The sequence below is a fragment of the Amphiura filiformis genome, chromosome 2 (assembly GCF_039555335.1).
Source record: "Amphiura filiformis chromosome 2, Afil_fr2py, whole genome shotgun sequence".
Taxonomy (NCBI): domain Eukaryota; kingdom Metazoa; phylum Echinodermata; class Ophiuroidea; order Amphilepidida; family Amphiuridae; genus Amphiura; species Amphiura filiformis.
Window position 1 is genome coordinate 95315191 of NC_092629.1, and position 72089 is coordinate 95387279.

The 72089-nt window shown below is 37.4% G+C and overlaps 1 protein-coding gene and 2 long non-coding RNA genes across 3 annotated transcripts; 1 reads left to right on the top strand and 2 right to left on the bottom strand.

Annotated features, from left to right (window-relative positions):
* Positions 1-22345: 22345 nt before the first annotated feature.
* LOC140145172 (uncharacterized) lies at positions 22346-22915 on the bottom strand. Its single transcript, XM_072166949.1, has one exon. The coding sequence runs from the start codon at positions 22913-22915 to the stop codon at positions 22346-22348; it is 570 nt and encodes a 189-aa protein (XP_072023050.1).
* Positions 22916-36910: 13995 nt separating this feature from the next.
* Positions 36911-42518, top strand: LOC140137733 (uncharacterized). Its single transcript, XR_011856891.1, has 3 exons — positions 36911-37063; positions 40939-41213; positions 42346-42518. It is a non-coding gene; the product is annotated as an uncharacterized lncRNA (long non-coding RNA).
* A 9986-nt stretch (positions 42519-52504) lies between these two features.
* On the bottom strand, positions 52505-60212 carry LOC140146864 (uncharacterized). The gene is made up of 3 exons (XR_011858330.1): positions 59738-60212; positions 56284-56328; positions 52505-54333 (listed from the first exon to the last, which is right to left on the bottom strand). It is a non-coding gene; the product is annotated as an uncharacterized lncRNA (long non-coding RNA).
* Positions 60213-72089: the final 11877 nt, after the last annotated feature.

A 72089-nucleotide genomic window follows, 5' to 3' on the forward strand; every position in this document is an offset into this window, starting at 1 on the left:
CCACCTCACACACCTCTGCACCCACCCCACCCCATAGGCCTACATGCACATGATATTACATAATAATATATAGCATAGCAATACATTTAGGTATACGCCTACATGTCAAATTAAAAACAAACCCGAACACAAGTCTGAAGGGTGTAATGAAAATGGCAACCCGCGATGGGGGGCGGGGGGGTAGGTCATACAAAATTCACCTGGAGATAGGAGGGACAGAGGATTATAATCCCGTATAATAACACGCTAATTTTTCTAGGTTTGGACCGTGGATTTTCCCATGGACCTCAAGCGTGCGTCTCTTTTAAGAGAAAATACGGACTAACCTAGGTAAACAAACAAACAGACAGACAAAATGGTTTTCATAATCATGGAATCCATATAAATTGAAATTGCAGGCTATCACGGGAGCAAATTTTTAAAATTCACCTCATTTACCAGAAAACCCAATTGGGGATTTGGGCTACTAAATCACTCACGAGATAAAAGTACTGAGTTTGACAATTTCGGAGCATGGAGGGAAAAAGGGTAAAATAAAAACGGAAATTCTGACAAAACTATAATATATAGACCCACACGATGTGCGTTACAGAGGTGGGAAATATCTTTCTTTAGCAAACTATATTAGTTTGAGACGCTAAAAACCAATTCCGTAAAAAGCTCGCGGGCGAACTCAAGGCCTATAAAAATCAAAAATATCACACTAAAAGACACAATTTGATGCTTAATTTTAACACCAGGATTTTGAAAAAAAATATATATCCAAGCACCAAGTTTTTAACTGACATTACTGAAGAAAAAAACAATTGCTTTATATTTGACCGAGAAAATTAATTTCTTAGCAAAAAGGTGTATCTCTGAATTGTGCTGATTTTAACATGTATCGATCGACTTTTAGCGCGACTAAGCATTTCTAAAGAATCGGTTGTCCAGGTGGCTGACTGGATAGTCCCAAAAAAAAGTCAATCAAATGTCAACACAGGGGTTAAATTTCGAACATGCCCAAATTTGGCTTAAAGCCATCAAAAAATATTCCTTTCACCTCAAGAATTCATAAACAATATAGTTTGGCACACCGTTCTTGACTCATAGGCAAAAAGGGGCTTTATATAATTATTTTTTTGGCCACAGTCAAATCGCCACAGATTGTTGCGGGTTCATGAAATTTGGTGGAAACGACCACCGTAGCGAGACAAAAACTGGAATCGGAAACAAACCTTGCTCCGATTTCAACGAAATGGTCTCAAATTGTTTGTTATGCAAAAGCAATTCAAATAAGGATTGGTTCTTACCATCTAAAAAGGGCGTCAAAGGGGTGGGGGACACCCGGGGAGGGGGCAGGAGAGACACTATAAAATCCATCCCACACACACATTTTCTCAATTTTAACCATTATTTAATCATTCAGTTGATTTCGAGCAAGCACAACATTATAGTGTATGTACCAAATGGCTGCAATTGGAGCTTCATTTGGAACAAAAAAAATCTAATTTCTGGGGGGGCACAGCCCCAAGATACACCGACCTCGCCCAAGCCTATTGGTACTCTCATTTTGAGGGTTGTTCTATTGTTACCAGTTATAGTGTATAAATGTTGTGAACCAAATGGCTTCATTTTGAAAAAATCTCATTGGACACAACGGATAACCCCCTGCATCGTACAAGTTTATTAGAGGTATTTACTACCATAACCAACAACAATGCAAATTCTCAGGAGTCACATCACCCTCAGACACCCCTTCTATCGCGGAAGCAATACGTCCCCCGCTCACATGCCAAAGTCTGCTTTTACACAACACAGATAAGGTGGGGCAGCACAGGAATATTTTTTTCTTTAAAGGTATAATAGTTTAAAGAAATGATGCATCAGATAGCTTCAATTGGACCTTTGTTTTCCAAAATGTCCAACTTCTCAGGGAGGAATATCCCATGAGACACCGCCCTGCGTATGGATAAACCAGTGTCCATTTTAATAGTTTTGGACGCCGGTACACTTCACGTTTAAAGTAATAATTACAGTAAGCGTGAAAAATAGTCCAGGAGTTGCTTCAATTGGGCCTTCAGCACACATTTTCAAATTTATCCCAGCTAAAATAGAACAAAATATTTCTTTTGGGGAACATACCCTTCAGACCCCCGCTTTTTCTCTTTAACTTTGAACACTCGATACTTAATTTGGCTTCAATTGGACCTTCATTTCACTTGAGACTTTTTCAAAAATAAAATTGTACCCAATATGTACTGCAAAAATGGTCCACCAATGGTTTCAATTAGCATTTTGCAAACGTTTTTCACTGCCGAGCGTGGCACACCTCCCCGAGACAACCCCAGGCAACCCCTGCATCATGCAAGCTCAATGCCATGGCTGCGACCCCCACCCTCGACTGCCCAAGATCCGTATCTAAATCTGTATGCTCCCCAACTTTCGGAATAGATTGACGCTCCTGCCATCTAGGATGTTTAGCAGCCTTGGAAACATCACAAAATAGGTCATGGTTAATTATAGGCCATGTATAGGCTGCTATGGTGGTTGATCTTAATTGTCAGATTTTGTTACTAACAAAGCATTTCAGACAGTGCAAACTTATTTATTTGACATGACAAACAATTTGAGACCATTTTCGTTGAAATCTTAGCACTTCTAGATTTTGACCCCAAGTGGCCAAAAACCTGACCATGCCCCTGGCTTTGACCTTTTTGATTATATCTCAAGAATGGTATATCGCAGATAGGTCACACTATACTTATCCTGGATCATTGAGATAAGAGAAATTCTTTGGTATGATTTGCAACAAATTTGAGCAAGTTTGAAATGTGGCCCTGTGTTGACCTCTACGCGCTTAGGGCCACTTTTTAATTTTGGGAACATCTTGAATGTGTTTTAGGACCATCTAAGGAACCTAATAAAATTGGTTTGGGTTTGTCATTGGGGAAGCAAAGGCCGTGTTACTATCTCCCAGTCTAAAAGACAATTTTCCCAATTTAAAACACCGCGTAGTGTAATGTGTGCTATACATCATCTCTTGACCAACAAACTGTTGTAGTGAGTTTGGTTTTTTTTGGAACATTTGGTTTCTGCCTGTTTGTTTCTATTAACAATTCTCTCCCCAGCCTCACTCCAAATTTTAGAAATGATATAAAGTTAGTTAACACATTTTTACTAACATTATAACATGATTGTGAACTATTTACAAATTTCTCCCAGCCCTCTTATTCAACCTCTTTCTTTCTTTCCCTGTCTGCATTTCTCCTCTCCCCTCTCACTTTCCCATCTCCTCTCCATCTCTCCTCAACATTTCCTCTATTCCTCCTTCCTGCCCTTTCTTCACTTACTTGTTTCTTTCCAGGTTTATAGTCATCAATTATTTATATTATCATTCTAGTATGGACAATAATAGGTGTCACACAAATAATTCAGATAATCTAAACAGACGACTGCTTGAACGGCTGAAAAGAACTCGCCATTTCTGTCAAAATGGTCTCATTTCATTATAATAATTTCAGAAAAACACGCAGACATTTATTGGCACTATATAGCAGAGAAATTAACAAGGGGATCACTTTTTATGTTAAGCCGTTGTATTTAAGCCGACGGTGTCAATTTTCAAGGGTAAAGTCAACGTTTTTTGTGTAAGCAATTATACTCGTATTTTGAAGGAAATTTCACACTACGTTCCAACCCCCACCCGCCACCAGGGTGTGATATAGATGTGTACATTACCGTCAACCTGTCTTGAAATGTGTGCTTGTATGTGTGTATGGGGGGGGTTGGAATTTGACCAGAATTATCAAAAAGTGGCTGAAAAGAACAACAAAATAGTGGGGGACACACCCCCTGCCCCCAACCCCAGGATTGGCGCCCATGCCTGTGTATGTGTGTATCAACATCCATATACAGCATTGTCATTGTATTAAACCATACTGTACACCCCGCAACAAAGGCTAAATGGCAGATGTGAATATATATTTTTTTTATAATAAGTTTAAGACAGATATCTACAATCCCAGTCAAAAGTTGTTGGGACACTTTTGCTTTCTTTGGTGTGAAGTCTAAACCCTTTCTTACTACTACAGCCTTCCCCACCAATCAATGCTGAGTGTCTCTGGGGGACATAACCTAATCAACAGGTTACAACATAAATTGAAAGGTGGAATGAAGGGCGGAACATTTGAATTGTCAAATAGTCAATTGTCAAATTGAAATTAAATGATGCAAAACTTAACTTCTTATTATCACTTCCAACTACAATCAACCAAAACTTCGCCCCCAACTCTTTTCAAATTGATTCTGCCAACATTTAAGCTTCTACTAATACTCGCAATCTAGGAATTATATTTGACAACATTCTCTCAATGGACGGCTACATCAAAAATGTGTGCAAATCAATATTTTCGGATTAGAAACATTAATTAAATGGGCAAAGTGTTTGATGATAATACTGCTGTTACACATGTCAATGCCTTAGTCACATCACATCTTGACAATGCAAATGCTTTACTATATAGATGGAATCACTGAACGACAGCTCAAAACAATTTCACCATTTATAACCTGTCTTACAACGTCTGCATTATTAGTATCTCCTTAAACACCTGCTTCTCACCAGGAAAGGGCTCCATGACATGGGACATGGCACCTTCTTATATCAGTGAACTTATCAATTTATATATTCCAGCATGTCGCCTTAGATCATCGGATAAACGTCATTTTTCTGTTCCTCGGACTTCATCTTCATTTGGCGACAGGGCCTTCTATACTTGTTTAATTGTTCAATGTTTGCACCTCAGAATAGGTTGTCTAGGTAGATGGTACATTATAAATGCATTATTACTTTTATATATTTATTATTACTAGAGTACCTGTAGCTGTGACGGCACTGTAGCTGTACATGAGAGCACCATCAGCATGATAGCGATGCTGTCTGATCCCCCAATGACCCCATATGACCTCTGACCCTAGATGACCTTGGCTTGATGACCTCAGTTTTATTTAATACATCCGTTTGAAATTTAGAAATCATTTTCAGCTATGAATGCTGAGAAGACATTGCGATGCTCGCAGGGAGTTGTGAAACCTTCCTGTTCCCATCATATTGAGAATTCGTTATACGATGTTGAAGACCTCGTATCAAGTTTGGGCCCGATCGGACAAAGTTGAAATTTTGACCTTTGACCTTGACCTCCGATGACCTTTCAAACTACCCCATAAACGTGGAATGCCCGATACCTATCTATTTCCGAAATATCGGAACGATGCGTCGAAGCGCGGCGAAACGCATAGCCGGACAGACGGACAGACAGAGCTCATTATTTTATTATTGTCTGTTCAATTAGCTTAGATTCTTGAATTTTTAAGATATTTGAAAAAATAAAAAATGGTGGTCAAAGTCATCAAAGAAAAGTGTTAGCACAGCCTTAGACCTAACGTGATTTATACTTTTCAAATTCTAAAGTTCAATTTAAAACCCCATTTCTTTTCAATTTTGGTCTTTTCCCGCGATATTTTTATAAAAAGCCGTAGAACGTCGGGTACCATAAACTTTCCTTGTGTATTTATTTATTTATTTAATTATTTATTTATTTATTTATTTATTTATTTATTTATTTATTTATTTATTTTGATTTATTGTGCGAATGGGTCTGAGAATGGGTCTGAGAAGGTGTAGGCCTATAGGCCTATTATAAAACTACACATTTATTTTCAATTTGTTATTTCGTTTTGTTTGTTGAATGCAAACTGAAAAAACTGTGAAACAAAAGAACTTTTATACAAGAAAATATTATTTAAAACAATCAGGTTACAGAAAACATTTCTTGTAAAGTTACTGTATCTGAAAATGTCAAGCGAATGCTGATATTCTTGGGAAGGAATGGTGGTATTAAACAAAACTCAATTTACATTGTAAACCAGTTGAAATGAGAACGAAATCCATAATTTTAATGTCCTTGTTTAGGAAAAAATAATGCTCAGAATAATGTTATGCATAAAACGTACTCGCGCCATATAATTTCGTGTGGACCATCATCACCTATAGAATCCAATAAACCGGAACGGTATAACAATTGAAATGGCAGGACAGATTGGTGGACAGATTGTTTTGCTAAATTGGATAGGGTCTATGCCGTAAGTTGAGAATGGATCGTCCCACTCTATTTGTAAAAAGTTCGCGAACCCTTTCGGTGGACCCAAGTAACTGCCCAAAATGAGGCAAAATTGAAAAGAAATGGGGTTTTAAATTGAACTTGGGAATTTGAAAAGTACAAATCACGTTAGGTCTAAGGCTGTGCTAACACTTTTCTTTGATGACTTTGGCCACAAGTTTTTATTTTTTCAAATATCTTAAAAATTCAAGAATCTAAGCTAATTGAACAGACAGTAGTATAGATTATTATTATTATTATTATTATTATTATTATTATTATTATTATTATTATTATTATTATTATTACCGATGTTAAAGTGTTCTAACATCTAATTTGTACGGAATTAAGGATGTCGCTCAGTAGCATATACTTCCTTTTGACATTGTGGGGTGGGGATGGGGGATATCTTGAAGTATAGAGAATCCAGCACCTTTTGGCAACATAATAACAGAATAAGTTTATCGTACAAATGTGGAATGTGGTGCAAAAGTGGAATAAATTCCCACGAAACGCGAAATAATTTGAACTTTGTGGGCAAAAATGGCCAAATATGAGGTTAATTTGGTCAAAACCCCACATACAGGCATCAACATTGCGGGCGGGATGATTGTATGGACCATCCCTCCTGGCAAAATATTGGGGGATTTATTCCCCCATCCCCGGGATCTACGCCTATGATGTCATAGATTTTCAAGAGTTTATAAGAATCTGATAATACCTCCACCGACAGTGTAGCTAGTGTGTAGCCAAAACATGAAAAAGACAAACAGACAAAAAAGCAAGTAAATCTGTGAATCTGGAAAAGCTTGACGAAAGAGATGGGTTTGAAGCTGGCGTTTAAATTGAGAAAGTGTGGGGATGTTACGAAGGTTGTTTGGAAGCGAGTTCCAAAAGGTTGGAGCAGCAAAATGAAAAATGAGCGTTCACCGGCTGATTTGAGGTTAACCCGAAGAGTTTTGAGTAATTTTTCAGAGGATAATCGAAGGGAGCTTATCCCCATGTGGTTGCGACCACTACCCGTGGTTTTACAACGTAGCAATGCAAATGGTCAGTACAAGAAGTTGATACAGCCGCTTACCAAATTATCTTAGGATGAATTTGATGAATCTCGCCCAGGACTGAATGTTACTCCTGTTGCTATCAATTTTGAGAATTTTGCATGAAAAGTAGCCTCCCTAAATGGAGTGATCACTATTTAGGCCAGATGAATGACGAATTCTGAATGATGCACAGCACGATTTGTTGACATGGATAGACGTACACAAAGAAGGCATTGCACATTACATTACAAATGAAATGAAATGAAATAGCTATCATTTAATAAAATGCCATTGCTGTTTTTGCTTGAAAAAAACATGTGAAAAAAGCAATTTTGTCACTCTATTAAGCTAAAAAAATGCACAGAATGGTGTATACTTTTGTTTAAAACAAATATTTTGAAAAAATGAGAAAACCTTCCCTAGGCTTTGATGTACTCTAAACGATAGTGCAAAAAGTTTACCTTTTGCTTGCATAATTTTCAAGTTATCTTGTCACAAAAATCGTGCAATATTGTCAAAAGTGAATTCTGAGAAATTGACGTTTTAGTAAAAAAATGTCAAAATCATGCACAAAACGTCCTTATATTTTAAAACGGTAAGACTTTCACGCTTGTAAAAACTGTATCTGGTGCATGGTCTAAATATGCATCTTTTTGCACCAATAAATCTGTAATGTCTGCTTTCAGTTCGCCAAAATTCAAAATAATTAAAAAATCTAAGTGGCATTTTGACTGCAAATTTTTGTTTTGTTTACACCACATTTGCTGGCGTGAACAACAAACCGAATGCGCCTAGACTGCGTTGGACATACGCACAGAGTTGCGCCGCGTCACGCTAAGCGAATCGCACGCGTAATCAAAATATTTCGCATTCACGCATTTCTGACTCATTATTTCCTGCCAATTTACTAAGCTGTCTTGAGCCATGTGACTTTTTAGAGTTGAAAAGAGTGAAACAAATCAAGCAAACATACGAGTAAATATTAGCAAGTTGTATTTTATCAGTTTCAAGTGAAAGAATACATCTTAGTGTTGATAAATATCAAGAAATCTCAAATTCGGGCATGAACGAATGTGTCTTCCATTACTCTGGCCTTAAGATTTGAAATTGCTAGTTTTGTTATTGTTTCGTTTCATATGACAGGAAAAATTCACCATTTTGTCTCAAATATTTACCGGAAAAGTACCCTGATTGCATCTAAACCCCACACAATGAGCGCTACGATATCTGCGCCAGCTCAACTCACATTGAGCTATAAGGATACCGATTTGGGAATAGGACCGTTTAACTGGGAAGATTGGCTATATCACTAAGAATTAAGGATAAAGCCCTGATGTAATATGGACACAACAAGGGATGCAGGTGTCCTTTTTTAAACAATCACTCTGTGCAGAGACATTTTGTAGTCTTTTTATTTTTCTAACGAAACATGTACACTAGTGTACAATAGGAGCATAATAATAATGCGATTTTCCTCAATGTGTTCAGGCTGCCAAGGTCTTGCCTGGGGATGCAAAACATTTGTAGGTGTTAATTACAGAACTTGGGTCTGTCACGACCATTACAGACCCAAGTCCGTCACGTGTAGACCCTGCCTAAGAAAACTGTGGGTACCAACTGAAGAACTACATTTGTACCACACCTGCTGGAGAAGTGTAAGAGCAATGCCATAAAGAAGGTTCAAATGCTCCAACCCAATGGGAAGATAATTACAACATACTAAGCCTACTATGATTCACACGTATGCATTGATGGGAAAGAGATTCCTTAGCCAAAAGACATTCAAGGCTCTTAGCGATAAAGAGAATTAGAGATCAAGAGTGGTGGCCAACCTGAAAACCCTCTCGGAGAAAACAGATTGAGACCACTCAAACCGTGTCAACAGCAATGGAAAACTGTGGTTGTGTGAACACCATATTAGTAGAATATTGTGGGAATCCATCGCGCTGCTTCCCTATACACACAGTATGCCAAGAATCACCGGACTTTGGCAACACATTGCAGCAAGAGGTGGACGGGGAGGTGGATAGGTCTGTCAAAATATGCAAACCAATCTATCCTGTATAGGAAAAGAAACAAAGGACTGCAACTTACGCCCTCGCCACAGTTGAGAAATGCAAGATAATGAAATACACAGTCGAACCTGAGACACTTCTTGTGTATTGCACATTGTGTCAAGACAAATAGAAAAGTAGCAGTGGAATAGTGTGTTAAAAATTCATGCAAAGGAACACAATCTGATTATTTATGAGCTCTGCAGAGGTCAACATAACCAGCATGGTCTTGCATGGTTTCACAAAATAAGTAATAAACGCATAGATCAGATGAGCAAGAAAGAACGAATGTCCCTATTCAGTATAGCCCGACAGGATAGATGGCTAGGCTGAGAGACAGCCATGTACATGAAAATTGGCATCAGGTTGGATAAGCTCTTCTACGCTTGGTTCCCTGAAATGCTGAAATTCTACCTGAACAGAATACAAGACACACTACGCACAGCTAGACTAGACCAAGTCACTTTGTAAATGAATCTTTAAAAATACAAAATTCATGTTGGCTAATATTTTAAAATCATTTTCCCAATCACACATTAAAATCAAGGTATGCAATTTCTGTGAATTTTAATGGCACTATATTATTGGCCTTACATGTAATTCCCTGATAAAAGCAAGATACTCCACAAGAGCAAGAAGCCACAGTTTCAATATCTGTGATCAAATTGTACTATGAACCCTATATCTCTGAGCTGGGCAAGTACATGGATAGAGGAGCTATGTGCATATTGACCATGTATATACTCATGAAGGGATTCAAATCACAATGTCACTATAGAGGTTTTTTTTTAAATAGGATAATATATAAAAGTTGAAATATCCTAAGTTAATCGGACATGATATATTGTGCATAAGCTTGGCGCATTGTTTTAATAACAAATGTTATTCTGAATGCCTCGCGGCGGCGTCTTGTTCCATACCCCCCCCCCCTTAAAAAAGGGAAATTTAATTGCCAATTGCAAACTTGTATTTTGTTTGCTTAAATAAATAAACTTTGACTTCTCTTGTCAATCATGCAAATAAAACACATATGAGAGATATCAATTAGTTTTATAAAAGATTACGACTTATTTTTCATTGAGTTTGTCTTTTTACCTGAGATATAAATCTTTGTGTTCGTGGCGCAATCAGTTAGCGCATTGTAACTTTTTTTTTTATGTCACGCGTATATCGCATGCCGACGCTTGAACCCGATTTGAACCCCACCCAGGCCTTCCTCAGGATTTTTTTTCTTTTTCTACATTTTCCCAGCTTGTGTTTTGAATCAAATTGAACTTATATTGAATCATATTGACTGAATTGCAGAATATTGCCAACTTATTCCTATTCCTATACTTTTCAAAATTTTGAATAGAAAATTAAGGAGTATTTTGTTTTCAGTAACAATCAGTATTCTTTTAATTTTCTGATTTTTAACCTTTTTGAATATTATTATAACAGTTACTAAAACATCGATCTCAAGTACAGAAACTTCTTGACCTGATTATATTTATAAAATGCTCAGAACGTATCGCATGTATGTGTGTGATGGGGGGGGGGTGTTGCTGGGACATTTGTTTTGCTAAATTTCCATTTTTTTCTTGTTCATTTCCTGCTGTATAAGGCATAATGCCTATACGCGCGAGATTCAAACATTCTAATAATATGCTATTATTCACCAAAGGCAGAAATCAGTGATGATCAGGGACTCTATTGTAACATAATAATGCTTGGTTTCCTCCAAGATCGCTTTGCAATAATGACATCTCACATAAATACCTACAAATAAAGTTTCTTCCCCCGGACAATCATAGAATGGAACTCCATACCTCCTTCTGTGTACGGTATATTGCCAATTCAGCTGACTGCTTCAAGAGTTGTGTTAACACTATGTAATTATAGGGTTTTTTTTCTCTTCTTCTCAGTTTTATATAGCCATGTTGATTTACAGTTGATTTTTGTTGAGTATGTATGTAGATGTTATTTAGGGTTCCAATTATTGACAAAATATAAATGCAAGGATTACAGCACTCTTCTTTCAGAAGTTCAGATTGCGCTGTTTATGCAAAATAGTTTATGATTTTAAGCAATATCTGTTTAATGCACACATTTTCCTTCAAACAATTTTGGTTTGATAGGTTTAAACAGAGATGTATAGGATCCGTTAACTTTTCAAGCCTTCAAGCAAGTGGTTAGTTACTGAAAAAATCGAAGATATTTAAAGGGACATTTACAGATATTGTGGCATGGTCAATGGACATTTTTAGAACGTTAATATTCTGATCTCTTACAACAACATTAATTTTGACAAATCAGCATGATTTGTGAAAGTTAGGCCTACAGGATCTGATATTTTTTCACCACTACTCAAAACTCTGTAAAAGGTTTGGGCTACCTTTTGTGAATAGTTTTATTGCAAGCCCATTATGATACTAGATAAAGTAACAGTCTAAATTATATAGCTGCAAAAGCCTGCAATTCTATTAAAGGAATAGTATTTACTTACAATTGGGATCCAAGCAGGATCTTGAAAGCTCTGGGCCTAAGGGGGTACTACACCCCTGCCCAATTTTGTGCCTATTTTTGCATTTTTCTCAAAAATTATAGAGCATTTGGTGACAAATAAGATATGTATATTATATGGGCAAGGACTACAACTGCTACACTGGAAATTTTATTTCAGCACAGACAACAGTTGTGGAAAAAAAAAAAAAAATGAGGGAAACCAATATTTGATCAATAAATCAATAACTACTTGCCTTGAGTTGCTGAATTTTCAGTGCATGCAGTAGTTGTAGTCCTTGAGACAAACGCAAAAATAAGCAAAAAATTGGCTAGGGGTTTAGTACCCACTTAACAAACATGATAATTTGACTTGTACTATAGGCTCGATCATCATAAAGTTGTGTTTTTGGTAAACATTTGAAACCTATTATATATCTGAATGTCTTTTAAGACCGTAAATAATGAAACATCGTTAACCAACATCAACCAATGGCAATGGTGGACACGTGTTGATCGTGTTACGTATAGCCTCCTGAAGCTTCATTCAAATAGGTAGGTTTTGGGTCATTCAGTTTAAACCAAACTTGGAATTGTTTGATCAGTTATGCATGGACTTCATGGAGACTTTATAGATGGATATTTATGCGTTGATTTGCTACATTTATCATCAGTAGGCTATACTGTATTGACTGTGTGAATTAGGCTTGAACCGACAATGCATTACTTAATAATAGATCCACGTCCCTGGACCCACATGTGTACTAGCAGTGAATCGTAAGGCATGAGAGAGGGAAAGGTTTACATTGAACATTAACTTGATTTTTTTACTCGGATACATTGCGGGTTGAACTGATACAAGAAAAAAAAAACTTAATGCATCTCAAAGTTTACCAAGATCTGATTACATCAAATCTATCCTGAATTCTGTTTCAGCATATATTAAAACAGAAAAAAGAAAGAAAGCCCCAAATCTATTGACCCATTTGATTATGTTAAACAAAACAAATTAATAATATTCAGGCATTTTCAATGCAAAATTATGAAGCTTGTTCTTCATCCATGGTATTGTTCTTTTTAAAGACAGTTCTTGTTACTATATAATTAAACTTTCACATGGCTGAAACCATTGTAACAATCATCTTATCAGTACGACAGCAACTTCGTGACCTCTTTTGTTCGACAGAAAATTTATACGGGTTGGTGAACACGGGTTACGTAACACAATGTTGAAATTTTAGCCGGCAAACGCTTTTTATCAAAATAGCTCCAGAAATGGAAGACACGGGTCGTATATTGCCCCATTCATGTACCCTGACCACAGATAAGACATCAAACATTTGTGTAAAGCAACAAATAACGTGTAACAGTTGAATTAAATGGAAAAAAAGAAGCTTGAACATGTCCAAAGTAGCTAGGAAAATGAGAAAAATTGCATGTCACGAACACAAAAATGTTCATATCATCAAGCAAGAAAAAGCGCCGGAATCAAAAATGGGTGTCATGTTATAGAATAACTTAAGTTAGCTTGCCTGAAAATTTCGTGAATTTTGGTTGGGGTATATTCTTAGTCGTATATTGAACATGTTGAAATGTTTATCTTTGTGCGTGACTACTGTCACGCCATATATTGTACGGCCGATGTTTTTCCTGCAAAGAAACTTTCATTGTCAATTGTCCATTGTTGGTTATTTAACTTGAAAATAATACTCCCAACGTTCAAACAATTTTAAAAGTCAGCATAAAGGTTTGTGTTACATTATTTGGACGGTGTTAATTCATTCCAGAAATAGAATGCACGAGTGAGCCACTGATTGGGAATAACATTGCTATTATTGTCACCGAATTAATCATATCTCTGGTATGGCTTAGTGGTAAATACGTGTTCGATCTTGGTTCGAACCCCGCAAGCAACTCTCTTTGATTTTTGATTTGATTTTAACTCATATTTTTAAATCCTAGTTTTTATATTTTTATTAAAGCCATAATATACGATTTCGGGCAAATTTGAAGTTTTGTTATTCCAAAAATTATAACAATATTTATAATATTAGTAAATAACTGTCAGGAAGGTTTTCACGTTACATTTGAAGCAGAAGTAGCGAGATAAAAATGCTTATTATCTTGACCGCTTTACTGTGGTGTTCTATGGGGGATTAGTCTTAATAAGACATCAAAGTTAGTTGCTCTATCTAGACAACGAACTTGGCTGATTCCAATTAGGTGTAATCCGAGGTGTAAGTTGGACATTGTGTAAAAATTACAAATATGCCAAAATATTAGGTTTGAAATTCGTGCATCTCATGATTTGATATGTATGCATAAAAGCTCATAAAATATGTTGCCGATAGGGGAGGGATCTAGTCCAATGAAAAAATCGTGAAAAATCTGTGTTGACGTTCCTTTATTTGATAGGCTTATATATATTCTTGAACTTTTAAAAATTAACTAAGTTTGACATGCTTTATTTGATTATTTCATATTGAAAGCTACTGAACTTAAATGCATTTTTTTTAAAGATATGAACTCGAATGTAGGATTAGGCTTAAACATAAACAAGAAATAAATCATGAAAAAAGTGGGCCTTCAAGCTGACATTCATTAGGCCTATATTATTAAAGACAAAAGGGAGAGGAAAAAAGAAAAGAAAAATGAACTGAAAAATTCCACATCATCGATAAGATAACATGGGAATCGAACTCTCAACCTTCCGCACTGCACACCTTCGATCTGTCCACTAGGCCATCGCAACTTGTTCGGGCGAAAGGTATTCTTTTGCTATCTTATTTCTCGTTCAACATGTTCAAGGATCTCACTCAACAACAATCTTTTCAAAACTGCTTGTACTTCAGTTAAATGAGATGATACTACCTTCTTTGACGACTACAATATTGTGTTACACAATAGAGTATTTTGCATTTATAAAATATATAACAATAGACGTTTTTAATTGCTATATTAATCAATATAACATGCATAATAGATAGCGCCGGCTGAGATCCATTTCGTGAAGTATCGTGACACTTGCAACGTGCGCTAAAGACACGAGACCTCAAAGAACGCAACTTTTCAACCTACGACTAGGTTGTTCCACCGCTCATTTTCGCTGAAAATTTAATACAAGCTCTGGTTAGTTAATGTTTATCATAACAGAAAAAAAGCATTAAACCGGCGTTTCCTGAAAGCCGTAGATATAACCATTTTAGTGATCGTGACATGCATTTTCTCTCATTTTTTAGGCTACTTCGCGCACCAAAAGCATTAATTTTTTCCACAATAATTCAACATTTACACGTTATTCTTTGCCTTATACTCATGTTTCATATCTGATCTATGGGCTCAATATGGAAATGAAGGTAGAAACGACTCGTATATTCCATTTTTTATGATTATTTCTGAAAAACCGTATTTGCCACCTGATTTTCAACATTGCGTTACGTAACAGCAGAGGTCACGCCGGTAAAAATTACCGGAAGTGAGCTAAGTTGCTGTCGTACTGTTATTTAAAAGGGCATTTCGTGATCTACAGCCTCATCCCCCACTTTTCTTTTAAAAAAGTTGAGAGTTTTATACCACTGGAAACCTCTGTATAGGGAACTCCCAAAGGTAACTGGTAAAATCAGGAAAAGAAGACTACAATTTGCTGGTCACTGTTTAAGAAGTACAGGGCAAGTTGTGTCAGATCCAGTGGTGGCGCTACGGGGGCAAGGAGGGGGGGGGGGTTTGCCCACCCCCAAATATTTTTCTTGCCACTCCCCCACTTTTGAGGTAAAAACCCCAACATTACATTAATTTTCACTGTTTGCGGCAATTTTGCGCAAAATTTGTCAATTTTGCACCCCCTGGAATTAACTTTGCCCCCCCCCCCCAATGCACCCCGAAAATTCTTGGTGCCACCACTGGTCAGATCTCGTGTTGTGGAAACCCAGTCACAGCAAAAGAAATGTGGGACGGCCAAGCAAGACAACCAAACAAAATACGGAGTTGCATTCATGACATATATATCTGGAGAGCCATCGTATAGGAGTCCGACAGAAGTCGACCGAGTGAATGAGTGAGAGTGAGGAAACCTCTGGCTACATTGTTTTTATATGCACACACTTTTTTGCAGATTACTAAGAATTTGTTTAACAAATAAAAATCATCAGATTTGTGTTTACATTCTGTTAACAGAACAAAATTACAACACAGTGGTCTTTGGAGCAGTGTAAAACACATAATCATGCATAACTCATAAACACAAAATTGAAACCAACTGACATTTTGGGAATAAACTTTTTTTGTGGATATCTGCTGAATATTACATAAAAAGAGGATGCTAGAATTACAAAAATATTCCATTAAATAATAGTTGTTCAATGACGCATTTGATAAAACACCACCATATTAATTTGAGATTTGAGGAGTATAGTACTCGAATAAATTGATAAATTGATAATAAAGTAAATTAAATGAAAATAAACACAATAAATAAATAGCTTAAGAATAAGTTCTATGTATGGACACTAAAAACAAACAGTTCAAAAATACATAAATACTCTATGTAAGTATTATCATTTTAATATATTACATCTGTTAATAAGTTGTACATTGACACATCCATACCTGTTATGTCCTGTAATTCCCCAGCAATAGTCTGCGTTGGAAATTATAATAGTCCCATCTGAATCTGAACCATTAAAATCATAACGATTGACTGTATCCGCAACGGAATCTGTCCAGAACAGATGGTTTTGTTCAATGTGTATTCCCGTTGGATCTGAAGATTAAACCAGAACAACAGTAAATTAGTGACATGACAGTCTCATCATGCATGAGGATAAAATGTGCGTAGGTGGATGTAGCTGGTATAAACATGACCACATTATCAACGAGCTCAGTTCGGGGGTACTCATAATTCAAGGACGTCTCTGATATCAAATACTCTTGACACGTCATGTCACATAACAGTATCATATATATTTCAGAGACGTCTCATAAATCATATACTCCCTAGTTTCAAAATCTAGCCGCAAACAATATTATTAATTTTGGTGAACGTGCCAGCACAGTGGGAACAATTTTGTGAGTAGACCTTGTCAGGGTTGTAGCTAGCCCAAGTTGAGTGCCTGCTAATTTTACTATCCAATTCATGAATTAGAGCGCAGGCTCGGGTACTCTTGGGATTTTTTTACTTCAAAACACCTTTGATTTTGGCCATTGCAATCTAAGTGTGTCCTGGGACCATTTGTCAGAATTTGCACAGATAGATATAATTTTTGCACAGGTAGATACTTGCTAAACATAGGAAACCTTATTCTAATATACTCAGCTTCGTTCCGATGTGCTGCATCGAGTGCCCAGCTGTCAACAAAGCTCAACGTATGTGATTCCACAGACCCGTCTTTGAAATCAGAGACGTCCATGAATTACGAGTGCTCCTGAACAGAGCTATTATATAGTATGGGTATTGCACTTTAAGCTTGCGTTAAGCTCACTGTCATTAAGATATGTGTTGCCATCAGCCGGAATTTTCTGCACGATTAGGTGACTTTAAAAGTGGAATTAACAATAAAAATTCCTTTAAAAAAGGAATGGGGCGCCCAATGTGAGCTTGGACGTGATGAATTCCATGGTGTTTAGATTTGGTATTATAATGATTTTTTTCTAAGGAAGAGTAGACAGGGCCGTTCCTACCATTAGGCCAGGTAAGGTGGTCGCCTAGGGCGGCAAACGCAGAGGGGCGCTAAAAAAGGGCGCAAAAAGAAAAAAACGGGAATTGAGAAAGTTAAAGAAAAGGGCAGGCGCCGCCATTAGGGGTCGCCGAATCGACCAATTCAGCATCGATTCTGCGCCCCTCCAAGTGATGAAAGTCAAAATTTTCGCGCGCTTCGCTCGCATTTCGCACAAAATCATAGGGGGCGCCGAATTGACCAATTCAGCATCGATTCTGCGCCCCTCCAAGTGATGAAAGTCAATTTCATTATAACCAAAATTATTTAGTGGTAAGCCCTATTTGTTCGCATTTTCGCTCGCTCCGCGCGCAATTGTTTCAAGATTTTTTTTTATAGGGGGGCGTCATTATGCACCCTTAGTCCTGGGCGCCACAAACTCTAGCTCCGACACTGAAAAAAAAATAAACCGATGAGTTTTCAAGGGGTGTAACCCCCTTAACACTTTTTTGGTATGCTTTGGTGGGGCGGCAGGGAGAGGCTTTGCCAAGGGCGGCAAAATCCCTAGGAACGGCCCTGAGAGTAGAAGATGATCAAATGCAAGAGAAATGTGTTTGATTGTGGAAGGTGTATGACACGACCGTTTTCGATGAATGTCATGATCAATCCAATTGATCATTAGATCTTAATTTTTAATTATCATTTGCATGGGCTTTCAGCGTCCAGCGTGTCTAAGCTTACGCGAGTCTAACAAGCGAGACGCGACTGGAATAATATAAATTGTTTTGAGGGAAAGAAAAGGGACATTCTTTGATTCGGGTTTAGAGAAAGCAGTCATATATTCTTGATAGTAGTGGTGTAGGTGACTGTAAAAGTGGAACCAACATGAGACAACTAAAACAACAACAACACACTAATGGAGTGTTGAGAAATACTTTGATGGGGGTGTGGGGAAATGTGGAATTAAGTTCAACAACATAAAATCGTGGAATAAACAACCGATACAAGATTCACAATATTCTGACAATTATTGACCATAACACTACTTTCAAAATTACATATCTTGGCATATTACACAATACAAACAATAACTACACCCTGCCCTGGGACCCTATATTTTCTGTGAGACTAGTCTCAGGCTATACTGGGATATCTTGTCTTGTTTATCTATTTTTGGTTAAACGCTTACCTGAAGTGGGATGTGTACAACAATTTAAATTCTGCTTCCATGAAACTGTCTTTTAAGGATAAATTGGAAATTACTGTATTTTAAACAAATTCTGGTTTACTAAATTCAATTTTACCAATTAAAAACTGTATCTTGATCCTATGATCCTAGATTAATCTATTATATAATGAACCCCTGGTCCGATAGAATAATATAGGGGTCAAAAGTTTAAATCTTCAGGCCATAATGTTAAAAGTTCTATAAAAATATTTCTCTTTTTTCTTCAAGAGACCCCCCCCCCCTTTGTGTACAGTCTATATTCCTCGCTGATTTATTTTAACATTGCTGCTGCTACAAATAACTATTTAAAACAATTTTGTGTTATTTTAAAGCAGTAACAAACCCAATACTGATTTCAACCGTGTATCTTCCTCCTAATGAACCAATTGACCCGACTTTAGTACATTGTAGTCAGCTCCTTGCATATTCAGTAAAACATCCGAATAAAATCATAATGATTAGGTTTATATATTTCATTTCATCTGGAATTTTCTAATTTCACAAATGTGCTCATCTCATATCATGACGGCATATCGACACCATGACTTTGGGACTGAAGGGTTTCTGTTGACCAAGAACATTATTCTATTATTAATGTTTCAACTTTATGTAAGGATTAGAAATAATATATATTGCATTTTTCCATCACCCAGATATAGGAGCAAGCCGCATTAAGTCGCATTATAATCATGTAATTCAATTTATTCGATTGATATGAAATGTTTATTGCGCAAATACCTGTAGACATATCGCAAGCTACCAAGAAACATGGAACTTGAACAATGACAGGAAAAACCTACAGTCATTTTTGTACTGATAATGCTAATAATAATAATACAAGTCACAATCACATAAATATGGGTTGATCACCTTTGAAACAACGTTGAAATAAGTTAATGTGCGGGTTTTCAAACGCCAATCAATGTTGCCAATTTTGAAATTTCAACTCGATTTCAATCAACCTATAGGTTGAAATCTGGTTAGGTTGAATTTTAACGTTGTTAACAGTCAACGTTTTTGACAGTCAGGAACGCATATTGTACATGATGGCAATGCTGACCAGCAACCCACATGGTAGTCCCCATGCGTGTATAAACATTTTCACAGTGAGAGCCCACCCAACAAACTGAGCTTTCCTCTGCTTTGCATGGTCTTGCAATAGTCTCAAACGCGTACATGGAATCTAATTTGCGTCCGTGCATAAAGCGAAGCCTTCGCGACCATGCACGCAATTATCCCGCATCATTAGCTAAGTTCTAAAAGAAGAGATGCAGACTAAAGAGCTAGAATCATGACAAACTTCAAGTAAACAAAGTTTAAGCACCAGAAAACACAGTTTTGAATAAGGAATCAAAAGACACCCCCCCCCCATGCAAAACCTAAGAATACTCAAAAATATCTCCTAATTCTACTAGCTAAAGCATTTGCACATCAAATAATCCTAAATGTGTCCTTGGAGCACTCCCATTTTGTAGTTGACGTCTATATGGAGGGCTGTTAAGGCTCATTTTTTCAGAATCACTGTCACCCAAACACCCCATATGTTATTCCAAACACACGCTCTGCTGATAACCAATTCAAAGACCCTTTATTTTTCCATTCAATTTGTCACTCTAAGACCCTTATTTTACAATCTGAACAGCAACGTTCCTTTATCATGTTTATCACTGATTTTGTTACCACTGGAAACCACTTGAAGTCATTTAGAACTAGAAATTCAATGTTCAAGGCTTCTTTTGGTTCTCTTTATACCCGCATGCAGCGCATGCAGGGTATCTTCTTATCCTTGGGTTTCATCTTCTTCTCCTCCTTCTCCTCCATCAAACACATCATTCTGACAAGGCTAGCGCTAAAACTACAAAGGCCCCAGGGCCCATATGTGGTACACTTATGGGCCCTACCCCGCAGATGTGCCTTTTGCCCATCTCGGCCCCAGAGGTCAATGGTCACGGGCCCCAGGGGCCCAAATGTAAAAACACAAACCATGCCGTTTCTCATCAGATGAAGCAGCCTCAGGGCCGTGAGTTGGTACACTGATAGCCCCAGGGGTACTCTATAAAAACAAGTATACTTGAGCCCCATATGTTATATATTATGGGCCCCAGGGCCCCAAATGTTAAAAATAAGGGGCAACAGATTGACAAGGCTAGCTCTAAAGCTATAATGGCACTAGGGCTCATATGTGGCACATGTATAAGCCCTAAATTGTAGATGTGCCTTTTGCCCATTTTGGCCCTAGATGTTCAAGGCTAGGGGCCCCAGAGGCCCAAATGTTAAAACAAAGGGCCGGCCGTTTCTCAGCAAATAAAGTAGCTACAGGGTTCAGATTTGGTACACTAATAGGTCTTAAGCATTATATTGTTATATGTATATATGAGCCCCGTGTGTCACACAACATGGGCCCCAGGGCCCCAAACGCTAAAAAATAGGGCTGGCCGTTACTCGGTAAATAAAGCAGCTACAATGCCCAGCTTGAGTCTACTGATAGAACTAGAGAATTATACTTAAACATATATACATGAGCCTCATAAGTCAAAAATTATGGGCCCCAGGGCCCCACATGTTAAAACAAAGGGCCGGCCATTTCTCGTCAATTAAAGCAGCTTTAGGGCTCAGAGTTTGTACACAGATTGCACCTGAGAATTACATTGTTATATGTACATATGAGCCCCACATATTACATAATATGGGCCCCAGGGCCCCAAACGCTAAAACATAGGGCCGGCCATTACTCAGTAAATAAAGCAGCTACAGCGCCCAGCTTGAGTCTACTGATAACACTAGAGAATTATACTTTAACATATGTACATGGGCCTCAGAAGTCAAATATTATGGGCCCCAGGGCCCCAAATGTTAAAACAAATGGCCGGCCGTTTCTCATCAAATAAAGCAGCTTCCGGGCTCAGAATTTGTACACAGATAGCACCTGAGAATTATATTGTTACTAACATACACCCACCCACCCCAAACACGTAAGACAGATCCGTATTATAATATTATATGATGGTAATTGGAAATACCAGCGTGAAGCGTTAAGGCTGTTCCAGTTAAATTACATACCCATTGGCTGTTCCATTTAATTTACATACTCCCTCTGAAATGGCCCCAGAATAGGCTGTTCCGTTTAATTTACATACTCCCTCTGAAATAGCTGTTCCATTTAAATTACATACTCCTTCCGGAACAGTTTTCCCCTAGAGAGACGACTCCCCTGCGAGGGGACTTTTTACAATTTCTTTATTGTACGTGCTACGACAGTGCAACCTACATTCAATTAAAGCTTGTGACTTGGGCTTTCACTTTTTACACATTTTCTGAACAATTGGGCGAGTTTTTACAATTTGTTTATTTTAAGTCCTCAGCAAATAAGGACTGTAAGTTTGGGTACACCGATAACATGCGGGTATAGCCGTATTTGTGTACAAATATATAGCCTTCTAGTTCATATTCTCACCCAATTCCTTAATTTGTATCCAAACGGTCCATTTCTCACCCAATGACCCCATACCTTGTATATCTGTCATCTCACCGAATGCCAAATATCATGCTCTCATCAAATGACCCCATTATGTTTTCAATTTTGCTCTCACCGAATGCAACTCCCTTACTGTGGAAGTGTCAGCCCTGCACCTTTATCCATTTCATAATAATAATAATACCAGCACTTATATAGCGCTATTACAAATTCAAGGAATATGAACATAGCACTTTACACAAAAAGAAAAGAGGAAAACAACAACAAAAAATCTTATGAGGTGAACAAATGAGTCTTAAGATGGCTCTTGAAACTGCTGACAGTGGGACATGACCGTATGGATGATGGCAAGTTGTTCCAAAGTTTGGGACCAGCAATGCTGAAAGCCCCACCACCAACCACCCGGTGATTCCGAGGGATGGCAAGACGTGTGGTGTCTGCAGCAGATCGTAGACCTGGTCTACCTGATTCATATATGGTAATGCAGTCTGTGAGGTATGAAGGAGCCTGATCATTAAGTGACTTGAAAATGTACAAAAGTGTCTTGAAGGCGATTCTATCTTTAACTGGGAGCCAATGAAGACTAGCGAGAAGAGGAGTTGTAGAATGGCGGCGAGCAACTTGGAAGATTATGCGAGCAGCCCTGTTCTGCAATCTCTGAAGGCGGGTGATGTTGCTAGAGTTGCATCCAATTAAGAGTGAGTTGGCATAGTCTAATCTGGACAGAACAAGGGCTCGCATGGCATGGCTGGTTGTGTCCCTGTTGATGAATCTTCTTATACGAGATATGTTCCAAAGAGAGAAATTTATAGAGCGACATAATGATGTGATATGAGATGACATGTTCATGGTAGAGTCAAAAATAACACCCAGGTTTTTACTGTGTTAGAGGAACGAATGATGTCAGATCCAATGTGGATTTCAGTGTCCTGTAATCTGTTCATATTATGTTGAGAGGCGGCAATAAAGAATTCAGTTTTGGATTGATTTAATTTCAACTTATTGCTGTTCATCCAGCGATGTATTTCGTCAACACGAGCAGTTAGCTTAAATAAAGCGCAAGCACTATCACCAGGTATTGTGGGATTAAAACAAACATACAATTGGATGTCATCGGCATAAATATGAAACTGGATGCCAAATTTACGAATGATGTTAGCAACAGGTTGGGAGTACATTGTGAATATCTTAGGGCCGATTATAGAGCCCTGAGGCACTCCAAATTTGAGATAGTGCCTTTCAGACATATTACCACCAACACATACTTGAAAATTACGATCAGTCATATAAGATTGAAACCACTCGAGTGCTGTGCCTTTGATACCAAAGTCACATTCAAGTCTGTTAAACAAAATTGTGTGGTCAATGGTATCAAAGGCAGCAGAAAGATCGAGCATGACTAAGAAAACAGCTTGGTTCTCGTCAATGGCAGTCATGATGTCGTTTTTGACAACAAGCAAAGCAGTCTCAGTGCTATGCCTGCATTTGTAAGCTGACTGCAAACTTTCGTCCAGACCGTTACTCTCAATGTGCTCATTGATCTGAGATATGGCTGCTTTCTCAATCACTTTACCAATATAGTTGACATTTGAGACAGGCCTATAATTGGTAAGGTCGTTCCAATCTAAAGAAGATTTCTTTAGTATAGGTGTCACAATAGCTTGTTTCAACTCACTTGGGAAAACACCACATTGAAGTGATGTATTTACAATTTCAGCAATATAAGGTAAAACAATACTGATAGTGCTCTTTAGCAACCAAGTAGGAACACAATCAAGATTACAGGTCTTGTCTGCAGAACTGGCCACAATCTCATGAACCTCGCTGTCATCGAGCAATTTGAAACTTGACATGTGGGTCTCGAGATTGACACCTATATTCTGAGCGATATCATGACGTATAGACAAATCCTTATGATCAGATACAACAACATTATTATCAATACCAGATCGGATCTTGACCACTTTTTCGTTGAAAGAAAGAGCAAACTTGTTACTCAAGACGTCTGGAGTGTCAAATGAAGGAAGAGCTTTTACATTCTGGTGCATAACACTTCATATTGAAGTGCTCCCGGAAGTTTGACACATAAAGGTTGATTTTAATCTATTTTTGAGGGAAATCATACTAAAGCTGTTTGTACACTCATATTAAACAAAATTGTTCAAAAACGGTGATGAGAACTTTATGTAACGAAACCAGAAAACATTGATGTCCTCCCATATTTTCCAAGTCTGAAAATATTCCTATAACTGGTGCATGTATACAATGTAATCATGGATATGGGGCTATTTTGATGAAATCATGAGTGTAAGGGCATTTGGGCATGGCTCCCCTATGTTAAAGCAGGAGGCCGCAAAAGGAAGGGCAACAGCAGCGGAAGTGCGGTAAAAAGAACTTTAAAGAAAAAGGGCAGGCAATTTTCAATGTTTAAAATTCTGAAACAAATGGAATGGAATAATATATATGAAAATTTAAAAAAGTTTTTAGGTTGCTAGTGCCTATTATCTTTTTTTTTTTTTTTTTTTTCTCTTCACTTTTTCAAACCATCGAAAAAAGGCAAATCTTTTGAAAGAGGTGGCAAAATTCGCCTTTTCTCCTGCCCCCAGGGTAGGAGCGGTCTGGGTACGCAACTGGCTCATCTAAGTTAATTTACAGAAGAATTGTTATTATGGCAGCATTGCTTTTTCCCAATCCCTATTATACAATAATGAAGTTGAGGGAAACAAGGGAATGCTTGATCATAAAAAGGGAAGAATTAGGGTCAGTAATTCTTCCTTGTATGTAATAGTGAATATAATGGTCATACTATAATTTATGCACACACAGCTGTTTTCTGCATTCTATATTTATACAAAGACCTTCTTTTTTCAGTTTGGCACACCTAAAAGTCCATTCATACTACACTGCATCGTACTTCAATATATCGCTATAGAGTTAAATGTATTTACACTTGGAAATGCGACGAGTTGTGTTGAGTGCGACAAAAGGTAATCGATATATCGGCACAGCACCGCAAAGTAGTTGCGGCATAGTATGAATGGACCTTAATCATTTGGGATTCTAAGGGAAGACAGAACAACCAATGCATTAGCTAACTTAACAGTTCTGTGAATAGAAACTTGTCCCAGATTGCCTTCCCTTTAAATGTCGATCCAAATCCTCAAATAGATATGCAATAGTTCAGTGATAATGTCCATACTTTGCCATGAGACTATCATACTATCTGTAGAACAATTTCATTCTATACAAATAATTAAGAACCTAGAAGTGATTCTTAGATAGTCCAAGTCTGTCTTCCCTATGAAACTTTCAGAGTTCTTCCCTACGGGTAACATTGGTGTTAGTCCTATGGGGATAAATGGCCCTATGTTCTATTCTATTCTATACAAGCGTTTATAAGCGCTCTACAAAGAACACAGCGCTTTACAATGAAAAAACAAATCAAAAACAAAATGAAAAAGTGAGCAACAAAAATTCAACATGGGAATAAAAATGTTTTCAAGATACGCTTGAAGCAAGACACAGATTCCGCTTCACGGATCTCCATAGGCACGTTATTCCAAATGCGAGGATCACAGGAAAGGAAGAATCACCCACCTTTTTGTGAGATCTCAGAGTGTAGAGACGGGTGCAGTCGGCATCACGGTTGTTTGATGGGATCATTTATTAGTTTTTCAAACAAAACATCATGTATAGCCAAATTTTAGGCTTAAACAGCTACAAGTGATATCGTGCTAAAGTATACAGATGCTTTTGAATCGTTCTCTACTTTAATTTCCCTCTTTTACAAAATTATTCACTTTTATAGTATTTTTAAAGCTTTTTCGGATATAAAATGTATCTATTAATGACAAAATTGGTGGCGCTATTTAATTACTGGAAATTACCCTTTCAAGCTTTTAATACAAATAATTCCTTTTATTGTTTGATAAAATATGTTTATAAAATTTCCTTGTTGCTTGTTTCACCTATTCCAACTGTTTTAATGGCGGTATTAATCACCTAACCCTTGCAAATAAAGAAATATGATTTAGGATAAATAGCGCCATCTATAGTTTGCATTTAGTTAATAATGAAGCCAATTCTATATACATCAAACAGCCGTGGCATGAGGACGGAGTCGGCGTATAGCACCAAGGGGATCATTAATTCGTTGTAAACAAATAAGTTCTTCCAAATAAGGAGCTGCACCATGGAGACATTTGTAAATATACAACAGGATCTTATACTGAATTCGCTCATTAACAGGGAGCCAATGCAATTCCTGCAACAAGCCGGCAGAGGGCTGGTCTCGGCCACAATTAAAAACTAACCATGGGGCCTTGTTTTGGAGACGCTGTAAACGCTTAAGATCTACTGCACGTAACCTATCAGTCATCAGCCGCGGATCCAGAGAGACAAAAATACGGGTGACGCAAAATAGGGATGAGATTTGTAGAGGGCGACCAACCATATGGCCGCGAAGCGGTCATCGCGAAGTGACAAACTTTTGCAAAATGAAGACCTAATTGAGGCCATTTGGTAGACCATTAATTAACACTATTGTGTAAATTTTAATTTGTAAGAGCGGAAAATTTGTGAAATGACCATGATGGTTCATTTCTCATTCGTGGACAAGTTTTTCAATATTATTGTATAAATTCAATTGCTTGTGTGACGCAGGGGGTGTCTGAGGGGGATGTGCCCCCCTAAATTCATCAGCATAAGTTCATAATGTATTCATAATTATTCATTTTCAAGTATGTATATTTTTCCTCATGTACTCAGTATGAATTATATTTATGTTGTATTTTAATTGGTAAATGTACGGCTCTTACAGGGCCCCAGGAAGATTAGTGTTTTCATTGTTGGGATTACCCTGCTTAAAGAAAGTATAAATAATAGAAGTGAGAAACCTTTGCTAAATGAAGACCTAATTGAGGCCATTTGGAGGACCATTTTAACACTATTGTTGTGTAAAATTTTACTTTGAAAGAGCGGAAAATTTGTGAAATGACCATAACGGTTCATTTCCCATTTGTGGACAAGTTTTTCAATATTATTGTATAAATTCAATTTCTTGTGCGACGCAGGGGGGTGTCTGAGGGGGGATGTGCCCCCCTCAGAAGCAACACACTTGTGCAAAATGAAGACCTAATTGAAGCCATTTGGAGGACCATTTTGACACTATTATTGTCTAAAATTTGAGTTTGAAAGAGCGAAAAATTTGTGAAATGACCATGAGGGCTCATTTCCCATTCGTGGACAAGTTTTCACTATTATTGTATAAATTCAATTGCTTTAAAAATAAAGTTCTGGGTATCCAAAGCATGAAGGAAAGGGTAACTTCTTTATACATTTGGTGGACAATTTTGATGCACTATTGTGTAAAATTTTAGTTAGATAAAGTTCGGAAATGTGTGAAAATGAAGGCCCAATCGAAGCCATCCCATTCGTGGACCATTATTCACTATTACTGTAGGCCTAATTATTAAGTTATTACTTCAAACAATATAGGCCTAAAGTGTACCGGTGTCTGAAACAAAATGGAAAACGGCCAGTTGTTTACGCATACGTAGGGGTGGGTGTCTGAAGGGGGAAATGAAGGTCCACTTGAAGCCATTTGGTGCATCATTTTTATACCGTAATATATCATTGCTTTAATTAAACAACAACAAAAAAAAGGCCCGAACTCAATATGCAAAATTTTAAATGTTACACTGGTCCACTGACCATGCTGATACTTTGTAAGACTTGAGACATACTAAGCATGCATGGATTGATGTCAGCATTGACTCCGTGTTAATACTGACTTTGGTGACATGTGACGGGCCCTGCATAGGCCTATCAGAGCTTTATATCAGCGGGCTCGCAGTAGGCCTACTATGATTTTCACATGCTTTTGGGCCGAGGAGCTGCCTTCAAGCAATGCCTAAAATAATCACATGCGAAGGCATATCCTACGCCTTCAACCAACCCGACTGTGCAGTTTTTAGGCACGGGCCCGGGGGGGGGGCACCCAACTTTAGAAGTGACGGGTATGTAAGGGGCCTATCGGTAATAAAGCGTTATTTTAAAAAAGGGGGTCATTGGGTACAAACAAAATAAAAAAGGGGGTCATTGAGTATAAGATTTAAAAAAAAGGGTCATCGGGTAGAAAATTTTGAAAAAATGGAGCAAAATTTAGAAAGTTTCGGCATAATTTTGAAAAAATGGAGCAACATTTGAAAGTTTCGGCATTATTTTGTTGCATTTTGATGCTATTCTAGAAAATCTAGAAAAAAGGGGGCCATTGGGTAGCCGCAACCAAAAAAAGGGGGTCATTGGGTAGCCGCAACTAAAAAAAAGGGGAGTCATCGGGTATGACTTTTAAATCACATTTGACATTGTAGACTATTTTCCGTCAATTTCTGAGAACCTCCTCAAGAAGATACTAGAATGGGCAAAAACGTTCACGAAAATAACAGAACTGGAATATGACACCATTATGCATTCTAGAAAGACCCTGCTCTTTGACAACGACGGCAGAGCGTGGATGAAACGGGAAACCAACAGCGCATTTGACGTGGCCATGGGCGCCTTCGATGGAGCGGAAGTATGTGAGCTCGTAGGTTTATTTATACTCCACGAACTAGAATCCAACCTGGGCATAGAAAGTGTCGGTTTGTACCGAGATGACGGACTTGCGGTATTAAGAAGGTGCTCCGGAAGCTAAGCGGACAGAATAAGAAAGCAAATCACCAAGCAATTCCAACAATTCGGTCTCAAAATAACAGTAGAAACTAACCTAAAATCGGTAAACTTTCTCGATGCCCACTTAGACCTCAGGGATGGGAGTCATAAACCATATCGCAAACCTAACAACCCACCAGTCTACATCAACACTAAATCCAACCACCCTACTGTAATAACCAAGAACATACCGGCAGCCATTGGAAAAAGAGTTTCCAACTTGTCTTCTAATGAGGTGATATTCAATGCAGCAGCTGACAAATACAACAACGCTCTGAAATCTTGCGGATATACAGAAGCAATCAAGTTCAGCAAAAGCGAAACAACACAAAGAAGCAATAATAACAAGATTTTTCCTGTCCATTTTAAGCCGAAATCATGAAGTAAAATAAACAAGAGCACCGATGGTGCATTAGCCTCCCCTGAATTGTTTTATTTATTCTGAACAATGATTGCAAATCCCATGTTGCATGTGACTGACACTCCAAAAAATAAAGAATTTCACATCAAAATTATTCCTCCAGTATGATCTGGGGCAAAAAGATGATTTTATGATTTCACCTCATGGTTATTTCTACCAAGTTCCAGTCAAATCAAAACAATTTAGCTTCTGGATGACATTTGACCTTGGAAGAACTGTTTGTATTTAAACATTGTTCCTCCCATACCTTCCAGCAAGTATTTTCATAAGCAGAGCCATTCCTGTAATTTCACATTTTTGTACATGACCCCTTGATGACCTTTGACCGAATTGTCCTTGACACTCCCACTTCCCCTTCCCATAAGAAATATTTTAACTATCCTAGTTAATGATCAATTACTAATTTCATTTGACCCTAAGATGTCCCTTAACCTCAACATCCTTCAGCTCACCGCATGGCTGGCCGCAACCGCCACAATGTGGAGCTGCTACACGTAGCTTACTTTTCGCTTCACGGAGCTAAATTGACCAATCATATTAGATCTTTTCATTACACGGAGCCAGTGGATGCATCCCCGTTCCAGAGAGAGAAAACTCTTGCCAAATTATTAATGTTTACCATATTCTCTTGGTAGAGCTGATATGTCACAAAGGGGAAATAGCCTTGTAAAACTAGTGTGTGCATGTGCAGTTCCCCTTTCTCAAGCTGGTTGCTATGCGCGCGCTTGTGCAAAGGGGACGAAGGGGACAATGTTCCCGGATGTCCGACCGAGTGAATGGGGATTTAAATGAACCGAATGTAAATAAACAACGACCAGTTGTACAGGATCAATACCATTACTTGATGAGTGTATGGTCAATGTTACCTTGCATGCCTGTGTCATGTGTTAGGCGTATTTGTTTGTTTTAAATGATCTTCCCGTAGGAACTCAACAACAACCCATAATAAGTTAAATCTCGCACTACCCCCAGCCTCGGTCTACTGTGTCAGGCCAAATCACTGACACCCACGGTACTGATCCCGGGTACTGACACTGTCATAATATCACAGTGATCATATTGCTGAATGTTGCTGACTTTAAAATAATACGGATGGCCTACTACTAGTATATAAAGTAAATCCGAACTGGTTTGCAGAAGCTCATGATCGAATTCCCTCATATAAGTATAGCAGACAGTTTATAGCACAGGCCATGCCGCACCAGTTGTACAAATTAGCTCCCGGCAATACAACAGATCGCAGAATTGTGTGCATGGTTTACCACCACTCTGAGGCTGCTAGGCTATACTTATGTACAATACTGGATGATTTTCTTATGACTGCATGTCCATCTTTAGACTTAATCAGTAGACTTCACTGTCAATCACTGAAATGGCGATCATTGAAGGAGTGGCTACAGTTGTGACCTTGTTTCGTGGCTAGCACTGGCAAGGAACATTGGCTGGAGGTTCGATGCTATAAATTTGCAAGGATAAATCATGGATATCAAAGGATCATGATTATTGCACAGCATCCCCCAGGTCCAAACATAACTAATGTTTATTTTTATATTTATTTATTTATTTATTTATTTATTTATTTATTTATTTATTTATTTATTTATTTATTTATTTATTTATTTATTTATTTATTTATTCATTCGACGAAAAACGAAAACCCTGTTCTATTTTGAACAAATTGGGAAACAAATTTTTCCTGTACAAATGAATGCCGACCCCAAATTTCGGAAATTTCAGGACAACTTTTTTTGTATTTTCTCAAATTGAAATTTATTTACAGATTTTTGTGATTTTTTGGGTTATTTAATTTTTTTTTTTAATACCAACCGACCGACCGACCCTACTTGAAAGGTCCGTTCGCCCGTAGAACAGGGTTTCTCTCTTTCTCGCCTTACTTATAATTTTATAAATATTATTTGCCCCCCCTTCCCCAAAACCACCCCTCCCCCCTTTTACACTCATAAATTAATTGTTTTTTGCTCACTTTCCCCTTCCGTGTAAAGTAAAACTTTATAAGCCGGTTGAATCAAACTGAACAAAATTGACGTATACAATTACAATATAATACCATGACAATAATGTGTATGACGGATCTAACTTACTAGCTGAATAAACCTCAAAGCATGGATCACATACGTGATTGTACGTCAGATTGTCATATAACGTATGAGCGTGATGTATAGTATACGAGTCTTCCTCAACAGCTTCCAGCCGGGATGATTAGATCATGTACAGTCATCTACGTGTTTATACGTCAAAGGTTGACAAAGGGTGTACAGATTACCGATTTAGCATGGGGGACACAAAAAGGTGCTTAAAAACACATTTTGAATTTGTTATTTTGTCCATTTGCGAGCGAATGAGTAAGTTAGATAGAGTTGAGGAGGTCCGGCGGGGACATCTAGCCTATTAGTTTGAGAGGGTCATTATGCCGGAAAGGGCTAAAGTTATAGTTTTCTCAATTTACGTTATAATTAGAGTTAAAATTAGGGTCAGAGTTATGTTCATTGGCGGCACTACGGGGGGGGGGATACTTATCTTGACTCCCAAATAAATAAATCCATGACCCCTTCCTTCCGAAGAAAATGACAGCCCCTAAGTTCCCTACGTGCAAACATTATCAAATAACATCATCGGCAGCTACCCAGTTCTGACCTTAATGCCAGTAAGAATCACATTTCGTCATCAATATGGCCAATTGCCACGCCCATTTAGCACGGAAATAATGAAATATAACTTTTGCGTGTGGAATTTGTGCACATCCGGGTACCTTACATCGTTGAACACGGTATGGCGACTTGTAGATGTCACGTGCGCATTTATATATGCGCATTTATATATATACCCGAAGTCCACTGTTAATAATAAGCAGGTTCGTACTTTTCATTAACTACTTTTTGAATCATAACTTTTGTGACAGAGGATATCTTGCAACTACGTGAAGCTCGTCATGCCAATTCTAGAAATGAATAAATTCGCTTCACGTAATGAATAAGTCGTACTTGATTGGTCAATTTTACCTCCGCATAATGAAAAACTCTAACATGATTGGTCAATTTGGCTCCGCGGAGCAAAAAGTAAGCTACGCGTAGCAGCTCCACGTTGTGGCGGTTGCGGCCTACCATAACCGCAAGTCCCTCACCTTAGGATCTGGATCTTTTATACTCAAATTAATCAGACCTCACTTTGACCGTTAGACTGATCACTGATTGGTGGGTAGCAAGTAGATTTGAGGCTGGTTTGTTTGTTGCAGTAAAATGTTGAATGAGTCATGTCTTAAAGGGTAAAGTAGATGCATCCAAAACGTCACGTGGGAGGTCAGTCCAGGTGGGAAAGCTCAAGTTGTTGATGCAGTGATCGTTGATACCAAGTTTGAGTTCAGTAGTAGTGATACTTTTGGAAGGGTGTCAATTTTATGAAACTTTAACCAAAATAGCACATACACCCCTACCTACACATGCAGACAGAAAGTCTCTATGGTGGATTTCATGTTGTAATTACAACATTAATTCATAAAAATTGTTTCTCGATTGTCCTATAAACATTTGGCTGATCCTAAATAGGTATAGTTGGGACATGTGTAAACATGATAAAAATTCCAACAAATTGGGTTTTGAAAAACAATTTCATTTCAAAAGATTTTTTTCCCTGCAAAATGCAACTTTTTTTATTATTATTACTAACCATGTTAACATATGGAGATAATAAAACATGCTACCTTGGACAATACAGATTCAAAATAAAGTCATCATAGGCGTAGATCCTGGGGGATGGGGGGGTTATCCCCCAATATTTTGCCAGGGGATGGTCCATACAATCATCCCCCAATGTTGATGCCTGATAATGGGTTTCTGACCAAATTAACCTCATATTTGCCCATTTTTAGCCCCAAAAGTGCAACTTTTCGCGCGCTTCGCGCCCACTTAATCTACTTTTACACCATATTTCATCAGTTTAGCTTCGCGCGCATTTATATTATAAACTAATTCTGTCGCCAAAGGGTGCTGGATTGACTATATTTCAAGAATTTTTTTCCAACTTCATCCCCCCCAATGTCAAAAAGAAATCTACGCCACTGATAGTCATGATAACTTAAAAATTAAACGTTCCCTGGTTCAATTTAACGAGAGCTGTTGAATAAATAAGACCAAGGGGAAAACAACAACTGATGTAGGCAAGGAAATTGAAACTGGATTTTTCAACCAAATAATTGAAATATATCCAACGCAATGAAGAGTAAAAAGCAAACCCAAAAAACAATTGATGCTTGCGATGAACAAGAATTGGTGCTTAATATTAATAAATGTGCTTCTATTGCTCACTGGTGGCATCATATTGGTATAATGATGAGTTGAGGATGAAGAGTTGACCAATAGAGGTTGTGCATGTGACGTATACCGTAAATATGGCGGACTACTCAAATCATTCAACAAAAGCATGATTGCAATCTACCGTGACAGTTCGTCTCACACACATAGCAAATGCACTACGATCAAATAGGTTGATGACAATATTTGATTGAATGGACTGCACTGCGCCATATTTACGGTGAAGGACACCGGTTCAACTCCTTTGTTTGGAGCCAGTCGATAAAAGCATGCAGGGCCTCAATAAGGTGATCTAATCAATACCTTAAATACATCAATATACTATGGCACTGGTATTCTATGCAATTATTATCCTTTATAGTATTTTTGATCATAACAGCCCACTCTTTCCTGCTTTGATCTGGATCTGGATAATAATTAAAGTCGGCAGCTTCAACTAGTAAAAGTCATTGTATTGCCAAAATAGTTTAGGTCTTGGTACTATCTGAGACTAGTAACTGTGGGTTTAGTAGTTTCGTCATTTGTTACGTTGTGAACATATAATAGTGCCTTAATTTAGGGGGTGAAAGTGTGCAGTGGTGAAAGTATGGTATGCACGGGTGAAAGTGTCTGGGTTGAATGTGTACGGGAATGAAAATGCGAGAGGTGAAGTGTCCAGCATTTAAATTAAATATACCCATACCACATATCTTTGCACGTCATCCCTCTCCCCTTAAATATCTCTCATACAATGTCATCAACTTTTTTATATTCATTAAACAAATCCAAAAAAGTTCAAAAACTACTACAATCACATGAGCATCAGACTTTTTTATCTGAATTTAATCTTGACAAGAGTTATTGCATTCCTGACATTGACATGAACACACAGAGAGGTACAGTTAGCAACCTGGACAACCGATTCTTTAGAAATGCTTAGGTCTGGGTGCTTAATCTCGCCGATAAAGTCTGCGGCGTGCCCGCAACCCAAGACGCAGACCCAAGCCGATGCGCCTATGCTGAGAAATAAAATACTGTTGCGATATGCACTAACAAAATGTGTGTCTGCTCGATGAAAAGCCATGTTCAGTCACCCGTTCATCGGCTTGATCGGCCCAACTCCTACATTTCTCGCAACCGGCTTATAACACTTGACAACAATTACAAATTAGTGTCCTTGAGTGCGTTGATTCTTTGCCGGATTATATCGACTGATCCGCAAATTGCTCACGGTGAGTAAACTCAAGTAGGTACTACAATAAACATTAATATAAAGGTTTTGAGTAATGAATGGCAAACCGCAGAGCAAGAAGATGGCAAGATGTTGCGGACTCGATGCCCATAACTGCTCGCGAATTCGCAACCAGGTATATGGCTACACTATATTAATTCATCGGCGTGCTGCGGCTTGAAACTGCAAGACGCAGTAGAGCCATCGAAATGCTGCGAGACGACGCAGAGGTAATCGGCGAGATTAAGCACCGGGTCCTTAGTCGCGCTGAAAGTCGATCGATACATGTTAAAATCAGCACAATTCAGAGATAGGCCTACACCTTTTTGCTATGAAATTAATTTTCTCGGTCAAATATAAAGCAATATTTTTTCTTCAGTAATGTCAGTTAAAAACTTGGTGCTTGGATATACATTTTTTTTACAAATCCTGGTGTTAAAATTAAGCATCAAATTGTGTCTTTTAGTGTGATATTTTTGATTTTTATAGGCCTTCAGTTCGCCCGCGAGCTTTTTACGGAATTCATTTTTAGCGTCTCAAACTAATATAGTTTGCTAAAGAAAGATATTTCCCACCTCTGTAAAGCACATCGTGTGGGTCTATATATTATAGTTTTGTTAGAATTTCCGTTGTTATTTTACCCTTTTTCCCTTCATGGTCCGAAAATGTATAACTCTAATGTTTATCTCGAGAGCAACCAGCAGAAATAGTCGATATTTCCTTTGTTGTTTATCCAGGTCAATTTTCCATTGAAAGCAAATTGCCCGACCAGCGATTTGGTAGCCCAAATACCCAATTGAGTGTTCTGGTTAAACATGATCAGTAGGAGCGCTATAGGCCTGGGAATTTCTTTGCTATATTGAAGTTCTAGCAACACTGTAGCCATGCCGGTATTCCTATTAAACCCAAGGATATCGATCCACAATGCTAGTATTAGCCTTAGATTTCACTCGTTGAAAAAAAAAAAAATGGTCAGCCGGCAGTAAAAATGGTGAAATGAAAACGCAAATTCTGACAAAACTATGATATATCGCTCACGGTGATGTGCGTTAGAAAGTTGGGAAAAATCCTTCATTAGCGAACTATCTTACTTTGAAAAGCTAAAAGGTTGATCGCGGGCAGAGTTTAAGCCTATCAAAATCGAAAATCTTACACTAAATGACTAAATTTCACGCCTAAGTTTAACACTAGAATTTGAAAAAAAATACAGTATCAAGCACTACAATTTTTCCTGACATTTACTGAAAAAATGAAAATGATTGCTTTTCATTTGGCCGAAAAATTAATTTTACATCGAAAAGGTGTAACTAAAAATTTAGCTCATTTCAACACCAAATTCGATCGTTTGTATTGCCTCATTAAATGACTGAGTGAGCCTTGCCAAACAAAAAGAATCGGTTGTCCAGGATGCTAACTGGGTAGATAATAATAATAAATTATCAACAATTAAGTTTGAAAATAACAATTCTCTGTCATGGTAAATATTCTCAACGAAGATACAAAGATATGATATATCGATTTTACTCGCTTTAATGGTTAAAAGGGCATTTCGTGATCCACAGCATCATCCCCTCACTTTTCTCAAAAAAGTAACATTTGGCTACATACGGTAATGTTTATGTACAAAAATTCTTGCAGATTCATTTGTTTAGGAAAATATTGTGAAATTTGAATTACGTTCTGGTACACCAGCACGAAATTACAACACGTATGGAGCAGTGTAATACACATAATCGTGCATAACTCGCAAATGCAAAATCGGAATCAATTGAAATTTTGGGAATAAGCATTTTTGGTGGATATCTACTGACAAATGTCATAAAAAGAGGATGCTAGGATCACCAAATACTCCTTTAAGGGCGTACAACACCCCTATTTAGTGTGATACCTTCATGAGAATAAACTCCCGTTTTTTAGTATTAATGGACATTACACGCGTGAATACATGCCGTGCTTTCATGACAAAGTAATATTTTGCGGAAAAACGTGTATCTACACCTTCTTTCCACTCGTAACTAAGGTAAACAAAACGGTGACTTTGTTTACATCATCGGCTATCACGAGCCAAAATCGTTGATGTACGGTGACGTCATTTTGATTGACAGCATATATTAGCATAGATGAATGATAAATTTTGACCCTGCTGACCTAGGTCACCTAAACCCATTGCGTCAATATTATTCGTGCATAGACCCTGCCCTGGAAGATACCCCGGAAGATACGTGCCAGCAAAGCTTCGTTTTCTCAACAAACAAACTATACTCGGACTCAAAGATGAGTGCTGATTTGGATAGGCTTATCACCACTATGGTGGATATTGGGTAAGTATCAGCCACCAAGGTAAAAAGTGCATTTCTTTTAATGTAAGAAATTCGCGACGGTGCTATGGTCAAGCCTTAAGGTTTCCGAATTCAACAACCTAGTACGGTACGGCATTTTCCCATTCCTTATTATCCCATTCCTTCCTTCCTTCCTTCCATATACGTGCTTACCTCAACTGACTAAGTATTAACGCACGGGCTTTACGTACACAGTTGCCTATACCCGATCCTGGAACCATTGATTTTGCATGAGAAAAAAAAAGGGGGTGGGGGGAATTTGTATAGGGAATTTGATCACTCTGATGAAAAATCATTGCACATTTCAATGACATATGATTCAACATTGCATTGGTCATGTTGGTTGTAAAAGGGGGCCTTGAAAGATTAGGTAACTCTTACTTTAGGGTTTTTGATTTTTACATGTAATAGCTGCCTTCTGGGCGGGTTAGGGTTGGGTTATAACCATGGCTCGAAAAAAGTGGGGAATTTGGGAAGCTCATTCCCAGGAAATGTTGGTGTTTGGAGGGAAATTCTGGTATTTGGAGGGAAATTGTGTCTTTATTGTATATAAAAACATGCTATAAATTGTGGGAAAATTAGCTTGCTTCCCGGGAAATTAACATTTTTTCGAGCCCTGGCTATAACCAGGGTTGTCACCAGAGCCAAAAAAGTATTGGTCGAAATATTTCACTTTTTAGTAAACGCTAGGGATTGGGGAATAGGCTTTGAGGGTACCACCCCCCTAAAAACAATTTTTTTTTCTTGCTCTTTTATGATGAATTATCATCATCCACTTCCGAAATGTAAATAAAATGTATTTTTTATTTTTTGTGAGTGCCGTCCGCATACAAATGTAGTGACAACCCTGTTTTTAACACTACTTCCACAAGGCAGCTGTAACATGTAAGATTAAAAAACCCTAAAGTAAAGAAACCGAGAACTCTAGCTTCGAAGTTGCACACGATACTCGATAGTTACACATTCGATGCTAGAGTGTGTTGCTTTCGGACAGCGGTGCATACGCAGTTGTTTGCAAGGAAAGGAAAGGTATTTTGATGAGTGACCTGTATCTTTTGAGCAAGATTTACCTCTTTTGGACAGTCTTAAAATTTTGTGTAGGGCCTACCGGTAATTTTATTTTTAGCAACATTTTTGATGCAATCGCCTGTCGTGATCGGCTGTGTTTAATTCTGAACTTCCAATACACAGTGTCATGCTTCAGTGAATCCGACTAGATCATGTGTAGATGTTTAAGATTGAATGCTGGTCTCTAGCCTAGACAGGGTTCAATTAGTTTACAAATTTTGTGTAGCAGTTTTGACTAATTCATCATAATCAGGTTACTTCCATATACTAAAGCACTATAAAAAGTGCTATACAAATGCAAAATTGGGTAGCAGTTACTTCAAAATGTGGAGCAAACTGCTATGCAATACAGCCGAATTCGAACCCTGAGCCTAGATCGGTGAGCAAATTCTTGGCTAGACTTCTCGAGCAATCTCATGGTTGGCAACTTTTGTGTTGAGTTGGGGGACTGGGAACGGGGGATGGTCCCTTTCTCTTTTCGAATATTATGAACGTGCACATACACCATTGGCACTGAGTATGGAAGAATAGACTTTTTGCAGAACATCCTCCTATTACACTCGTAATTGGAAGACATCTTTCATTATGTGACTTATATGGTAAAATGTGTCCTGCAATGCGAGGGAGCGTGGCGAGCGGTTAATGGACTGTGAATCCAAGGGTCCCGGTTCGAATCTGAGTGGGTCCACTTCAGCTCGACTGTCTCTTTGTGTCCTTGAGCAAGGCACTTTACTCTACTTGCTTAGTGCTTGGGAGGGCACTTTAAGCCCGTCGGTCCTGCGTGTACATGTATTTTCTCACAGTAATGTAGTGTGCATGTTAAAGAACGTCACAGGCAATTCGAAAAGAGCAGGGGATCATCCCGTACTGTTGACTGTACTTCAAAAATACACTCATCTACTCCAGAGCAAAAAATAAGTACAACTTGACTGTCCGCAGTTCGATAATACTCATGAGGGAGGCACTAATATGGAAGAAGATGTAAAAACCCTGTTTGATGCAATGATGCTATTAATAAATGCAACTGGCCATTTGGCCAGGCCAGTTATTCAGCATCGAAGTGGTTACGTAATTCTCTTGGTTACCGGATCACGCTATTTTGATATGCCTTCAAGTGCCATATACTTTGTGTGGTGATTGTTTCGATCGTGGTTCATAACTCAAGCGCGTGATCCCGTTGACATAGTAACATTACGTAACTTCGATACTGAATTATGTGGCCTCTTGCTGGCCAGTTTTAGCCCTAACGCCGAAGTATATATTCCTATAATTGCATGAACTTTGATTTACACAAAAATCCACTTGTACAATTGGCAGACCTTTTCTGCAGCAGATCTGATGTTTTGATTTTCACTTTAATTTTTTTAAACAAAAAAAATTGTTTACATGCAAAATGGTAAACAAACCAAACTGGTTTTAATTTTGGAATGGCAACAAAATGTAGCAGTAGCCCTACTAGTATAGCGCATTTTCACTGTGGTGATCCAAAACCATGCTATCATAAAACCTGGCTTTATCCAGAGAAATGCTAAATAACTCATTGACTGCTATTCCCCAGAAAAAAGGCCCTACAAATCTTGCCAAATCAATACAGACTTTCCAGTATTTGTAATCTAACACCAGCAATGCAGATCAGCCAATGGTAGCAATGCATCAAATTTGTTTGACAGGTAAGCTGCCCCAGCTACATGTAGCAACATGCCGTGATCATTATGTAATACAATTAGCAAACCCAAACTTCAGATACCCCTAGTGGGTTTTAAATTTGTCATTGGTAAAATTTTAACTTGACACACTGGTGGTACATGTATGTTATCAATATACCGTACACAAAAGTTGATGTCAAATTTAGAAGTTGTACTTCATGTTTAGGAAAGCTTGAAAACCAACTCCAAGGTGATATCTATTTTATATGTTTTAAATGAAGGCTAAATATTTTAGATATAATTAAATGCAGCAAATAAATAGTAAGCCTATTTTCAGAGTTCTAAGTATTTTTTTACGCAGGGCCACGTAATGATATTGCGGGTGAATGACCGTAGACAGGCTATGAGAGGAGGACGTAATAAATACGGGAAAAAGATACAAGTCAATGAAGGCCAAAAAATGTACTGGTATGTGGGTTATAAAAAGAAAATGAAAACAGGAATAAAATAGGCTAAATAAGGAAAGAAAGAAACTAATCAGGAAATGTAAGAAGAAAAAAAAATAACTAAAATAAGAAACTAATCATGAAATAAATTAAAAAGGCTAACTGAGAACAGAAAATAAATGAATAATCCAACCTACAAGCGGGAAATCACAAGCTAAGCAGCAAAAATTAAAAAGAAAAAAAGAAAAATTGGCCCATGAAAAAGGAAATGTAGGCCTAAGGAGGATCATATTTAGATTTAGGAAATTAACCTTTTCAATGATTCTACCTGTGCAGTAATTCCTCCTGTTGTAGTGAACGCCCCATTTACTCATCTATGATCTAGCGCACAGTGTCATCGCCTTCGATATCTTCATGGCAGAAATCGCCATGATGGTAGATCAAATCCACTTTTTCTTCAATAGCCACACATTTTGTTCAAAGACACCAAGTAGATTTTGGACTTGTTGAGGGTTAGAATGGATGAGGTCTGTACTCTAGCACTGATAAGGGTGATTCGTGGAGTGAATTGAGGTGTAAGCCAACTAGGCACTCACAGTCATTCTAAATATGCAAATATCCTATTCCCTGAATGATTGTGTGCATTTGTGCTATGCATGATATGTAACCATAATTTTTGTCATCTCATTGTATGTAGGTTGCAGTTACAATATCACCCAAAGCTATATACACTTTCATGCATGCTGCACCAGACCACAGAACCGCATGATGTATGCATCAGGAACAGGGGATGGTGATTTGCAGGACAGGAGTGCAACCAGTCTGCAGGCTGATACTTTTTAACTTAAAGCACTCAAACAGGAATGCTGATAGAACTCATCACCCGATGTGGAATCACATCCGAAAGACTGGCAATTCAGAAAGCAACTTATCAGATCTGAGGAACAAAGTCTCAGGCTTGTCTGATTTCAAGTAAGCAACCAATTCTCATGTATACTGCGTCCAAAAAGTATCCTTACACATGGAAATAAATCACAATTTTAAAACTAAACCATATTTGCTTAATTAAAATTTTTTTAAATAGATGCACTATCTAATCCTGCACATTATAACACCCTGGCATTGTATGCAATGTGACCTCAGTAAGTCAAGTTACAAGCATTTGATTACACAAGGGTCCAGTTTTCAAACTGACAAACGGGCTTATTCAAAAAATCCATGGACTACATGTACACTTCTGGTTTGAGTGTGGTGGGTGGCTCGTTTATACACGCCTTTTTTAAATTTAAAACAAAAGGAACAAAAGAAAATTGAAACAAAAAAACTGAAAAATGAAATAAAAGATGTGAAAAGTACAGAGCAGAAAAAACTGAAACAAAAACTGCTTTTTTTAAAAATGAAGCTTGACTAAGGAAACTGAAAAAACAAATGTATCCAAATATGGTTTAGTTTTAAATTTTTTTGACAAGTGTAAGGATTCTTTTTTACGCGCAGTATATTTGCTAATTGTAGCATGGGTCAGGATGTCCTGTATACAGTGGCCAAAAATGTTAAACACACTTTTTAGACCGTGCCCACAAAATTTGGTTGCTTGAATTATGAGAAGGAAGTGGCTTCTGCTGGAGCATTGTCTCAAACTTGGGTTAGCAGTTTGAGTCTGGGTCTGAGTGTATGCTACAATAAAGAGTACATGTAGGTAGCACTTAACGTTGGCATACAATGTCTACAGGTCCCCAAGCTAAGGGTTGTGTGAGCAATCTAACAAAATAGAACAAAGAAGAAAAGTGGGGTGGGGGTGAATCGTCTCTCCAAATGTCATCAGCATCAGCATCTTAACTCTGCAAAGGATTTGGATATAAGTAACTTGTCAGTAGGACTAAAGGAACCTTTCAAAATTGTATGCCATATATGCTGGACTGGGACCTAAATTCAGATCTTAAATTATATGAACTCACACTCTTGACTCATTTCTTTGATCCTGCTGGAAGACTGTTATACCTGACCTTGCATCTTGAATAACTACTCCAAACACTTTTACTGCATGTACATTGTTTGACATGCAAGTCTGATACTAATGACCAGCAATATTTTTTTTCCTTTTCAGGAAGTCAAGAGACCTCAACTGGGAATAGGTGGTGAAGCGGGTAGATATACAAGTGGATTTGCACAAACAGTAGGACTTCAAGCAACCAAACATGTGGATTCCAAATTTGAAGCCATTTGACAAATATATGTCACGTTGAAGACAGAACCCTGAGTGCTTAAAAAACAATAAACCAAATCATATGCAGGACACAATTGTCATTGGATATCACTTACACACATAGATTTGTAATGTATTCTAAATCGAGGACCTCTCAGTATCAGGCGATATCGCTGTCGTGATACAGTGGCTTGAAGTGAGCCCTCTGTTTTTCCAGGTACCATCAAAACTTGCCTGTATGCTAACTGGAGTGTTTGATGGCTCACTGGCAGGGGAAACCTGAGAAGATAAGGGAGCTTGATTTTTCTCTTCTTTGCCTTGACTCTGTCGGCTAAGGAAGAAGGTTTACCACCTTTAGGGAACGCTCAGCATTGACTGGGGGCTGCTCACGACCTGGTGTTGTCACCATGGTCACCACTGTGTCGACATCTGAAGTATGATGTTGAGCGGCAACAGAGGGCTCCTGAGAAGACACATCAATTGCTGATGGGGAACCTTGAGAAGATGGTTTATCCTTTGGAATTGCTTTCACCTTCATAGCGGCCCGCTTCTTGTCATCCTGTGACAAAACTTCCAGCTGTCAACAAGTAGATAATAGCAGGGTTGTCACTACACTGGTCGGTGCCGGTCGGTAGTAACCAGCACTCAGGCTTACCAACCGCACTCAAAGGAATATGTGGACTTGCCAACCGGCACTAAAATAGAGAAATTGTACTTTTTACCCTTAAAAACAGCTGAATAATGATCCATGAGAGTATTTTGGACAAATATCATGGAAATTTAGCCGCACTAAATTCAGTCTAGTGACAACACTGGATAATAGTACAAAAATAACAGAATAACATGTTAAATTTCAGCCATGTGCCAATTTGGCAGACATTTGAAAATGTGACCACAAGGCTGTTGCATATTGTTGTGGAGTTGGATGAACTTAAGCCTTTGTTAACAAATATAAGCATCATGTCCATTAAAACACACAGTGAACCTGTTACTGCTCATTATTGTTCAATGTGTGGAGAGTAAAAATTTGGCAAATTCATAGTAAAATGTACAGACTGTGAATGAACAAATGGGTTAGGAGATTGTACCAAATTTTTAACATGTTTATGGAAGAAAGTACCAACTCCAGCAAACAAAATGACCTGTAGTGTTACCATGGAACAGGATTGCTAATTTTATAAAGTGGTATTAAATGTGTGTTCAGGTACCAAATCTTCCTTCAGGATTTCCAATGCAACTTGGTCATAAATGTAATGTTGGTTCTCGAAACCCTGAAAAGTAAGTCAATGGATTTGGGTCTTTCTTCCACCAATATATTCATTTGCTAAAGGCAACCTAAGAACCACTTGACACATTTTAATATTATTCATTTTCCAAGAAACCTAAAGAAGGGTCTATTTTTGGCTAAAATTCTCTAATTATCGGTCAGTTTGTCAAAACTGACTACAAACTTCCAGGTACGTAATGTTAAACCAAAATATGTTTATATTGTGGCAAAATATGGGTGTGCCATTTACTAAAACGTTAAACTTATTGGGCTAGGGGTCACGGCCTTTTTGTCATAAAGAGTCTGTGTGAATATTGTGTGCATCCCTAATCCCTATTGAAAACCATCAGTAGTAATGCATATTGTTAATAGATCGTTGTAACTGTGCCCAAGTCATGCCTTTCTCCATTTTAGTGACTGTGTAATGATGTTCCAGGTTATCACATCCTGCTGCGTAGCTGTCACTATGGTATTATTATGCTGTGCACTAATCAATACTTAATGAAAAACCCAGCAGTTTACTCAATGCAAGGTATGCGCATCAACCAAAGATTACCAGTATCTCAGTATGACTCAGCCCTTTTCCATGGAAACATTGAGCAAATGTATATATGTAAGTGAAGAAACCAAAAGTTTTATGAAGTCATTTAAACACAATTATAGTGCATTTATAGTTTCAGACCAAGACATCCATATTTACAAAATCCAAGTGGACTTTTTAACCCCTCTATCCCTAAAGCAAGTACAGCTGTAGTTGCGTTTAAAGCACAGCACTGATCTTGTTGGCTTCAATAAACCATTGGAAACCAATGACTCTTGGACCTCTACTTCTGAGGAAGAGTACTTACTTGTTTGCAAATAATGTCATTATGCTTTTTCCATCTGCTGGCTCGGACAGGTGGTGGTAGATTGAGGTAGCCACTTAAGGTTGCAGCCTCTTCCCTGCCCTTACCTATTGCACGCATGCCCAGGACAAGTGCACTTTGAAATTTAGGGGAAGGTGACATAAACAATTGAAGAAAAAAAGTCTGCAAATTAGGTCATTATATAATCAAACACAACATAGTTGAGAAAAACGCAATTTTATGGATATTGGAATTTTTGTATATTTGCCTGTAACTACCGAACTGTTCAGCTATAGAACATATGTATAAGACTGCATGCTGTTTCTCATATCCGTATCATTTTTGACCCGAGTTACGTGGATGTTTTTGCAAAAACACATGAGCATTTCAATTCTTTATCGGGATGGAGAAAAAAATTCTGCTTTCAGGTTTGGCAGTGTCATTTTAACAATGCAACAAAACCTGTGATGCTCTACCAAGGCCCTATTTCATAGATCACATTGAGAGTTGAGAACGGTCTTAAGTCTTGTGTGACTACAGCAGCACTGATCAGTAAGGTATGGAGTGGCAAGAGGTATGGCAAAACACCATGGTTTTGTTACAGACGTTCATGAAGATCTTAATATCTTTTCAGGGAATGTGACCGAGTTATGATCATCTTAAATAGGGGAACGTAAGATGGCAAAATGTTTGTTTTAGATTGGAGTGTATCTTAACTTTAATTTTAACATAACTAGTACCAATACTTTGTTCATAAATTTATTCTCAGCATTTCCTTTGTGTGGAAGTATTGGTTTCAATTGTTTGTAAGTTTCTCAACAATAGGTTGGGCCTTCCTCTTCTATGACATTCATAATAACATGTGTGTTCTATCTACCTGCTATAAAGTTTTAAAGGAGTATTTCGTGATCCTAGCATCCTCTATTTATGTCATTTTTCATTAGATATCCACGTAAAAAACCTATTCCCAAAATTTCAGTTGATTCCGATTTTGCGTTCGCGAGTTATGCATGATTATGTGTATATTACATTGCTCCATAAACAATGCGTTGTCGTTTGGTGCACCAGAACGAAATTCAAATTTCACGATATCTTTGCTGAACTAATTAATCTGCAAGAAATATTTTGTACATAAACATTATGTAGCCAGAGGTTTCCAGTGATATAAAAATCTCAACTTTTTTTTGAGAAAAGTGGGGGGATGAGGCTGTGGATCACGAAATGCCCTTTTAATGTGAAATGTGTTCTTGTTTTCTGTCTTTTTCTTCTTTTTATGAAATAGGGCCTAAGTCTATTATTAACTTTTATGAAATAGGGCCTAAGTCTATTATATTGCATAAATCGTCATGTGAATGCAAGAAAGTCATAACTGTCATATTTAGCACAAGTGAGTTTTTATATTGCAATAGAAAGTGCTATAAAAACACATTTGAAACTTTACCCCATGTCTGAAATCAAATTATTAACAATTTTATGACCAAAAAAAACACCTAAAAACTAAGAAATACAACAGAATATTTAGCATAAAAGGGCTTCTCCTCAATTACAAAAATGCAGACCATTTTTTGGTATTCACATGACAACATGCATCTTCCGGTGTATTTCTGTGGCTAATGATCTGAATACCCCAAATTTTGTCCTATGAGAGGCATCTATGGATTATGTATGTTGCTAATACTAAATTTGTGACATGAGATAATTCATGCCCTAAAACCACTTACCCAGACATTATTTTCAGTCTAGGGTGGAAATTAAAGGTGAAGCATTTTTAAGCTTTAAAGGCCCCCTGCCGCAAAAGTCATGCTAAATATTTAATATCTGAATGGTTTGTTAATATCTTATCAGTTCTTTCATAAATTACCGATTGATTTCTTTAGCTGCAGATTTTGTGGACTGACTGGACTCTGCACCATTAACATCACGTGAAGTGGGGAAGGTGGTGTAGGCCCCACAGCCCTTGCACTCAATACCGAAGTGGCTGGCCCAGCCTTCAATTGGTGCGCCTTCCCATAGCTGGAATCCCTGCAGTATTTACACTGCAGGGCATCATTCAGAGCAAACTCCATATTCTCTACATTGAATATGCGGTAGCCTATTGTCTCCTCCTCTTCTTGATCTATAATCAGATTTGTAAGCTACAAGTTCAAAAAAATGTATAAATAAAAACATTTATAGTGGTTTTGTTCCTGTTCTTTAGTTGCTCTTGTAGACCATGTACCAGTATATAATGCATTGTAATGAAGGTAAATGCATCATTTGTCAGCAGTATGAAATTTCTGTTGCACAATTGTGACAAGAATCTATACAAATATTTTTGAAACATTGAAGGTTGGAAAAGTAGTTTTGTATTCTGTTTGTATTGGATGTACAGATTTTGATCATTAAACTGCTATGAAAATGACAATTATTGCACCGTGAGGTTATTTTCATGTACAAGGGCTGGTCAATCAGTTCCCCAACTATGGTATATCTCCGCTCATGCATGACTTGGATGACTGTTACTTACGCTAAATACAAACTGTACTTTCGTCTTTCAAAACAAATATGTATTAATTAGGGATGTTGAATATTTGATTACGTAATGACATTAGCATAAACACAATAGCGTGTGGACACTGCCGGATTTATGGTGAAAAATAGTCAAAAAAATCTCGCGCCAAATTGAAGTATTTATACATAATTCCAAATATCTTGAGAAAAAAACCTGGGGGGGGGGTCATTCCCATTGTGGCCTGTACACCATCCGCGATAATAAAATAAACTGAGCTCAAAAAGAAACTTATAATTTTTCACAAGGTCATATCTTGAAATCCTGTCCATCAAATTGAACCAAAATTACACACAGATTTACTTCAATACTCTACTCTTAACACATGCCAGTAACCAAGCAGTTATCCAACTGACACAACAGCAAAATGCACTGACATGGGACAGCTTCCTGGACCACATTCACAGCCCAGCCCTGTTTCATGAAAAAAGTGTATGAAAAGCAGCACCGTTTTATCATCTGTGCAAGGATCTTGTGTACATTCTCACAGATATTTTGTCCTGGGTGCCAAATGTTGGGTTGTGAAAGTGAAGGAAGTCCAGAAAGCTGTCCCATGACAGTGCATTTTGCTGTTGTGTCAGTTGGACAACTGCTTTGTTACTGACATGTGTTTTGAGTAGAGTATTAAGGTTATCCTGTGTGTAATTTTGGTTCATTTTGATTGACAGTATTTTAAGATATGACCTTGTGATTCACAAGTTGTAAAAAATTATAAGTTTCTTTTTGAGCTCAGTTTATTTGTTTTGGTTTCATTTTGGAGATAATTTGGATTCTCGCTTCTACCTTGTGGGCTCTTTTCACACCATTTTTGTTTGTCGTTAAGACCTATTTTTTGGTGAAGTTCAAAGACGGTCCCTTTCTTCATCTGTTGACAGATACATTTGTTCTTTCACAATTATGAATTGAATATACTTGGATTACCTCATACCAAAAATAAGGCTTGTAAACTGCTTTGGTCCTTACTGCTGTTTTTTTTTTATTACACATTCCTCAACTACTACAGGGTGATTTAAAATGAACTGTACCCGTACCCAAGTTTACTCATTTTATATATATATTCATGCTGAGATTGTACATATCAAAAAAAGAAATTTTTAATTTTGATAATAAGTGGTTTTAGTCAAAAGATATCGCATTTTAATTTATCATCCCATTTTTAGACCAACACATGGAACTAAGTTTATCCGTGTTCTCTACCAACAAAATTGGTGTGATACAAATGTAGTATGTACTTTTCTGCAAATGAGATTACGTAATCAAAGGTACTCTAATACCAATTGTGATGTGTTTTGAAAGACAAAGGTATAAACTTTTATTGATATTAATTAGTAACAGCCATCTAAGTCATGCATGAACGGAGATAAATAATAGTTGCGGGTTATTATTGACCAACCCTTGTATGTTTTATACAAAATGCAACACATGATTAATTTGCAGCTGTTCTTGATGACACCTATATACATGTACATGTACAAAGGGGTTGGCCTGTAACTTTTTGGCCTGGCCGGTAACTTTTCTGGCTGGCATCTAGTTGCCAGCCCGGCTGGCCGGTAACTTTCAAGCCCGGCTGGCCTGGAACTTTTTGAGGCATATTTCGATCACTGGTCCACAACTCCCTCCCCCCAAATACTTTTTTAATAAATCGAAAAATGACGAAATGCAAATGTGTAAAAAGATATAAGTAACCGTATTAGTTTTACACATATGGACCAAATTATGTCGTCACACGCCACTGCGTTCAGTGTTAAAAGTGGCATCTGAGTCCATAGGAGTCAGATCTCAAACAATAGAGTAGGCCAGGCCTATTCATGTCTTTGTTAAAGAAAACCTGACTGCTATGGACTCAGGTGCAACTTTGAAAATGACCTCTTTTATTACACAATTAACCATTGTGACTGAACGCAATGATGTGTGGCGCTACAAATTGGCCCACAGGGGTAAAACAAATAGGGCTATATGTATCTGTTTACATTTTTTTATTTCGTAAAATATTTTTCGACGTATTTAAAAAAGTATTAGGGGGGAACTTAAAGTTGTGGACTGTATACAATGCATGTTATGCACATGATAAACCTTTGTGTGTCGCACCTTTAGTTGTGTGGTTAAAAACATGGTCATATCGCGACATCATGATGGCTGCAGCCATTGCTTCCAACTTCCTTCCACACAAGTGATGAAAGTGTGATACTAGTAATACTGTGCGACTGTGCACAAAATCAACTCCATTGCCAGCACACCTTCCCAGAGGTGATATTTGTAACCCTTTCCATGTTACGTAATGTCCCCAACCCTATTTCATTTCTTTTGCCTGAATGATCTTGGTTAATGAGGAGTCACCCACAGATCAGTGTACAGTGGGGGAGCATGAGGGGAAATGCCCCAGTCAGAACTCTTCCCAACCCCTGTTTCTCCCCAGTAAAAACCCAAAATTACGAAAATTTCAGCTTTTTCCGCCAATTTTGCACCCTCCCCTGAAATTCACTTTGCCCCCCCCCTGGAAAAAAATTCCTGGCGCCGCCACTGTCAGTGCACCGTGTATGTGGAAGGACCTGGCCGGGAAGGACAGCGCTTGTAATGACACTGAATATACCTGTATGTGTTGCGCCGACGTTTGACTGATAGTCCTCAAATGCAACTGCATGATAGAGCATATTTCCTAATTGGTATACGTGACCCAAATGACCTGTCAAATATGCAGTATGATACAAGTACCGGTACCAAATTGTGTTACAAATGGTTTTGGCATTTTCACAAAGTACAGATTCAGCTGCAGTACTTTCAATACGATTTGTTACATGGCAATAAAAATACATTCCTCATGATACATGTATATGGTCTTTTGTTTTGGGTGGTCACTTATATCATACTGTCCATTTGACGAGAATGTTCACACAATAACGAACCACTATGATAACATCGGTTTAGTACTACTTGTTTGTGTTATTTTTATTTTTATTTTGTTATGATACATATACGTATGGCAATTCTATGATAATGAAAAGTTGAACATTGTTAGGGCAAGAAATAAATTACATTGTACCCAACAGATAATACAGGGTTATTTTTCACTTCCTAATTACATGTATTAGCCTGAAAATATGGTTATGAATACAAGATAAGAACAAGACAAAATTAATATTATACAAAAACACCTTTCATATTGCATATTAGGCACAACTACATCTCTGGTGGACATTGTTGGTGGAATTAAACTTAAAATACATCATGAAATTCCACATAAAAATGGTGCAGCTTTCATTAAAGGGGGTACAACACCCCTGACAAATTTAGTGACTATTTATGCATTTTTTCCTCATAAATGTTAACACTATTTTTGCATAAAAAAAAAAAACTAATAACACACAGGTAATAAAAGTTATGTATATTATAGAGCAAGGAATCCAGTTACTACAGTGGAATTTCAGTGACCCAAGACAAGCAGTTTGTTATTTATGATAAGAAATAAGGTACCGCTAAGATGTATCTCATTTCCTATCATACTGAACCGCTTGTCTTGAGTCACTGAAATATCAGTGTAGTAATTGGATTCCTTCCTAAAATAATATACATAACTTTTGTTACCAATGTGTTATTGGTTTTTGAGAATGATGCAAACTTACCATAGGGGTTATAAATCAAATATTTACTTTTACACATTTTTGACTGCACTTGAACAAGTTACTGCTAATGTGGGATGTAGCCTTTGGAAGCATAATAAAATCTGCAGTGTGCATTTACTTCAGGCAGATACATCCCACTATTTAACAAATAAAAACGGTCAATATGTTGACTAATTAAAATATTAGATCATAAATAATTACGCAAATATATTACGTTTGCCAACTACTACAAACTTGAAGCCTTTTTATGTTTACTGTGCAGATGAAACATGCGTAGAGACAGCCAGTCCAAAGTTGTCATCAAATTCAACATCACACTATTGACCAAGATTATGTGCTTGCAAAAGTTAGAAAATGGTGATAAAATTTTGTCAAGTGATTACTTTCTGCCAATAAATGTCATTTATACTAGCATTGGCGTGTGTTGCATCTCTTTGTTGCTCCCTCTCAACTTTCCTGCTCACAGCAATCTCCTGCAGTGCTGTGCCACAATTAAGTGAAATACATATGTTAAAACTTGAACTTGATGCACAAATTGCGGCAGGAAATGATCAACTGGTATAGACGAATCCAATGGGCCAAGTCATGGTCAGGATTTGGTCGGCCATTTTTGGGTAGCCGCTAGCACCAACCTGGTGTTTTGAGCGCCCCATTGTGCAAATAAAAGCCGCCTAACACCTAGAGAAGATGCAAGGACGAGGAGGGTTAATAGAATAATATATACAATAGAGATAATTCCGCATCTATTCATACATAGTCCTTTTGTTCGCAAGTACAACCATTTGTAGCGTTTGATATGGTGTATGAGACTGCCATGGTTGGTCAATTCCAATGTTTCTATAGATAATTGGTTGGAAAGTATTAAAGACCCTCTCCTAAAAAAAAAAAAAAAATTGTAAATAGGCCTATAACTTAAGTTTATGATTGTTAACATTTTTTCAGAGAAGTGATGATTATTGATCATTTTATTTAGATTTTTTCTGTATTTTTGGTGGTTTCCTGAAGCCTGATAACCAAGATATTCTGGTACAAGCACTACAAGCAGGTTGCACTCATCACCTGTGTATGTCTGCAATCATGTCTGAATACAATACCGCTTTTTTCAAAGACACTTTTCGTACAGGTGCAAGCGATCAGAATTATATGGTTCAATGCATAGATACCGTGTGTAGTTAATCCGATTATTATGTCACTTCAACAGCGAATAGACCATGTAGAAGCTGTGTGTTTTGCCGAAGGGAGGGCCTATTGTGTTGTAAACTTTCATCATTCTTTGGTCTACCTGTGTTTTCGCGGAAGGTGTAAAACGGGTGATGGAAAGCAGTTTAAAATTTCCGCCAAGGCGAATCATTTCACATTTTGGGTGCACTGTAGCCGACGGCTACCCAACTAAAGGCTGCTAGTCAGGTGTAGGAATGCGTGGATTTGGATTCGTCTATATGAGAAATTTGCTAGTATGAATGGACATGTAGATGAAAAGTCAGTGACATTGGCCTATTCCACCTATATCCCCCTCCTAATGGAAGGCACTTCTGGAATTTAGGGTGAAAACAACAGCTGGAATTCATGTCACAGCAAAACTCCATGGAAGGCGAATATAAAATACTTAATATACGCTTATGTGCGGACTGTACTATATTGGAAGAAGAAGAAGAAGAAGGCACTTCTGGAATTGGGGATGAAAATAGAAAATGGATCGCTAGAATTCTGATGTGTCCAGCAAAATTGCATGTTGGCGCAAACTGGTGGAAGGCACTGGGGAAATAACACCTGAATTTGCTTGTCTTCCAACTGGAAGTATTCCATTTGGGTCAGTCCATCTCAAATCACCTAATGGGTTGGCTGGTCACCCTCTCAGATTTTGTTTAAAATCACTTATATCATAGCCCTATGTGCCAAATGAACACATTTCAAATGGTAGGTCTCTACTCCTTGTCGTTTCCGAGAACCAGCCTATTGAAAATTGGGTCAGACCCCCCTTTTTGGGCATGCGTGTCGCGACATTAATTTTCTTCCGAGCTTAGCCATCCATATCTTCCCCTAGGTGTAAGGTACAGCGCTACAAATTGGAATCCAGGGTGTCTTTGACCCATATAACCAGATTCTGGACTCATAAACAATGTATCTCACCCCCATTTGCTGATATAGACATATAAAAATGTATGTTCGTGTTGATGCACATGACAAATTCCTGTTTTTGACCCCCCCTCCTCTTCATCCTAGATGTCAGACATCATCTATTTTGCCTTTAGTAGGCAATATAGGTTCAGGTGTGACCCCCTATAGCAGAGTAGACCACTCATTGGCTTAAATTAGTGTTTGAATCTCTCATTGAAATACAAAGTAAATTGATGAACTTTGCATTCTGGGAATTAGAACATTAATGGCAATTACTGTGTATTTCAATGCGATCTCCAAACAGTCATTTAACCATGAAGATGGCTTGACACCACTTTGATTTCTGGTACAGAGGAACATCATAGAAGTATTTTGAATATGTGTGAGTTTGATTATGGTGTCTCATTTCCCACATAATAAAATTTGGGTTGGTATTTAGGACAATTTTGTGTGTATTTCAATGGGAAGTGGACAAATTGCGCCAAAAACATCAAATATTCAACGAGCCATAACTCAGAAACGATAAGGAGTTGAGACCTACCATTTGAAATGTGTTCATTTGACCCATAGGTCTATGATAAGTGATTTTACAGAAAATCTGAGAGGGTGACCAGCCAACCTTCCCTGAAAATTAGGTGATTTAATATGGAATGACTCATTTGGACATGCCTTCCATGGGGTGGGGTGCAGAATTCATCTGGAATAGCCCATTTAAACAAGCCTGGGGAGTTTGGGACCCTGAACAGGTAAGGGGTGGTGCAATAATTTAATTATGTGTATTATAGGGGGAGGGGAGATTTTTTTGGCAGGCCAAAAAGGGGAGGGAGCATTTTGTGGCAGGTCGAAAGGGGAGTCAAGCAATTTTTGGCAGGTCAAGGGGGGGGGGCAAGCGATTTTTGGCACTGATATTTTGGGCACCGTTTCTATATTACACCCTAAAAAAGCAAACTTGTCTTTGAATTTGGGTTCCCAAAAATCTTAGTGTGTAAAGGAGGGGGAGGGTAGGCAAAGATTTTTTGGCACGTCAAAAGGATGGAGGCAAAGGGGGGGGGGCAAGCAATTTTTGGCAGATCAGTTTGAGAATTCACCACCCCGGGGTACACATAATTATTGCACAGCCCCTAAACCTGAACAATCAACTATTCACAGGGCTGTGAATACCCCTAGCTTCTATCATTTACTGTTCGACTGAGGTTTGCAGATAAACATATCCACCTTATTTGCAAAAGCTATGAGATACAGTTTCATACTGAAATATATTTCCACAAAGTTAGGCCGTGTAGTTTGCTGTGTCACTAGTGCAAGTGGATCTCCAGGTGGATTTGTTAAATACTGGATCTCAGTTTTCGTGACATATGTGAATGTGATTGACATCAAGTGTTAGATCTTGCGTAATCCTGCTGACAGTGGACACTGAAGTCCTACCATTCTCCCAGATGTAGTTAAAGCTGCAGGTGTTTTTCGTCCTTTCCGCCCCTTTCTCCGAGTCATCTGCATTTAAAACAAAGATACATTGAAATGTGAGTTGTAATCATGCATGATCTCATGCCATCCTCTGTTCTTGAAGGCATTTTAACTCAAGATTGGAATTTTCCTAGGTTTATTCTGTCTAACTGTCTCCAATCAGCTTAAAGGATACTCACAGATCCTGCATGGAGGGTCATGTGAAGATGTTAGATTCTCCTTTTGATCTAATTTGGTTGCAAACTGAGACAAAAATACTGATAGAATGTACCTTTTTCTTATCATAACTAACGTAGGTTTAACCGCTTGTCTTGAGTCTCTAAAATTCCAGTGTAGTAACCAAGGGTAGCGCTAAGTTGCTTTTTGGGGTCCCGGACCCACCAAAATAGAGATGGGACCCCCTGTTTTTAAATTTTCTGCAAGTTCAGGGGTCCCTGCAGACCCCCGGTTTTTCAATCTAGCGCTATTGCAGATATACTATTTATGCTGCATTTGTGCAACTGGGACTCACCAAACTCTACTCAGGACCCCCTACTTTTTAATTTTTTGCAAGTTCGGGGGTCCCTGCGGACACTCGAGTGTTTAGTTCTAGCGCTACCCCTGGTAGTAACTGGATTCCTTGCCCCTATAATATACATAACTTTTAAAACCAGTGTGATATTATTTTGTGAGAAAACTCCTAAATTAGTCACAAATTTATTAAGGGGTGTATTACTCCCTTAATTAACCACAGCCTGGTCAAAGTACTAAACTCAAACTTTGCCATCATTGTTTATATTTATAGCAGCATGGTTGTAACTGTACAAGAAAGCATGACACACGTCAAGTTCATCGCACACATAATATTAATATTGCGTATTCCCTCGTTTTGTCGTCAAGGACCCAAAAACACCTAAATTTTCGGCATGGTAAAATTATACATGGGTGTTATTGAAGCTTTGGTATCTCCACATCTGTGATCCCAACAGTCACTACTTCGTGGCTCTTTAAGGTGGTACTACTTGTACACCCCTTGATAAATTTATGAATATTTTTGCATTTTTTTCAAAAAATAATAACACACTGGTAACAAATGTTATGTACCGTATACTGGAGTATAGGGGCACAGAATCCAGTTACTACACTTGAATTTCACTTGACTCTAGACTAGCAGTACATTATTTATGATAAGAAAAGAGGTACTGCTGTACCTTAATAATGAACCACTTGTCTTGAATCACTGAAATTTAAGTGAAGTAATTGGATTCCTTGCCCCTATAATATACATAACTTTTTTTACCTGTGTGTAGGGTGTGTGTACCACATTAACCTAAAAAGGCTGATCAAGCATTGACATTGGCAAGCAGTATATAAACTAGATGACCGGGGCAGGGAACTCAACTCTGGTTTGGGTGCGAATGTGCCACACAGATTTCAAACACTGGGGCAATGAGAGTGGCCAAGAGGCCAAAAAGGCGTCTTTGGAACTGAAATTTAATTTAAAAAACAGGGTCACTGGAACTAATAAATTGCAAAAATATAGTATGTTTTTGTTCAATTTGTAGGCGAAATTGTGGCAAATTTGAGAAAATTTGACACACATTTTTAGCTTATTTTAAACCCATTTTAAAGGCAAACTCACTTAAAATTGTTATAAACTGAGCATGGGGTCTTTGGAGTGGAAAATAAACATGCATGCAACAGTTGCACATTATATTGCACAGGTGTAAAGTATACAAAACTTGTGCACTTAGGCGATATTTCAAAAATGAACAGAAATACATGTATGGGCCAAAGTTTACAACATGTTCATTTTTCTTTTCTGGTTAATGTAAAGCTTATTTTTTATTACATGTATATGTATGTACAGCACCCTTGACACACCACCATTTGTGTTACATTTGTGTACATTTTCACAAACAGTAAAGGGTTAGTGTAATGAAAGCTGATCCAGTTTCCTGATATTCATTTTTACATTTCATATAGGCCTATACATACCTTGCCTATGTAACTCTACTTTATCTTTGGTAGAATTCACTCAAACTGGAAAAAAAGAGAGCAATATAATGGTCAGCAAGAGACGTCTCATAATGACCATTGTACATCTTGATCTGTGAATACTGTAAGTGTAAAGCATGAAGATTTAGCATCATGAAATTGTGGCAAAAAGCGTCAATTAAACATTTACATGGCATTAAAATTTCAAGTGTTTTGAAGTCATCAATATGTTTGCCAATGTATGAAAACATTCAAGTGTGCATTTGAATTTTGCAAACTGCAAGCCTAGTATGAAATGGTTTTCTACAGGATCTTGTGACATTTATTGTCCTAAATACCCGGGGGGGGGGGGCACTCAACTTTAGAAGTGACGGGTATGTGCCTACCGGTGTCATGAAGTAGGGGCCTATCAGTAACAAAGCGTTATTTTAAAAAGGGGTCATTGGGTACAAACAAAATAAAAAAGGGGTCATTGGGTGTAATATTTTGAAAAAAGGGGTCATTGAGTATATTAAAGATTTCAAAAAAGGGTCATTGGGTAGAAAATTTTGAAAAAATGGAGCAAAATTTTGAAAGTTTCGGCATAATTTTGAAAAAATGGAGCAAAATGGGAAAGTTTCGGCATTATTTTGTTGCATTTTGATTATGCTCTTCTAGAAAATCTAGAAAAAAGGGGGTCATTGGGTAGCCGCAACCAAAAAAAGGGGGTCATTGGGTAGCCGCAACTAAAAAAAAGGGGGTCATCGAGTATGACTTTTAAAAAAAGGGGGTCATCGGGTATAGTCGACTTCAAAAGAGGGGGCCTATTGACAGGCACATACCGTCACTTCAAAGTTGAGTGCCCCGGCCTAAATACCAATTAAGACAAGGTAAAAATGGAAACCTAGCCAGGGTCGGCACGGTAGTATGTCAGTAAAAGGTATTTGACTTAAAGTCAAAGTGAAAAATATGGACTGGGTCCTGGGTGTTCATTCAAGATATCTGCATTTAGGGTAGGATTTGCAAAGGCCTGAACAATGATATCTCCCTTTTTTTTGGAGGGTAGGATTGACAAAGACAAGAACGATGAACACATGACTGTTTGTAAGTGGCCCCCTGGGGTAGTGGTACCATCAAGTTCTGGGCCCAGGTCCAGCCTACCCTCTCATTTTTTCATTGTACTTATTGCAATTTGCCTCCACACATTACGTGAGGACTAGTGAGTGGATAAGAAATTGACAGCGGAGGATACGAACGACACACTGATTTTTAGTTGTCATGAATTGCTGCAACGTTTTAGTATTTTACTGCATGGCATTCCGCAAGCACCATGACAAATTATGCCGTATTTTTCCAAAGATCATCTCATACATATGAAGTAAGCTGAATGCGATCTGTACTTTGTAACATTCCGATCACTTTTGATCACCTATTATCGGCGAATTTGCTTAAAAACATGTGAGTTCATGTTTCATGTACATAATTAGCATGGACACAAATGAAATTACGATACAATACAATGCAATTTGAATGTGTAGCAGACCTACAGAAATAACGTTGCCCGGTTTTATGCAGAATTAGACCACGTCTGCTCGAGGGCTTTAATTTGATATAAAATGATGCAGCTTGAATTCACCTTTCATACCTGCACCATATGACATCGGTTGACACGAGTCTGGTCTGCAGGTACAGGTTAGACTTAGTTTTAACATAAAATGCCATATAACTGAATTAGGGGTTCATTCATATATTTTCATGACTAAACGGTTGTTTATGCCCGAGGGTTCATACATACCAGAACATTTTGTGATTCCTATTTCATGAAAATAATAACAAAAAATTACAAGTAACATTATTAACAAACACGATTTTCCTTCATTTTCCCTACCCAGTGATCGCACATCCGGGATACCGGGCATAAACGCTGTTTATGCCCGGCTCGACCAATCATGCGCACTGTTACATAGCGTGTATGTATGAACCCAAAATATCATTATTATAATATGGTCATGTGTCATATGGTGGGACCCCAAAATAGTGGGAGGCGTTACATTTTTCTCTCCTCTTCCAGATTTAACTTGTTGGTACAGAGCTATTCTTTGTCCAATTGCATAAAGTTTGGGCTCATTATACAGCTTGATTATTCTACTTTTCAAATATGTTTCACAATTTGAAATTATCATTTGTTTAATTAGTGAAAAATATTAAAATGTTAACGAGGATAAACCTGGAGGATAAGCGGTAGAGGATAAGCGGTAGAGGAGTATGTGCAATCTCTATGAGAAATGTTGTGGAAACATGATATCTTTTTGAATTTTAAATTTTATCATTGCCAAATTCTGTGCTATACATGCAAATCATATCTCAAATCAAAGCTTGTTCGTTCATTATTCATATTCAACTGTTAGTTTGATCTATTTCATGTTTTCAAGTACTCACTGAGAACTGCAAGTCACAAGACCCACAATTTTTCCCTATTCACTACACACAAATGCCAAGATTTTCAGTCACAACATGCGTTTTGGCTTTAAATTGTTGTTACTTGAGAATTATACACCCTAAGATAGGAAAAGTATACATTTTTGGAAAGCATTTTACCCAGGGAATCCAAATATGCAGTTAAAATAAATGTAGGATACACTCTAAAGAAAATATTGTCAAAAATGTAATCAACATTTGGTGCGTAAAGTTACGTACATTTTCACACCCTGTATCACCACTTTGGCCAATCATAACATAGTAAAAGTACACATTTTATTAAAGCTCATAGTGTTGCCTGCCACAAAATTAGATTACATTAGAGGTATTCCATATCAGTAGCAAATGCAATAAATTATCAATTTTCTAGTAAAATTATTTTTTTTCATGATATCACCCTAGATATATTTTCTTACACACCCTGTATACCAACATCAATTTTGCATTGTTGGATTCCTTGGAACATTAGCTTTCCAAAAATGTATAGTTTTGTTGGTGTGAGATGTATAGTTTTAGACATGTATCAATTTAAGTGAAAATGAAGACAAATGATCAAAATCAGTGTTTGTAACGCAAATGTGCCCCACCATATGACACGTGACCACATAAGAATGCCATCTTAATGATGTACAATAACTCTTGTGAAATGCTTGTACATGTTAGTCTTACAGTTCAGTTGTCACGCATACATGTACTAAAGTTAATTTTTGATTACTTCCGTGGTCCAAGCTGTGTGCCAAGCGTGACGAGCGGCGTACATACAGAAGAAATAAACAATCACGCTGATTGGCTGATCAATGCACTACTTAAGTTAAGACAACAAGCCGGTTGACCCATTGGTCGTCGGCGTGGCGCATTGTAGGCGACCTTGTCACTTCTACGCGATCGCAATTCACCAGCGCGCATACCGGACCACGGAAGTAATAAAAATTAACTTTATGTGTGTATATTTAATTTACATTATCATTATTTATTAATTAAGCTTAAGCATACTCACCCGTACTGTTGATCACAGATCAGTCTATACAGTACCATCAACTTGACCACTCTCTCCGACCCACCTCCAGTTAAAACTCGTTTTGGAGTATTTACGAGGATGCACTACCAAGTACTAAAATTAAGTCTTGATGTAATTTACGTGGCTCATGCACTGCATGTATGTTTTGATAGATCACATCACATGTTGTAATTCAGTTGTTGATGATGCACGGTCAGCTGTTTCCGGGGTCAAACTATTTATAATATTCAATATTTATACTGTCTTTTCAAGACCAGCCCACAAATTCACCGTTCAGTGAGAACAGGTAGTTGCTGTTTCATTTACAAAACGTCTATTTTTAACTAATATGTCGTGTACGCTACGCTGATTACCATATTTCATAGATTAGAGGAACTGCGCACTTCATGGTGTAGTAGTTTCGAATAATTTTCTCGAAATATGTTGCATGAATCTCGTGAAGAAGTACTGCTGATGACTTTTTTCCTTAATTTGTTTCTTATTATGGCCAATTTGCAGTTTAAAATGAACAAAAGAGCCAAAACACGACTTAAATGCCAACAAATTAGTATGACACTGGCAAAATATATTTGTGTAATCCAAATCCATAAATAGCTAAGGTCTAACTCCAGAAATTGTTTCATTTTAGCAACGGACGAATGTCAGACGACTCGACCTCCGGACTACTCGACTTCTGACAACTCGACCTCCGTGACAGCTCGACCACGGACAAGTCGACCTTCCTGAGAATTCGAGCTTTATATTCACCGTGCACTTGATGCATTCATCGCCGTGAGTGACTTGCTGATCGTGCATTTCATTTTACATCATGTTGAAAGATTTGCTTGCTCCATGTTTTCCATAATATTTATGATTTCATGATTAGATCTACTATGGTTTTATTTCCTATGGTTTTATTGTCAATTAATTTAGTGATACTAATATTATATCCAGACTTTTATTACAATATCCCGGTACAAAATTACAACGTAGTCGTATAGGGGCTGTTAAGTTGTTTCTTTCTTATCTGATGTATTTATTTATTTATTTATTTATTTATTTATTTATTTATTTATTTATTTATTTATTTATTTATTTATTTATTTATTTATTTATTTATTTATTTATTTATTTATTTATTTATTTACTTATTTATTTATTTATTTATTTATTTATTTATTTATTTATTTATTTATTTATTTATTTATTTATTTATTTATTTATTCCTATGTGCAAGAAGTCTTGTTTGTTTGTTTTTTGGCTGAATGTTCTATTTGCGCATATTAAGTTATATAAGCCGGGACTATATAATTAGAATGGTTAAGAAGTCACAATGTATAGGATGGGATATCTTGGCAATATTTTGGTATTGTCAACTTGATAAGGTGATTAGCGCAATGTCACATTATACAATAGGAACAATAGCCGGATGACTAGGATATTGAATTCTTTGGTATCAATCATTGACTAGTGTGCTATTATAAGTTATCAATGGAATCTCTAAGTATAATCAGATTCCATTCATCGATACCAAGTTGAAGAAAAGTTATAACAGTAAGAAGAATAGTTTGGATTTCAGATTATTTCCAGCTTCAGAGCACAATAAGCAAATTAATATTAATTTTAAAAACTCACAACATGATTGGTAGCGCATGATAGGCATATCATAAAAAAAATCACGATAATGGCGCCGCGATCACTAATACCATGCTAATACCTTTCGGGGGCAAAAAACAACATTTTTATGCCTTATGGACATGGTGTCACCAGCCAAAAAAGTTTCCTGCTATTGTAACCTAACTTTGTATACATTTTATAGACCTAATGGTGATAAACCAATGACGGGACACGCCGTGATATTTTGTCGGCGTCCGTTTCACTTTTTTTTTCGGAGATGAAAATAAGACGTAAACACAATCTCTTACACAGACGTTCTACATCGCTCCGTAACTGCATCACTCGTGTATTCCATAATTGCATAATTAGTAACATCGATGGCCTTTACGATAATCCGCATAATGGAATCAGTATGTCCAAATTAAGACAAAATAATTGCAAAGGCCTGGCAAAGACCATCAGATGCACATGATCTATGAGGCTGATGAACAACGTCATACCCCCCTGGAATAGTGCATTGTGGGATAGAGGGAAAAAGGTCTATTGTAGGTAAGTGACAATGCGCTAATCACCTTATCAAGTGGTCAATACAAAAATATTGCCATATCGTATCTCTCTATGCAGAGTTCTAATTATATGATCTTGATAATCATGTCTTGTTTATATATGGAATATTAATTCATATTACGATATAATTTCACACAAAACATTTTATTGTAGGCCTACTAATTATGTTAGCTACTCAACAAAGTAATAATGATAAATAACAACAACTTCGTGCATGCATTTATCACTATTCATGAATGCACCAAGTGCACGGCGATTCTGGAGGTCGACTTGTCAGGGAGGTCGACTTGTCAGGGAGGTCGAGTTGTCCGTGGTCGAGTAGTCCGTGGTCGAGTAGTCCGGAGGTCGAGTCGTCCTGATACCCAACGGACGATGAAATTATGTTAAAGGTGAACCTCATTGAAAATAAAGTTATATATCAATGGAAAGCTTATGATATCAGGATATTAAAAATAATTTTTTCCGATTTTTTTGATGGCCAATAAAGCTGAAAAATTAAAAAATGAATGAATTTTTGGTCTTTTTAAGGCGCCCAAAAAGCACCCAAATCAATCGTCTTTGACCTTGAGAATGCTCGTGACGTAAGCTCAGGGTTCGCAGTCACGTGATCCTACTCGGAAACATGTAAATAAGACTTGCTTCCTGTACTTTGCAAGCTGCCCGGCAAGTCTGATTTTCACAATAAAGCTTGAAATGAGAAGAATCTTCAAGTTGCTGATTCCTTCTATATATATTAGAAATAATAGAATTATTGTCAACACGAAAATGTTCCGTAAATTTTTGACAAAATCAGTCATAACTAGCTGGGTATAACTGGGTAATTGAGTTTGAATTTCGCGCTGGGATCAATTCCATGCGCAAATGATTGCTGCTACCGTATACCGTTCATGTCATGGACTGAATAAACATGATCGAATAACAAATTAAATAACTTGTTTGTGACATTCCCTATTCTTGATTCATTTAAAAATATCTGATTTTTAAAAATATCGGCTTGTAGTAATCAAAAATTAAAAAAAACCGCCGATTTCATCAAATCCAGCCCATAAAGGTTTTCATATTATAGCGCATTGCGGTAATACATTCTCCCGGTACATTCTTTCCACACAATCACGATTGAAAGAAACAGATACTTTATTATAAAATAAATACAATTTAGGCTTAGTAGACCGTTATTTGATGGAATTCTGAAATCTGAATAAAATTAAAATATTGTCACTTGTGTCACGATTCTTTTAATGATACTACGATCAGTGTACTGAAAAAGTGAAACATTCATGTTTTATGGATTACCGAACACGATGCGTAAATTGCTGCTTTTATGCTGAAGAAATTACAGGCAGCCGCGCCGATCAAGGTGGGCAAACACAGCGACTCGCTTCGTCTCTCCGGTAGCACAAGTTCAAGTTGCGCCGTGTTTCAGCAGATTTGATCAATCGTTCCCTTATATTTGGAACATCTACAGGAATAAATTTTGCTGATGAAGTAGCAATAAGTTGGAAATATCAGAATGTGAATATCAAATCGGTCATTTTGTCTGCAAGTACAGTACGTACAGTCGCGGATACGGAACACTCGGCGACTGAGTGAGTTCACCCCGCCCCGTATGTATCTACGAGTTCGCCTATCATACATGACCGGTTGTAAAGTTAAGAAATAATTAAAAATCCCGTACATGTACTTTATTCTATTCCTTCATTTTCTCATTGTGATAAGTTCATCTCAACTTGGTGTGACGATCTGAACTGGTAGCACTAGCAGTTATTTTTGCAATCTGTTTTCATTCCGGTTCTTCGGCGAATCTTCGCTCTTCGTGCTTTACTGTAATATTCCCTGCATATCGTGGATGGCTTGGCCTATCCCAAATCACCCCGGCCAGCACTTTTCCCATTTTTTAATCCACACACTTTATTCAGGAACTTCATTCTTGATTTGATCATGATGTTTCCTTCATGTTATTCTTATTTTATTGAAGATATTTTTCATGTAAAGTAAGTTGGCAATGACTGAGTTCGTGCATTGGCCCGATGCATGCCACAGTAATGCATGGACATTGTGTTTACAATCAAACCCGGAAGTAACTGTGTGTCCCCGTGTTGACGTCATCATCGAAAGCGCCCAATTTGAACGATTTCGTTTTGTAATTTAGGGGGGGTGCCAATATCCAATCTTTGCATGGAGATTATGTCTATCCTGGTGCATTAGGCAAATAAAAAATATTCTTTTCTGCTTCCTGGCATCATAAGCTTTCCATTGATATATAACTTTATTTTCAATGAGGTTCACCTTTAATTGTAACAACCAATGTTATACTTGCCTGCGCTTCAGCGATCTAACGATCGCTATTGACGTCAGCGAAGCTATGAATGTTATCGATGGGGATTGTATTGCGCAAGGTGAGCGACTACAAGTAACACCAAGTATAAACCTGGGTCCACATTTCAGAAATCAACAAAAATTCAAATCAAATATGGCGTGTGTGGAAAAGCTGAATGTCATCATTTTGCACATGGATTTATATAAAATGTTCTCAAAATGGAAGGATTTCAAAATATCCAACAGGTAAATGATGAAACCGTTATTACACATGAGTAAGTAGGATGTTTCACCAGTTTCAAATTGAGGGGTTACCATTGTGAACATAACGGTTCACATTGATATTCAGTGTTCGTATATTTCCGAGAAGACAAGCAAGTGCACTGCCTAAAATTCACATAATACTTAAAACCAACAATTGTGTTATCTTAAAGATTCTACTGTATGTAGCACACCTGAAACTTATGTGCTGGCTTGCGAACACAAATTTTGCATATCAATGTCAACTAGAAGGGAAAAAAATAAGTTACTTGTCCTCGAGTCCTGAAAGTGATGCCCTTTTTGAACAAGCACATTTTTCCCAAAGCTGTGCATAATTAGTGAATTTCCTAAAAAAATAAATTTTAATGCTTTTAGGGTCGGGCATTACTGCTAAATATGTGTGTGTAAGCGGATTCACGATAGAAATTCTGAAATTCAAAATATACTCCTGGTTCTGAATGTCGCCTGACGTACCTCCTTTTGGCTTCTATCTTTAAAAGCATGTAAGCTACATTGATACCGATGCCACCAATAGAACGAGAAGATTTGCCCCTTCGTTTTGCATACCACTTTGTCCATTTTTTTTTTCGAATTTCTTCACAAAATGCAAAAAAGCCACAAAAAAATGCAATGGGTGTAGTACCCCCTTAATGATAGCAAATAATAATAATAATAATAATAATAATAATAATAATATTAATAATAATAATAATAATATAATATAATAACAGCACTTAATATAGCGCTTTTCCAACCTGATCAAAGCACTTTACAAAGATACAAAAAATAAACAAAAACATATAATACCTGAAAAAAGGCTTAAAAACAGCAACAATCAGAACAAGTGAGTTTTAAGGTTACTCTTGAAACTATCTACAGTGGGGGAAACTCTGATGTTTAAAGGGATACACAGTTTGGGTCCCTGTACACTGAAAGACCTATCACCAATTAATATGTTGCTCCTGGGGACAACTAGACGATAATAATAATAATAATAATACATTATTAACACTAAGTTTGATGATAAATAATATTCTCCAATAAGAAGATGACAATAAAATAATGGATATTGATTATACTCACATTTTCCTGCCAGATCCAGGACAGTCTGCACCCCAGACCCATCCTGATTGGCTTTCAGGATCCTTGTGTAGTGCTCTGTAATATAGAGCATCCCATCCATGGGGTCATGTGTAATACCCTTGGCTGGTTGCTCAATCCAATGAGGTGTATGAAATTCAGTGTATCCCCATTGGAACCTGCCTCAGCTTTGTACACCCCATATTGCCCACCGCCACTGCATCCCACAAACACTGAAATAATGAAAATAAAGTAATTCATTGTTAAGTCATGCATACATAAAAGTGTTTGAGATGGGTTATAAATATCCTAGCTTTTCTCGGACACACAAACACCATTTTGTTTTTGTTCCTTTCATTGCTATGATTCCATTTACTCTGCATGTCTATGCTGCTATGCACCATTCTTGATTAAAAGATCTGCTTTGAAAACCTACAGTTGTAGGGTATTCACTACCCACATATTGGATGCTTTGTGTTAACAAATATTTTAGCATGGTGTAAAAGTTGGACCAATGAAACAACCACAATTATTTTCAGTGTTAAAATGCGCGAGTCAAAAGAACAAATCATGATTGCAGTTGAAATATGTCATATGATGTCGCAACAATTAATTTGATGTAAAGACAGCTTGTTATGACAATTTGTTCACATTTGTATTACTATATATCATTATCACATTATACACTGTACGGGTGTTACTATATCATTATCACATTATACACTGTACGGGTGTTACTGTATCATTATCACATTATACACTGTACGGGTGTTACTATATCATTATCACATTATACACTGTACGGGTGTTACTATATCATTATCACATTATACACTGTACGGGTGTTACTATATAATTATCACATTATACACTGTACGGGTGTTACTATATCATTATCACATTATACACTGTACGGGTGTTACTATATCATTATCACATTATACACTGTACGGGTGTTACTATATCATTATCACATTATACACTGTACGGGTGTTACTGTATCATTATCACATTATACACTGTACGGGTGTTACTATATCATTATCACATTATACACTGTACGGTGTTACTATATCATTATCACATTATACACTGTACGGGTGTTACTATATCATTATCACATTATACACTGTACGGGTGTTACTGTATCATTATCACATTATACACTGTACGGGTGTTACTATATCATTATCACATTATACACTGTACGGGTGTTACTACATCATTATCACATTATACACTGTACGGGTGTTACTATATCATTATCACATTATACACTGTACGGGTGTTACTATATCATTATCACATTATACACTGTACGGGTGTTACTATATCATTATCACATTATACACTGTACGGGTGTTTCTATATCGTTATCACATTATACACTGTACGGGTGTTACTTTATCATTATCACATTATACACTGTACGGGTGTTACTATATCATTATCACATTATACACTGTACGGGTGTTACTGTATCATTATCACATTATACACTGTACGGGTGTTACTGTATCATTATCACATTATACACTGTACGGGTGTTACTATATCATTATCACATTATACACTGTACGGGTGTTACTATATCATTAGCACATTATACACTGTACAGCTGTTACTATATCATTATCACATTATACACTGTACGGGTGTTACTATATCATTAGCACATTATACACTCTACGGATGTTACTATATCATTATCACATTATACACTGTACGGGTGTTACTACATCATTATCACATTATACACTGTACGGGTGTTACTATATCATTATCACATTATACACTGTACGGGTGTTACTATATCATTATCACATTATACACTGTACGGGTGTTACTATATCATTATCACATTATACACTGTACGGGTGTTACTATATCATTATCACATTATACACTGTACGGGTGTTACTATATCATTATCACATTATATACACTGTACGGTGTTACTACATCATTATCACATTATACACTGTACGGGTGTTACTATATCATTATCACATTATACACTGTACGGGTGTTACTATATCATTATCACATTATACACTGTACGGGTGTTACTATATCATTATCACATTATACACTGTACGGTGTTACTACATCATTATCACATTATACACTGTACGGGTGTTACTATATCATTATACACTGTACGGATGGAGGTCTCAACTTTGGTTTGGGTGGGGATGTGCAGCTGGGACTCCGAAAAACTACCCGATTTGAAACAAAATTTGATGAAAATCAAGACCTGAAATCAGACCAACTTTTGGAATATTTTCGCAAATTTTGCTAAAACAAAACAATGATGAATTGACTCTTTTTGGAGAAAACGTTGAAAAAACACAATTTCTTAAATCAAATTTTCACTGAAATTGATGGCCATCAATAAGCCGAAATGGCTGAAAATGCACTGCACCAAAATCTGTCGCACATCCCCGTACCCTCATTTAAACTAAGAATATCCCCTCATAACAGTAAGACATGCTCAATTACAATATTGCTCTTCCAGAACTTAAGTTATACCCCGAAAATAACATAATAATGTATTTAAATAATTGAACATTACAACACTACATAACACAAACCAGGAAGAATATAAAAGATACATAAAATATTGTGAAAATGATAGGGAATAGGCCTACAGATAACAATATTTACAATTTACAAAAATTATTGTTCACTCTCCAAGCAATTCGATAAAATTGTCACTCATGCACATAACTACACCCACAATCAGCTATTCCCGGCATACCATGCATAACATGGCCACATCCACTTCAGATGCATATGCACTCAATATTACACATCACATCCTCAAGTACACCCCCAAGGCCAACACACATACACCTCACATCCACACAGTTCCAAGGAACATAATTTATGATTATTATCAAGCTCGTCAAGTTGGCAACCATTACGTATACATATAGCACCAACCAGTGGCGTGTTGAGCAAAATAAACAAGAGGGGAAATTGCCAAATCGTCCGCAAACAAAAGAATTTAACACATGACAAAATGCAATTATGTGGTGTGGTATATTCAAAATAGTCAAAAATCTGCCCATGGTGATTTTTTTCACAATTTGTTTTTTTTTGCAAATCTGTGATGCTAATAATGTTTAAAATATTGTCTGATAGTTTCAGACCGGAAAATAACTGGCATCTTGGTTTTTCAGACATTTTTCAAGGTCACTCATACTCTTAACATTGTCAATAATATTTTGAATACCCGATATCTCAATTTCCAATTTTATAATACCATAACTTACGAACTCAATGACTTCGCTTATGAATGTCCAATTTCATTTGGGGAAAACGGTGTTGTGGAGCAAAATATTTCTATATTTAAAATATGTAAAACCTCAAAATTGATAACCTGCCCAAAAGTGTCTGTTTTTGACATGACACGTCACATATGACTCGGAGCAATTGTAATGCTAAAATGACCGCAAAAAGGTCAACTTAATTGTGGATTAAAACAGGCCAAATGAAAGATTGTTGGTCAATTATTACATTTTTCACATGGTTGCAGGCTCGACGGCCTTGCTTCATATATAAAATTATAGTTTTACAATAGTGTGTATGGGTAATATGGATATTTCGGGTTTTTTTATGTAGTTTGCAAAAAATAATACGGATTTTTGTGTATTTCATACTTTGAGTAAGTAGAATTTGGTATATTAAGTTTAATAGTTCAAGTTTAATAGGTAATTTGCTTGTATTTTATTCATTGTGATGCACACTAGGGTAGCTGGAGCACTATACAAATATATTCCAATTCAACTCCAATTATTATTATCTATTAATTTATTACCCAACGACCTTCCTCTCCCCTCCCCCGTGATTTACGCATATGCTCTTTGTTTGTAGCTACCTGGTGAGTGTGGAATTTAACTCTATAATGCATAACCACATTGTCAAATACTACATATGTGATGCGATCAAGCAAAATCAGTCGGAACTCGGCCATAATAAATTTTCAGTTTCCTATAGGATAGTAAAAAGCATTTACAAAGCTGGATTTTGCAGAAAACCCCATTGAAATTGAAGAACCAGTTCCAAAGATCTAAGCAATTTAAGAGTTTCCAAAACAAGAGGAAACAAAAGGAAAAACTTTCTTTGTTTAGGTATATCTCAAAATCAATATTACCGAGTTCCGACTGATTTGGCTTGATCGCATCACATATACATAGGCCTACATACAAAATGCTAATTTAGCGCAGCTACATAAATAATGCAATTCACCCATTGCACGGTTCCGCCATATGCGAGGAGAGTGTCGATCTGGCAGCATGCATGAATGGGAAAGAGACGCGAGACGTAAACTCGTATATGGCAGTCTAAACCCCCGATAAGGCGCCGTAACCCCAGAGAAGGGACGTACACCTCAGATAAACCAGTCCCAACCCCAAATAAGGCGCCTTAACCCCGAATAAGGAACATAAACCTAAGATAAGAGAAGTAAACCCCAGACGGCGCCTTATCTGGGGTTTAGACTGCCATATCTAAGTTTACGTCTCTTATCTGGGGTTAAGGCGCCTTATCTTGGGTTTAGATGCCTTATCTGAGGTTTACGACCCTTATCTGGGGTTAACAACCCTTATCCAGAGTTAAGGCACCTTATGTGGGGCTTAGATGCCTTTTCTGGGGTTTATGTTCCTTATTTAGGGTAAAGGCGCCTTATTTGGGGTTTAGACTGCTTTATCTGGAGTCTACGTCGCTTATCTAGGGTTACGGCGCATTATCTGGGGTTTATATGCCTTATCTCGGTTTAGACTGCGATATGCTAAGGTTAAGGCATCTTAGCCACAGGTAAGGAACGTAAACCCAGGATAAGGCCATCTAAACCACAGATAAGGCGCCTTATCCCTAGATAAGGGATGTAAACCCAAGATAAGGCAGTTTAAACCCCATATAAGAGACACGAACCCCAGATAAGGCGGAAATGACACATTTATGCTTTTGCTCTCATTCAAAAATCACATTTACGCTCTACCAAATGGGGGCCATCTTGGATTTCTGGGCAAAAATTATGTTGTAACGTCAAATTAATGTCAGATTCATATTTCTTGGGGTCGACTTACCGGGAAAAAGTGTCTTTGTACACGATTTTAGGTAATCTGGTTCAAAACTTTTTTTTTTCAAGATGGCGCCGGCGGCCAACATCTTGCATTTTACACGATTTAGGTCCTCTTGTTGAAAACTAAATTTTTCAAGATGGTGCTTGGATTTCTGGGTGAAAATGATGCTGTAATGTCAAACTAATGTCAGAATCGGAATCATTGTACTAGACATATCCGAAAAAGTGTCTTTGTGCATGATTATAGGTGCTCTGGTTCAAAACTTAAATTTTCAAAATGGTGGCGGCGGCCATTTTGGATTTTGGCCTCTAGCGAAAAATGCCGGGATTTTCGCGAGGGAAATGGTGGCTATTTTTTTTCTAAATGGTCCATAGAAGTCGAATCAATCGTCAAACCTTACTAGCCAGAGAGTGGTCACCACATTGAACTTGTTCTACCTAACTACACATCATTATTATGAGCTTATATGCATTTGTGGTAAAGAATAGTAAAGCAATGTTATAAATACCATCCTGGACTACGTCAAATGAGACAAGAACAAGTCTTTAACTGTTACAGAATTAATTGAGCATGACGTTCTTGGCATAGGAACATTATAATCTTATATAACTATCAAAGCACACATTGATAATAAACTTATTTCTCATGGTTTGTATAGAACAGTGAAGCAACTCAATGTCAACTACATCATGACAAACACACTTAGTGAGCATTAAGTTCTTAGTATAAGAACAGAGAATATTACTTATCAAAGCACACATTATAAACGTATTTCTTGTAGTGAAGCAACTTTGTATTATACGTTATGAAATGAGACAAGAACAGCTGTTAATATGATACACGATCTGATCAAATTAGACAAAGGTGGCAATTGTGAAATTGATGCAGAAATAAGGAGCATAAAATAAAATGCATAAGACAGTTGGCAATGTAAATGCTCATAACTTTGGAAGCAAGTATCTAGAGATGCCAACATTTCAGTAATAATGGTAATAGCACACTTGTATATTGTAAAGTTGATGAAACTAACAACACAGTTTTCTTTTTTTTTTTTTTTGGGGGTCTTTTTGGATCAGATCATGTCACATATGAGCTAAAACTTTCAAGCAATATATTATCAACAATAATAACAAAAATGAGATTTTGCGTCCAATCTCCAAAAGATATTGTTTTAAAAATGTTATGCTTAATACATGATTACTTCCAAGTTCTACTATACAGATAGAGAAAGAAGGGGAAAAAGAGTAAGGAAAATGATGAGATGATGATACAGTACTTACCCTTTTCTCCATAAGCAAGTGCAATGATACATGAAAGTATCATTGTCACCAGGACTACAACGATCCACACCAAACTGCAGCTAGCCTTTGATTTATCCATTTCTGTTATTTTTGCAAGTTTTCTTCATAAATCAGCAGATG

Excerpts from the sequence above, each read along its gene's own strand:
- LOC140145172 (XM_072166949.1), bottom strand. The coding sequence starts at position 22,915 with ATGTCATCTCATATCACATCATTATGTCGCTCTATAAATTTCTCTCTT.